The sequence below is a fragment of the Micropterus salmoides genome, unplaced genomic scaffold (genome assembly GCF_014851395.1).
Source record: "Micropterus salmoides isolate LMB-PRFRI ecotype aquatic unplaced genomic scaffold, ASM1485139v1 Ms_hic_scaffold_11, whole genome shotgun sequence".
In the NCBI taxonomy this organism is placed as follows: Eukaryota; Metazoa; Chordata; class Actinopteri; order Centrarchiformes; family Centrarchidae; genus Micropterus; species Micropterus salmoides.
Genome location: NW_024040152.1, coordinates 20,185,418 through 20,243,529, shown reverse-complemented (window position 1 = coordinate 20,243,529; position 58,112 = coordinate 20,185,418). Strand labels below are relative to the sequence as shown.

General features: G+C 39.2%; 5 protein-coding genes across 6 annotated transcripts; 4 read left to right on the top strand and 1 right to left on the bottom strand.

Annotated features, from left to right (window-relative positions):
• The first annotated feature begins 4,012 nt into the window (after nucleotides 1–4,012).
• si:dkey-79d12.5 (maternal B9.15 protein) lies at nucleotides 4,013–10,555 on the top strand. The gene is made up of 5 exons (XM_038712543.1): nucleotides 4,013–4,174; nucleotides 7,724–7,901; nucleotides 8,006–8,143; nucleotides 8,555–8,879; nucleotides 9,270–10,555. Exons 2-5 carry the CDS (start codon nucleotides 7,729–7,731, stop codon nucleotides 9,480–9,482), a joined length of 849 nt encoding a protein of 282 aa, XP_038568471.1. The 5' UTR covers nucleotides 4,013–4,174; nucleotides 7,724–7,728; the 3' UTR covers nucleotides 9,483–10,555.
• A 948-nt stretch (nucleotides 10,556–11,503) lies between these two features.
• kcnn4 (potassium intermediate/small conductance calcium-activated channel, subfamily N, member 4) lies at nucleotides 11,504–32,863 on the top strand. Of its 2 annotated transcripts, none has more exons than XM_038712515.1 (9): nucleotides 11,504–12,112; nucleotides 17,650–17,745; nucleotides 20,405–20,841; nucleotides 23,685–23,820; nucleotides 26,241–26,351; nucleotides 29,066–29,187; nucleotides 30,311–30,380; nucleotides 31,182–31,348; nucleotides 31,532–32,863. In XM_038712515.1, exons 1-9 carry the CDS (start codon nucleotides 11,726–11,728, stop codon nucleotides 31,623–31,625), a joined length of 1,620 nt encoding a protein of 539 aa, XP_038568443.1. In that variant the 5' UTR covers nucleotides 11,504–11,725; the 3' UTR covers nucleotides 31,626–32,863. The 2 variants fall into 2 exon arrangements, with proteins under 2 accessions (XP_038568443.1, XP_038568444.1); XM_038712516.1 differs by having other exon boundaries at nucleotides 11,506–12,112; nucleotides 31,468–32,863.
• si:dkey-79d12.4 (zinc finger protein 62 homolog) lies at nucleotides 32,155–38,556 on the bottom strand. Its single transcript, XM_038712508.1, has 2 exons — nucleotides 38,203–38,556; nucleotides 32,155–35,048 (listed from the first exon to the last, which is right to left on the bottom strand). The coding sequence occupies exon 2, from the start codon at nucleotides 35,015–35,017 to the stop codon at nucleotides 33,047–33,049; it is 1,971 nt and encodes a 656-aa protein (XP_038568436.1). The 5' UTR covers nucleotides 35,018–35,048; nucleotides 38,203–38,556; the 3' UTR covers nucleotides 32,155–33,046.
• Nucleotides 38,557–39,272: 716 nt separating this feature from the next.
• smg9 (SMG9 nonsense mediated mRNA decay factor) lies at nucleotides 39,273–47,773 on the top strand. Its single transcript, XM_038712523.1, has 13 exons — nucleotides 39,273–39,698; nucleotides 39,802–39,876; nucleotides 40,221–40,455; nucleotides 40,559–40,656; nucleotides 40,750–40,862; nucleotides 41,987–42,098; nucleotides 42,233–42,328; nucleotides 43,331–43,416; nucleotides 44,378–44,484; nucleotides 44,576–44,683; nucleotides 44,849–44,974; nucleotides 45,069–45,213; nucleotides 47,160–47,773. Exons 1-13 carry the CDS (start codon nucleotides 39,552–39,554, stop codon nucleotides 47,236–47,238), a joined length of 1,527 nt encoding a protein of 508 aa, XP_038568451.1. The 5' UTR covers nucleotides 39,273–39,551; the 3' UTR covers nucleotides 47,239–47,773.
• A 569-nt stretch (nucleotides 47,774–48,342) lies between these two features.
• Nucleotides 48,343–50,026, top strand: LOC119898288 (urokinase plasminogen activator surface receptor-like). The gene is made up of 4 exons (XM_038712474.1): nucleotides 48,343–48,367; nucleotides 48,795–48,959; nucleotides 49,371–49,481; nucleotides 49,596–50,026. The coding sequence occupies exons 1-4, from the start codon at nucleotides 48,343–48,345 to the stop codon at nucleotides 49,796–49,798; spliced, it is 504 nt and encodes a 167-aa protein (XP_038568402.1). The 3' UTR covers nucleotides 49,799–50,026.
• Nucleotides 50,027–58,112: the final 8,086 nt, after the last annotated feature.

Genomic DNA, 58,112 nt, shown 5'->3' with positions numbered 1-58,112 from the left:
TGTAAATACATAAATAGTAGGTCAGGAGTGAATGTTGCCCCTCAAACATAATTTTGTGGAGTAGAAGAAGAAGAAGTTTTCTTCTTATCTTATTAACCATCTCGTGACTTCTTGGAGGGTTCATACCCCCAGGTTGAAAAACACTGCTCATACAGCAGTTGAAGGGCTGTTTCTGTGATTCTATAACAAACATGTACAGCATTTAAAGCAGCTGGGACTGAGTGTCTCTCATATTTTCTCAGCATCTAATTCAGCATTAGAATAATTTCTGAATTTCTGCTGTTTTAAGAACTAACCTGACCGATTAATGTGATTACACTGATCTTAAAAATGCCTTAATAGGAAAAGGGTGTAAAATGTTCATGAAAAGCTTCTGTCTACCTGCTGTGAGTTGCCTGCAAAGCGCTAAACTGAGAAAAGCTACCTTTTTCAATCTACAAAGAGAACACTGGTCTAATGCATTGCAAATACAAATAGGTATCGACCCAGTGAGAGGTGAAGAGGAGGAGGGAGGGAGGGCAGATGATAAAGGTCAGAAGAGGTGTGTGCTGCATTTGCTCATATCTTTTATCAAAGAGGCAAATATATGTTCCATACTTAACCACATTATTGGCGACCAGAGAGGACGGAGAGAGACTGGATGCAACGAGAAACACTTCTCTCCCTTAATGCAGACAAACCATTCCCCAAGCCCAAGGACAGTCATTACCTGAGGGGAAACAGGCAGCATGTGTGTTAGGGGAAGAGATGCTTATGCTGGCGCTGATCTTGAAAGGGCCTGGCCGATCGATCGCATTAAGCTCCCTGCGAAAGCGAGAAATCAATATGTTTTTAAAGGCGAAGCAGGCTGCATGTGGTGTATGCGTGTGGGCCTCATTGATACTGCCAGGCGTGTTCAGAGAGAAGCTGCTCCTGAAAAAGAACGATCACATTTTGAGATCAAGTGGTTTCATTTCCAACGCTTATCTACAAAATCACAACACTTGTGAGAAATATGTACATTAGAAGTGTGTGTGTGTTTGTGTGTGTTTGTATTATGTCCCAGTTTGGGTTCCCATTATCAGTGCAGAATACTGGCCAGTGTTGGAAGAGCAACAAATAACACACTGACGGGGAAAATCAATAGTTTTCAGATGGAGAAAGTTGGGTAGAAGCTGTGAGGTCTGGGGAGCTGTATCAGGATTAGAAAGAAAGAAAGAAAGAAAGAAGCAGAACGACCTGTGATTCTTTGAGAAAATGAATTAGACTGTAATGGAATCAGTCTTATGGTTAACAACAGGAATTACCTACAGAGGTTCAACACAAGGAGATGGAGTGCAAATGTCAACAACAGCAAACGGGTGAGAAAGACATACAGAAGGGAAGACAGAAAAGGCAATTTAATGTCCATCAGTCGTCAAAACAATGCCAATCTATACTAAAGACACCCACTCTTCAATGCTTTCTACCTCTCTCATGCCAGTCATGCCTCTCTTTCTCTTTATCCATCTATTTCTATCTCTCACAGCAAACAAAAGTCCAAATGGACAAACAAAGAAGCCAAGTGATTAATGAGTAAATGAAAGAAAGGAAAGGAATGTGTAACACATAGAAAGGAGGATAGGAGAAATGAAAGAGGCGCCCGAAAGTCTTGATATAATAATCAGCCAATAACTTGTCATTAAATGTTTACTTTATTTCTCCTAGGCGACCACATGAGACTGCAGAACTTACTACATGCTTTAAGAAACATGTAACCAACATTTTTAACTGGAAACATTTTGAGAAAAGAAACCAGCCTGCCCTCTAGTGATCGCATAGACAAACAAACACTGTCTGGTCTGAAGTGAAACGCAAACACATGGATCGATATAATATAACTACGTAACCGACATTTACTCAAGAATTGTACTTTCATACAATTGTACAATTTTGAGGCTCTCATATTTTATTGCAAATTCAGATTGTACATACAAAACATTTGATTGGCTTATGAAATATGATGCATTGTTATACTGTTGTTATAGTGCTCCAACAACCCAGCAATTAATTATTATTATATATTCTATTTCTACATATAGACAGATAGATAGACTGCAGATTTAATGGTTATTAGAAAGCATCAGTATTTACTGATGGATTAGCAACATTTATAACTGCACTGTTTTTGTAAATTGTACTAATGGCAAAGTTAAAAGGAAGTTTTTCTTTGCCTCTGTTGCCTAGTGCTTCCTCTTGGTTGGAATTGTCGGGCTTCTGTACAGTCTAGACCTGCTCTTTTATGAAAAACGCTCTGAGATAACTGTTATTGTGATTTGGCGCTATATAAATTTAATTTAATTTAATTTAATTAACTATGTATATTTTCTAAAGTACTTAAGTACTTTCTTGACGTATTTCCAGTTGCATTTTTATACATCTACTCTGCTACATAGCAGGAAAATATTGCACTTTTTACTGACTTTTTGGCAGCTATAGTTATTGGTTACTTAGCAGGAATATTTTATTATTTAATTTTACCTCCAAAACAAAAAGTAACAATTAAAACGGGATACAATGATGTAGATGAGACTACCGAACAATCTAGTATAGCCTAACATAAAAAGTAGTTTGCTCCACTTGATCCAGCTACAATATTTGTACTTTATACTGCATTACAATATTTGTACTATATACTGCATTTATTAAACTACTTGAGTTTCACACTGTAAGTATACATTTTGAAATTGAAGCTTTAGCTCGTTATGTTGAGTAAACTTTTGAATGTAGGATTGTTACATGTGACAGACAACAGATAGTGTAGTAGAAGTAGAAAGTTAAGTAAAAGTAGTAGCCTAATTAATACTTCTGCTTAAGTAAAGGATCTGAGTACTTCTACCCAACACTATTAAATACACAAGTTATAATAACTTTTAGTGTTTCCATTCTGTGTCATGCTTCAATTCTATAACTCCTCATACTATTTCATATTTACACGTTCTGTCTCTGCATGACCAGGTCCCATGTTGGACTGAATTTTTTTGTTTTCTTGTGTTTTGTGCAAGTGTGTTTTTAATAGGCACTTTATGACAGAATAACCAAGGCGAACACCAGACAAATGATTTTTTTCGCCAGTGATGTCATGTACATTTACTCAAGTTCTGAATTTAAGTAAAATTTTGAGGTACTTTTCTCAAGTATTTTTTCTTTTCTGCTACTTCCCCACTTGATTTCAAAGGGAAAAAAATTACTTTTTACTTCACTCCTTTGATTTGACAGCTGTACCACTGTGCACTTTCCAGATTCAATTAATACACATTTGGGACTTCAGGGGCTTACTCAAGGCCTCCTTCGGCAGTACCCAGGAGGTGAACTGGCACCACTATCCACGCTCCACAACTCAGGTCCGAGCTGGATTCGAATCGGCGCCCCTCCAGTCCGCAGTCTAAGCTTTACGGAATGAGTTACTGCGCCCACCATACCATTACATAAAGAATTCAGTATAATATCACAGATATGGTTTATTTAATGTTTTACTTATGTGAAGGTTTTAATGTACAAAATGTGTATTAACGTTTACTATAATAGACTAGCTTTACATTGTGGTAATTCTAGTTTTACTTTAATAAAAGATCTGAGTATTGTTACACCCTTGTTTTTTTACAACTTGGCAAACAAAAACGTGTTCTTATAAATTATACAACCATTAATTGAGGAATTAATTACAACATACACAGAATTGGTAAAAGGTGCCTTGCTCCTAATCTAAAATAAATAACCTCACTGCTGCCACACACAAAAATAATTATAATAATTATCACAATAAAGGATAAACAAGGATACTACATCAAATGCCATCACAGGATTGCGCAATTATCGTTGTGATTTATAGGCACGAACATACTGTAACAGAGTGAAAACCCCACGCAGCTGTTCACCTTGACTGCCCATATTTGGGCCGGGCGGGGTGTCGCCCTTGCAGGGAGCCAGTCAGCGCTGGCTCACGGCGCTGAGTAAAGGAAGTGAGTCACACTGACGGTAATGTTACGTCTCTGTTGCAGCAGCACCGAGAACAAGGAAGCAACATGTGCTGACCACAATAACTCCAAAACAGCAGAACACACAGGCGCGCAGCCACGAGACAACAGACGTGGAGCCCGAGGACAATCAAGAGACCGTTTTAAAAAGAAGAAACATATAGGCCTATAAATTTATCGTAAGTACCATTTTGTTTTTGGAGTTTCATGTGTCTTTATTTGGAAAACGTATTTGGTTGTGAATGTAGCCTATACTCAAGCAAATGCGCCGCGCTTGTGTTTGTTAACGTTATTATATTTTTGTTTTCTGGGTCTGTCACTGGCTTTTATTCCTTGCTCGATTTATTTTTAATGATTCATTTTTGTTTAACTGGCTTATTAAGCTGGTATTTACCGCACTACAAAAACTTTTTCTAACTACCCAACTTAAAACCGTATCAAAGTAGAACTTTTTCAACTAGACCTAGTCCAACTACAATAATGTCAACTTAACCATGTCAAGTTAACTCGAGAATATAGGCTATCGACTCGACCGAAATAACACCCGTAGGCCTGTTTCCATTCATTTCCACTGGGGGGTTTCCGCGCTGTCAAAAAACCCAAATGTGTTATTTCCAGCATGTCGTTTCCTTTATCACAGCAGAGAGAAACAGACCAGAAAGGGTAAAGAATAGCTCGGCTGTCGTTCGATCTTCGCTTGTTTCTGGTTATTGTGTCCACGAGCAGCGACACGCAAGCACGTGTCCCCTCATCTGATCACGCACGCTTGTGTCTTCAACGCTTTTGTTGTATCTCCTTTGTTTCACGCAGATGCGAAAACAAGTTCACCCGTCACCCAAAGAGAATATCGACGAGACCAGATCAGAAGACCTAAAATGGGTCAAACATCTTCACCTGTAGGCTGTCTGTCAATCGCACCTGTTAAAACCGGATTACACTGGTTGTAATGTGGCAGGCTGCAACTAACAGGAGTTTCTATTATCGATTAATCTGACGATAGATTTTTCTGGATTTAATCAGTTAGTAGTTTGCTCCATAAAATGTCCTAAAAGGGTAAAAAAAAAATCTTGTTTTGTCCACAACTCAAAAATGAATTTTAGATATTCATAAAGGAGAAAGGAAAGTAGAAAACATTCACATTTGAGAAACTGATCTCAGAATATTGACTCAGAATGGTTAATTTATTATCAAAATAGTTGGTGAATAATTTAAAATTTGACAACTAATTGATTAATTGACTAATCTGTGTACCTTTAGTGAAGTTGTGGCACAAGCTGTTAAGTGAGAAAGGATCCAGTTTTTCCTCCCTCACCAACACTTGTGTTCCAATGTTAGTGTATTGAGGAGGACATGCTGGAGTGTAGCACAAAATTCTGGGCCCTGTGCATATGTCTTCTCTATGGGCCCCTCCCCGGATCCACTTCCATGCCCCTGGTCAGTTTGTGTGCAGTACATTGTATGCACAGAGGGGCAACTCTGAGCGCAAATGAGTCAAGTTGATGTCTGTCTTCACAAGTAAAATCAAAACAGTATCAGCAGAGTCTGCGATAATGGCAGTAGGTCACTGCTCAGTAAACAGACTGACAGTAAACAGGGTGAACAGATTGAGAAACTGGCTGGGAACCTTTTTTTAATTTTTTTTTTTAGGGCATTGCTGAAACAATTAAGTTATTGGAGAAAACACACCATCAGTGACATAAATGTCTGTACGTTTCTCTAGTATTCTAGGAACACTTATCATTGTATGATGCAAGGTAGTTGAAAGCATGACTCGTCTTGGCTGATAATTATACTGTTTCAGTAGTGACATGTGTGGTTTAGTCAGTGAACACCTGGCCAAAGGGCCAAAAATATTGTAATGATAATTAGAAGTATTCACTTCCAAAACATCAACTTTCTCAAGGGCAAAGCTCAGTCCTGTTTCAGCTTTGACTTTTTTTTTTCCCCCCAGGTGGACGACCTAACGGGTTTTTAAATGGTTTATTAGTTCGAGTTGGATAACTTTCTGAATCCATACAGGAACAGTTAGAAACAATTAGTCCAATCAATTGATTACCTGTCTGACTGGATTTGTTAGTATGTAATTTTCTTTAGCATAAAAACCACAAAGAAAATCACTGGTTTTTGCTTTTATAAAATCTGAATAATTATTTGTTAGTCCTCTATTGTACAAACTGAACTTTGTTGGACATAACAAGGTTAAACAGCGATTAATCAAGACAATAATGGTCAGTGATGAAAATCCTACTTTGCTGTTCAGTTTATGAGAAACGGTCACCAAAGTTGGAGATGCATGGTCTTAAACAACTCAAAGAATAATGTTAATTGATGTTATCACAATGACATATTGCAGGATACTGTAACATAAAACCTATTATTTAAACCTAGTATTTCTTAAGATATTTTTCTGAATTTTATTTTCTGAAACATTTGAAGCCAAATTTAGTGTTCTATCCCCGATTTGGATCCTATTCAGCACTAACTTTTCGACCAAAACACTTTGACACGTCTAATAAAAGCTCTGTCAGATAAAACACTGTCAGTTTTGAATTGGTCTCTTTTAATGCAGCATTTGGAGGAATTCAAGCACGATGGCTGCCTTAACATTCCTCAAATTTGTAGCAAAAAACTAGAAAACCTACCAGATGTACTTGTGTTCAGGTTTGTTTGCCAGACAAAGTGACATCCTGCAGGTCTGCATGTTTCAAGATTTCTAACCTTCTGCTGGTGGAGACTGTTGGAATGAACACTTTAGTTGCTGAGTGATGAAAAGAAAAACAGAGTTGTTTATTAACTGAGTAAGCAGCAACAACCTCAAGACTACACATTGACCCTGTTTACCTCACTGACCAATAACTGACTGGAATATATGTTTGAACATCTAAACATAAGGGTGATAACCACAGAACCTCTCATAGTTTAATGGCAAAACACATTTGTTAGGGATTTAAAGTTATTACTGCTCCTGCTTGTTGTGTCACAGGCTCTTCACTGCTCTTTAGTGGAGACTGTGGCTATGTCTACCAGGGCAAATAATAATTTTCTCTCAACACATTACAGCAGGCTGAAGCAAGAGTGGTGTGTTTCATGCCACAATAACAAATGGCCGTCTTGCACCTACAAGTTCAAGGCACGACTTTCTTGTCAGGGATATCAGGAGGATGTTGGCACGCCAGTTCGGCTGCAAAGTTTGGATTGCCTTGGCCTTTTATTGAACACGCTCTTCTCTCTGGTCAGGCTGACATTGGCGCTGTACAGGCACACTATCAGAGGATAAACAGCACAGTGAGCTCATTTGATTTGCATTTTATAATGCTTGCATGTCAACACGGCAGCGCTAGTTTGCATCTTATTTGCCTGAATACAAACTCCAGCCCTTTGTCAACACAGAGCCATGTCCATAGGTGTAAAAATGCCTGCCCCCCATCTAATCCCACTGAAGCTAATAAAAATAGAACGCCTGGTGGCAACTGCACAGGGAAGCGCTGTTATCACTGCAACTAACGTTTCTGCTCCCCTCCGCATCTCTTTGAAGGGAAGTCAGTTGGTTACAAAAGCAAAGTGTGTGTGTGTGTGTGTGTGTGTGGTATTTGATTTTAAAGCCACACACTCATACTTGCATACACAGAAATAACAAGATGAATTTGTTGGCGGCCTCAAGTGAGAGAGACAAGACAAGAGATATATAATTTTTTTTTTCTTCCTTTCTCTATCTTCCGTGTCTACAGGCACCATGAAGAGAGAGGTGAAGGCTGGGGTCAGCTTCCTCAAACGCCTGGCTGTGGCACGTGGCAAGTTAAATGCAGCTAAAGCAGAATTGTTTGCGGAGAAGCTTCTGCAACTTCTATGCGACAAATACGCTGACCACTGGTACCCTGACTGTCCCAGCAAAGGCCAGGCATACAGGTAATTATGATATGAAAAAATGTACACAATTGTCACTGATTGTGGGGAGAAAAAAAAAATCCAGATCAAAGATCCACATCATTTTAATATTTTATCCTTTGTAGGTGTATCCGGATAAATAACGGCTTTCCCTGTGATGGAGTGGTTCTGAAGGCATGTGAGGAGAGTGAGCTCACACCCAGTGAGCTAGGCCTTCCGCCTGAGATCACACTGTGGATCGACCCACTGGAGGTGTGTGCAAGGTGAGTCACTGGCTGGCCTGCTGAGGCAGAGGCTAGGAATGGCCCCATCAGACACGCTAGAACAACAAAAAGGCATTTCTCAGTCTAGCCAAGATTTATGAGTGGATGACGCTTCGCCGCTTCCTCCTACTATACAAAAATAAAGCCAAAGTATCCCAGATACAGGCGCTGCTGATACAGTTTGGAGTCAGAGACTGCACAGTAGTGATCATGAAACCCCCCCTTTTTACATCAAATAACTTGTTAAAACCAAACTAATATGAATAATTAACACTTAAACACACATCAGCATGTGAAGAACTACCTGAAGTGACGGAAAATTTATAGTATAAATTTATTTATGTACTTTTGTGATTGAGATGTTTGTGAACTTGTGTGTGTGGTTTAAAATAATCCACTCCCTCTTCACAGATCTGGAGAGAACAGCAGGCCCTTCACAATAGCCGCTTTCGAAGAGGAGGGTGTGAAGGGAGAACAGGATGACTCGTCGGTGGACTCAAACCTGGACACGTCGGATTACCACTCTGCTACCTCTTCGGATTGTGGTTCTACTGCGTCGAGCGACACGGAGGAAGAGGCAAAATATGGTGAGACGGAGGGAGAACAAGAAAAAGAAGAGAAGGAAGTCACCAAGACGGAAGCGGTAGAAGGCGACACCTACACGATAGCAATGGTGCCCAGGATTCGGAAAAGGCACAGAGAAGGACCAAACAAGGTCAAATACGTCAGAAATATGGTAATTATTTTTTATTATCCCTTTTTAGGACCATGTGTTGGTATGTCACAATTAAAGGATAAGGCTGGTGAGATTCTACTCGCACACATTGTCATTGAAACCTGATCAAGCATATTCCTCTGTGCCATAGAGCTCCATAGTTGTCAAACTATTTAAAGAGCTCATTATTCTCATTTTCAGGTTCAAAATCTTATTTAGGGGTTGTACCAGAACAGGTTTACATGGTTTCATTTTCAAAAAACAACATTTTTGTCATACTGCATATTGCTGCAGCTCCTCTTTTCAACGGTGATTTCCTCCACATGGACAAAGTGAGTTTAACACCAATGCTGGAAACTCTCCACCTTTCCACTAATCACTTTTACCCAATCTCAATCTTTCTGTGTTCAGATCCCTGCCAGCCTTCAGTACTTCTACCACCCTGCACCAGTTTGGCCTCAGTATAAAAAGGGCGCCCCAGTGTTTCTCAACACGGTGTGCGTGCCTCCGGCACCGCCACCTCTGCCCCAGCAGGTATTTGGCTACTACATCTTGCCACAGTCGTCTCCGCAGTTCATTCTGCCTCAGGCCACTCTGCAGCCGTGGGGTGCTGTGAAGGGTTAGACTGCCCAGGGAGTCTGGGGTGAAGGTGGATCGCATTTTATAAGCTCCTTCTGAGCCATGTCATGTTGGGTCTCTGAGTTCAGCTGAACTTGGGCCAAACTTTAACTGTGTAGCTCAAAGTTGTTCCTTGCACAACCTATAATAATTCCTCTTTCCTTTTCATTTGTGGTGACTTGCAATTGATGGCTTTTACTCGGCACAGGGATACCATTGAACTTGAGTGAAAACTGTTTTTTTGTTTGTTTTTTTCTCTAATCTGCCAGGTCTGCACTGCTTTTTTATTTATTTATTTTTTTTAAATACGTACTGTACATGTTAAGAATGACTTTTGTCACTGGGTACTTGGACCAACTCAGGAACTCTCAGCAATACACTTAAAGCCAAATAATTGTCTATTCAGGTGTGTTAATATGTCAATCTCTTTGTCAGTTATCTCACCAATTATGGTCCATAGTGTATATGTCAGTTATTAATGTAAATTGTGATTCAGGGTTTTCATCTATTGTAGCTAGAATTACATTATCTGTGTATATTAAGAATATTTTTACTAAACTCCTTGTAAATAATACAGAACTTGGATACCATAGACTGATGCACACTTTAACCTCGCTGTCTTCTTGTTGTAATTTATTTGGACACCACTGGATGGCACTCAACTCGCAGCTAATACATGAAATTTTATATATATAATTTTTTTTTTCGTATGAACAGTGGCTGCTGTATACAGCAAATCTAACTTTGGACACAAACAGCTTAAACTCTGCTATTAGTATAATAAGTAATTAGTATATTATAAGTGTATATTATTCCTTATTCTGTCTCTTTTTATGACCTGCTTAAAGCTGCTAAGGTTTTTATTGTAAATACCTTTACTTTCTATGAAAATCTGCTACAGCTATAAAGTCTGAATACATGTTTCACTCATTTTTACTTTACTGTGATCATTTAATTATATTGATGCATAGTTGTTGTTTTTTTTAGCATTTAGTTAATGTCAATGCAACTTTGAAACTGGTATGCTTAAGCATTGCTTTGCTTGCAGCACATTAAATCAACTCATACCTGAAATTATACATTGCGTTTGCTTGTTTATTTTTATAATCAATACGTTTCAGTGCAGAGGTTGGTGCTGTGTAGAAGTGTTTGTCTGTTTTCTCTCGTAAAAAATTACAGTCTGAACACTGTACTTTAGTCATTCTGTGACTCAGAGCTGTTCGCCGTTACCTTCAGCAGGATACTGCGGCGGAAGGATTCCTGTGTGCTGGATGCGTCATTCACCCCAAGGTCATGACGGGGGTCCTCCTTAAACAGGCCTAATGAGGGTGAGGGGAGACTTCTGTGTTTCACCTCTTGCTTGGTCTGTGGAGGATTTGCAGGAAATAAAAGGACATCTTGGCAACTCAAATAATTAAGAACAAGAGTGGGAGGTATACCCCAATAAATAATAAAGCAGGCATATTTGCAAGACCGTTCTAAAAAGGTTAAGAGGAAAAACTTAGACTGTTCAGGTATTTTTCTCTATTTAGAAATGGATGAGTGAAGAGGTGAAGGCTAGGACAGTGTCTTTGCCAATGTCCGCAAACCTTGACTAGGTTTAAGCCTGTAAACCTGAATTATGTTTTCAATAAACTGCAACAGGCCAGAGGATGAAGGTAGGTTACTCCGCCACGAGATGTCACTCTGTAGCTGTTGTAGAACAAGTGCTCCCCGGTGTTGCAGTGCGTTATGACTAAATAAATGAAAACATACACGGCTCGTTATTTGTTTTTATAGTTTGCCTTATTTCTGTTCAGAATAAGGAACTCGGGTAATCTCGTGGCTAACTGTCCACTGGATACAAAACAGTATGTCTAACGTAACTTGTATATTCCACCAAATTACAATTTAGGTTGTCTGATCAGACATATCCAAATGGAATGAAAAATAATCTAAAAATATTTCGTTTCACTTCGTGACAATGCCCATCTGACAGCGCATCGTGCATAACACCAGCGCACAAACACACACACGAAAACAACTCCTTTGTGGCAGACTGACGCACACTCTTAAAATAGGATAACCCATGCAAATAGGAGTCCATAGCCCACTGCAGTGTGCAATAGCATAAGTGCGCGTAACAACGCCGCGCCGGTCGGTAGGAGTGTTAAAGTGAGGGTGTTGTAGGCCAATTGTTTTGGTAAACCCGTTACTTCCATGAGCGACGCACAAGAGACGGGCCTGGAACGCAGTGCGCCCATCGGACTATGCCTTCCCCAACTCGGGAGAGAAGCAAAGGGGAGACAGGACAGGCAGAGGAGACCGACGAGAGAGGGGCAGGCGGCCGTCTCGTGTGCGCTCTGGAGATGGAGATGATAAACCGCAGCCTGCAGGGCGACTCCAAAGTGGATTATGGAAATTGCGATGGCTTGATCAATCGAAACGGCGGGGACTCGGCAGAAGTATCCGTGCCGCTGACACTTTCCGGGAAGCGGACAGCTCATATGGAGGGCGACAACCTCCACAGACTGAGGGGGAGAAATGTTTTATTAGAGGATAAAAAGCGCCTTTGCGCGTTGGCTTTGGGCACCGCTCTGCTCGGGATACTGCTCATGATAATCCACGCCGAGATATGTCCCTTCGTTTATAAACCGGTAGGTTCGAGAAATTAATACCTTTATGTCTTGACCAGTGAAAAATGTATCTAACCAGATTTCAATGCGTAAGAACTGACTGCACAACCGAATCAAATAATTAGATTGGAAATGTTTGAAATGTGATACTTTAATGTGGTTTTGTAAACACTTGATTTTAAAGACGCATGCTCCCCATACCTTTTCCCACTGCAGTTCAAAAGATGATTACTTCTGCTAATAAATGTTAATCTCTCGCCACGCACACATTGCAAAGGGCTTAACTTTTAAATAACGTGCATCTGCAAAGTAGAACATTTACACCGCAGCACAGCCACATATTTGACATTTAGCCTAAATTCGTTGTGTTATCAACTAGTTCAGATATTTTAGTGAAGGCTCTTGAATGATACAAAAAAGCAACAAAATCATCATGCCTTCAGCATCGTGCAATGGAACTATTGCGCTGCTGCTGTGTGGCAGCATCTCAACTCTTCTTTAGCCTACTGCTTGTGTGGCATTTACAAGTGCTCAGATTAGTTAATACTAAAAAGAACTGGTACAAACAAATTGCTCTTGTGTCTGTTTTATTCATGGAATATTCCAGTAACTAAATGTAATAACTGGTGCATAAAAACCACCCTTACATAATTGGCTTTATTTTTGATTTCATAATAATGTCTTTAAGTAGCAGACAGCTAAAGTCCCATGCAACACAACAGCAGAACCTGCACCTGGGCTTTGAACCTCCCTGACCTTCTGATTAGTTAGTCCATTTCCAGACACACTATTTGGTAGCACAGCTTCATGACATTAACATGCAGATCTCAGTGGATAACAATGCCAGGCCACACAATCAACAAATTATTAACTTCCCCTGACTTCCTACAGCACATGCACAGTTCAACATGTGGAAAAAAGGTCTCATGCATGCCGCACACCATCAGACCACCTCCATGCTGTGAAGTCAGTGATTGATTACAGTGTCAAAGAGACCCACATTTCAAACTCACATCAGCTATAATCTTTTGAGAAACCTATGGAATTATGGCCTGACCTTCAACAATATGCCTGGTGTGTGGAGAGAGAGTTGGACCCAGAGAAACATGGTCGTGAAATTAACAGGGCTGGCACGGATATGACGTTATTCCAGTGTACAAACACAAACCAAGGACAGGTGTTGTATGTCCGTTCCTAACAACAGGCATCAGCTTTGGTACCGTGGAAATGCTGATGCACTGGAAAAGTGCTCCGCAGTTAAATCATATTCTTTTGGAGAGACTGCATTGCTGATTAAACCCTAGCTTATATAACCATTTCCAGCATTCATCTTTAAACTTCATGTTATGTCCAAGTCATGAGTGTGAGCTGTGACATCTTCCTGCCCTGTAGACTGACATAACGCGGTGGCATTGGGAAATAAAGCCATTTTTAAGTATACTACAGGAGCACTTGTAGGCCTATCAAATTTAATGTCAGTCTACAAAGTTATATTTTAAGCTCACCTTTTCATGGTTCTGCACGAAAAAACAGGGCTATTCATGGAACGTTTTTCCACATTTCGCCTCTTCCCCTACAGCATGATTGCTCACATTACTTCAGGCTATCTTTCCACATCATTTAGTGTATAATTAGAGTGTTTGCATGGCCAGTCTACAGTTCTCTGTCTTGAGTTTGGCTGTGCTAGATTAAGGAGTGTGCACCTGGATGCAAGCTCGTGTCCTCCTTTCTGCAACTCGTTGAGGACTTTCCTGAGATGACTTTACAATCCAAAACAATATCACAATATTTGATGTACTTACTAGTTATGGTCTCATTTGTTTTCCTTGTGCTGTTTATCCCATTGCCTTGATAATTCTACACAAGTCACCTTTTATTTAATGAGAAATGAAATTATATGTTGACATGTGTAACTATTTGCGCTGACTGGAAGCTTAACATGTTTTTGTTTTGCATTAATTGACTCTGAACATCACGTACATTTCTTCTTTTTATCCTCTGTTCAGCTATTTCGTGCCAGCTTTTTAAATGCTCTTTGTTTTGTTGTTTTAAAGTAACATCTGGCCCGGGCCAAGGGCGGATAAAAGTGCCGATGCACAATGGATGGCCATTTATGTGCTTGCTAGTTATGACTCATTAATTTGACTTTCCTATCAATTGCTAAAGCCACACCTATAAATTGTAAAATTGTTGTGGCTGGACTTGAGACAATGCAATTTCCTACAAATGATTCAGCAAAAAAGTATATTGATTTTCATTTTTTTTTATTTACAAGTTACATTTTTAAGTTTAAAATATTAAACTCAAAATTATTATGATGGAAATTTAACATCGGATCATAACAAAGTACAAGCTATAAGCTCAGAGCATGTAGGCGTATACAGCAATGTAGTCACATCTTTTGTTAAAATAAATAGTTCTAAACATTTTCAAGTTAAGAGCCCACATTTCCTGTAAAATAACAAGTTTTTTTTTATACAGCATGCTGCAATATAGTTCACCCACACACTATACTATACTATATGGCTTACATGCAAATAAGCAAAAGTCTGGCCCACTTGTGTATGTTATCTGGGTTGTTGATTGTCGCTGATCAAACATCCACAACCACAGAACCAGAACTGGGTCTTGAACCACTGTCCTCCCACAAAACACATAATATACTGTAGGGCAGTGATTCTCGATACCAATTTTCTGGGAGGCCTTGTTAACCAATAACAAACTAGCTTGTAAGAAAGAAAACCAGCAGTGCCAAGATGAAAAACATGTTCTACCCTGTTCTACAGGGTGCAGGGAAGTGGTATCCTAATCACATGTGCTTTTGTTCATCTCTGACAGCTGATCAGCCACACCTGTCCTTTTCAGTGTCTACCTGATGCCAGGTGCAGCGTGTTATAATATTACGTGCCTGAGTTCACTCATGAGCACAATTCAACCAAGAAATCACAGACATAGTCTGATGCAGTGTTAGTGTTTGATTTGATTTGATTTGTTAATATTCTTACAAAATGTCCATATGCAAACTGTAAGTGTCTGTATGTAGCATCCAGCAATTATTGTATGGTATCCCTAATCGTAAAATCCGTCACCAGGCAACTTCACAGTGAAATCCCCTTGTGCAGTTTTTTGGTTGGTATTACCTGCTGTAATGTCTCCTTTCCTATGCGCATCCCAAATATTCCTTCAGGATATTATTTGTAATCTAAGTAATCTATCCTTGTGTTTATTACAGGATATCTCTAGTTGCATTAGTGACCTGTAGTACAAGGGTCTACATGACAACAAATGAAACCACACTGACTAACAAACCAAATTAGAAAACTAAAGTCAGATGTATACAATATTTATTTTGAAGTATTTCTTTATTACAGTGAATACAAACCAGGTCACCTTCTTTTGCTTTGGATTCAGTGTTTTCTTTTTTTCCTATGCTTTGGGTGGCCTGTCCTGGTGACAGTGGCACATTGTCTGTCCAAGGCTATGAGAAACAATCCGTGTTAAGGTTAACCCAAATTAAGTTCACCGGGCTTGAAATTACTTTTTCCAACAGGAAAATGTACCAAAACAATTTTAGAAACTCAGCAAGAAACATGTTAAACTCTGTGTTATGGAATGTGGTGAAATGTTGAGCTTTTGTGGGGTCTTCTAATTAGCCCTGGATGAAATACAGACATGATGTGGATGCTACGGGAGAAACTGTGGAAAATGACGTACCTTGCCAACGGACGTCACACCACACCACCTACACGCTCAAGTTTCCTGAAGTTTGAAAGTTTGTAATTATCTTTTTAACTGTAAACCACATTAAACTGCAATTCCCGTTAAATAACTTCCATTGACGTTGCATCAGTGGCACCAAGATGCATGAATGAAGGATATAGGTGCTCTTTAATCTGCTGAGACCAAGGTGGTATGGAAGAGGCCTCTGCTTAGTTCCTAATTCAGTTTGTGAAAGCATATTAAACAAAGAGGGGAATCACTGTGTGTGTATCTGTCTCCAGCTGTCAGTTCCCTGGAATGGAAAGTATTTAATTATAAGTACTCTCATTACTGTAATTGAGTGGCTTTTTATGTACTTTTTTGGAGTACATTACATAATCACTAATTCCACTTTCATTAGGAAGTCCTAAACTGTAACTTTCTAATGAAGCTCCTCTTGGAAAGGCAAGAATTATAGAGTAGCCTACAGTTATGCTGTTTTAACACAATCAGCAGGATATTCCATTTAAATTAGTTCCTAATCATCTTTTATGGAAAGGAAATCTCTGACAAAACCTTAATTATAAAGAAAACGGTCAACCCACTTTATAGAGCATCACATATTGGAGGCTTAAAGAGAGAAATACAGGAGAAGTACATTTTCTTACTGATTTGTAGATGTACAATAGCATGCAATGAATCCTAGATGTATACCGTTTGATCCTGCATAAGAATGCTCTATTATCTTCATATTCATCAGTCAATTATTTTTTAATGCTTAGTCTATAAAATTACACAAAATGCATGGTGAAAACTCTAATTGATTAATGATCTAATTGCCTCACCATTACAATGTAGTTAGTAGTAGTTGTTGATGTCTGACCTAAATCTGTTACAATTCACTCTGAAATAAAGGTACATTTTAAAGACAGTTGAGGTTGCACAGCGCCCGGGGCCACCACTGAAGTGATCCATGTTGGTAAAGTTGGCAGCACAATTGTTCTTGGGTGGGAAGCTGGTGAGGCATCAGGTCCTTCTTAACAGTCTAGCAACTCCTATTTGCCTACACTGTCTTAGGGAAAATGGCCAAATCGAAATTGTGAGAAAAAATAACAAAGACAGTTGACCCTGATTTTCTCAATGTGGACTCATGTGTTACCTTTGTTTATAGGTGCATTTTGTCCACTTGGAGTATAAAACTTAGGATAGGATATATACAGAAATAATAATAATTTCATAGTGTTTTATTTGTCATTTTTGCTGGAAACCATTAAAAAAAACAGAAATTGATTTTAAACATTGACACTGCACAATGACTGAGTTGGCTATTCACACATGAAATAATTAAGTTGGATAATTCTTTGAAGAGAGCCTGTGAGATGAGGAAAAAGCCCTTTACTACAATTTAGCTTATTGTAGGTTTGTAGCATTGACATTTTGCACATAACACATGACATTCCTGAAATTATGTGGACATGTATTGTTATGACTGATATATATATATATATATATATAGACCGAATGCTTAGCATGACAATATTTAGGTACAGTATACTTACAGGATACTTCCCCAGAGACAAGTGTTTGTACTGCAAAAGGTAGAGTGGAAATTGCACCTTTTGCAGTACAAATGCTCAGGAGCCACTTCGAGCCACAGTAACCATACGTTATATATTGGATATTTTGGTACTCTTTCTGCCCCTGTCATTATCACAGTGGGCATAACAAACTGTTGAGTTCAGGCGTTATTTCATAAAACCTTGATAGTAGAGAACATTACTGGAAAGAAATCAAATTTCAGTGGTTGCAGAAAGCTTTCCTTTTATGCTTTATCTCCCCTGTCTCCCTTTTCTTCCCAGGGCTCAAACATTGCCTTAATCATCAACTGTTCCATCAGCCTGTCCACTGGGTGTCTCCTGGTCCTCATTATAGCTTTCCATTATAAGGACATCAGGGTGAGTTTCTGCCATTTCTCCTTCATTTCAGTGTGGATGCCCTTACTGTGATGTGGTGTGTGCCCAAGTGAGTGCCAGCGTGTGGGTGTGCATAGGTGCATTGTTGATCTTCAGGGCTTGACTTGCCATATTTTGTGCATCACTTTTCATACCAGTAAAGTTTGTTCCAAATTAGCCTCTTCAGAATGATACGTTGTTATAGATACTTGAGGGCAATTGTTTTAGAAGGAGCTCTCGGTCCACTGATGGTGGCCTCAACACTGATTATGTGTGATATATTTGCTGTATGTGTTTAAAACACTGGAGAAAAACCCACACAGGCATGCAAGGTTGCAGCTGCCAGTCCACATGGCTCGCTGCCGTTGTGTGGGAATTCAATATAAATATAAGAGATTTAGTTGAAATAAACAGAGTAAACATTCTTTCATTTGCCCTCGTACACAGCATGCATATTCAATAAAGTGCAGTACGAACAACAAGGGCAGAAAGCAGCAGTAATAAATACAGTGAACTACTTTCCAGGACTCAAGGTATCTTTTAGTCTTTTTGGTCTTGGTTGTTGGAATTATACTCTCACCACAGTGTTTTCAGTTTGGTTGTAAGTCATGTGTGTGTGATACAAGTGGAGTCCATGCAAGTGTGAAGGGGAGATAAGGGATGGCAGGTTTAGGGTGGGGACTAACACACGGGCAGTGTTCTGTGATGTCAGATGTAGCTTTCTTTGGTGCCAGTGTCAAAGAACATCAAGATACATCTCAATCAGCAGAGCAAGGAGAGGGGAAGTTCTGAAAAGAATACTGACGTGCTTAATTTCCTTTACTGTATTGAGCAATTTGAGGCACAATGCATCCAATCCAATCCAACTTTATTTCTAAAGCACATTTAAAAACAACCAGTTTGACTGGTGCTGTACATTGACATGAATCAATAAATAAACAAATACAACACCAACAAAACAGCAACATACAGCTCTCATCCCAGATTAAAAGCCAAGGAGCAAAAAGGAGTTTCTTTTAACTTAGGCTTCTTAGCAAGCTAAAGCCCTTTTTATCCTTCACAGACTCCAAGAGGGTTATACATGGATTTATCACAACACGCCTTGATTATTTTAATGCTGTGTATGTAGGTGTTAGCCAGGCCTCCCTCTCTCGACTACAGCTGGATCAAAATGCTGCCGCTCGTCTCCTTACTGGAACTCAAAAGCAAGATCACATCACCCCTGTTCTTGCCTCTCTTTACTGGCTCCCAGTTAATTTTAGGATTGATTTTAAGGTTCTATTGTTTGTTTTTAAAACCCTTCATGGACTAGCTCCAGCCTATATCGCTAATCTATTGAAGCTGCATGCCCCTTCAAGGTCATTAAGGTCACTTCTTGTTGTCCCTAAAATATTTGAGAGACATAAGAGGCACCACTGGGTCTAAATATCATGACCTCCGTATTACTCTTGTTGAAGTTTAAAAAATTTAAGGCCATCTAGGCTTTGATATAGTCCAGGGTGTCACTTTGTGTTGAAAAGTGGTGGGGACATTTAAGGGATCACAGTAGGCGTGTGACGAAACTCTTAGTCCACGAGAAGTGATAATGCACAATATTGGAGTCACGAGAACAAGACAATAAGATACTCCAATGCTATTTAGAAGAAATATTCTTTAATGAAAAAAGCTGTTTGATTGGGGGGTCTGTGGGTCCTCCACCACAGATTTCCCCCACAGACAATTTTGAGCGTTAAACTCTTAATTTCCTGCATTCTAGAGACATTTTCTGCACCAATTTATGGTAGAAATGTCTTTATTAATATGAAGGGAAACGAAATTCATGTGGCCGGTGGCAATTCAGAATATAAAAATATTACTGAATATAATGCAGTAATCAGCAGCTTGTTTTTTTAGCCTAAGTTACTTTTTTGGACAAGGCAGATCTGTTTCTTCTATATTTACATTGCATTTCATGTTTTCCTATTGTGCAAGTAAACCTTTCTCATAGAATTTTTATTTGTTATTTAACATTTCTTGTTTGAAGCTAATTTTCAGAAACGTTTAGCAAAGGCTTTCAAAAAGTGGTGGGGACAAGTCCCCTGCGTCCCCAGTGTAAATGACACCTATGGATATTGTTATAACAGTCAACCAATCTTTTTAAGGAGCGACCATCTTTTCTTTTAATGGGCAGGTAGATTTGCAAATCATCTGCGTAAAAATGGGATGTTATGTCTTTTTAAGTTTGATCCAAGGGGAAGCAAATATAGTGAGAAAAGAATTGGACCAAGAAATGAACCCTGGGGAACTCCACATGTGAGGCACACAGAAGGTGATTTTAGAGCCACCAAAACTGACTCTAAAATCTCTGTCTGACAATAAAGATACTGCATATGTTGAGGGGATGAACACATTCTCGCTTACTTATATCTAAACAACTCAGTTCTGTGGTTTCATCATGTCTTCGGAGGCTTAAAAAACATTTTTCTTATCACAACGCCTTACAAACATGGTATACTGCAGAGAACTATGTATTTGCATTTTTAAAACAATATTTTGTTTGTTTGCCAAAACACACATGCGCAAATATGCACATTCTAGCACGCCATAATTCATCTCCATCAGCACTTTTACCATGTTTTTCTTCTCTCACTCTCTGTCTTTGCCTTCCTCTTCCATTTTTCAGCTGTTCATCACTGACCACAACCAGGTGGATTGGCGTATTGCCATGACCAGCCACAGGGTTCTTGTGATCACTATGGAGCTGTTAGTCTGTGTCATCCATCCTGTTGGCACATACTGGGGGTCCGGCCTCCATGTCAACTCCTCTTCCTCAGCTCCGCTCTGTTTTTCCAGCAACCACGGCGGAGCCCTGATGGACATAGAGCTGCTGTTGTCAGTGCTGATGTTCCTCCGCTTATACTTGGTGCACAGAGCCATCTTGCTGCACAGCAAAGTGCTGCTGAGTGCCTCCTACAGGAGCATCGGCTCCCTCAACAATATCAACTTCACCTTCCGCTTTGTTCTCAAGGTACTGATGAACAAATACCCGGCGCGCACGCTGCTGGTCTTCATCCTCTTCTTCTGGCTCACTGCATCCTGGATGCTTACTCTGTGTGAGAGGTATGGAAGAGAACTGCATTTGTGTAATCAATACAAATAGACTGATCATAAAACAGCAGTGTTATAAGTTACAAGTCAAACTACTAGCAAAAACCTATTATGATGTATGTTCTCTGTGCATATTAAACATTACAATTAGTACATAATACCTTCACAAATAAGAGACACATAAGTACTTGCATCAATCTTGGAGACTGAAAGCCTTCGATGAACAAACTACCCTGAAATATATAATAATTCATAAATGCTACTGATTTAGTTTGCAGTTAAGTAAAAAGCACAAACAAGAGAGTTAGATGTACCCTAACCATGAAGCTACAACCAGCAGATGATTAGCGTAGCCTAGCAAAACTGGATGCACGGCCTTAACAGCTAGCACCTTAAGGCAAGGAAAAAATGATTCGTTGTTGTGGTTATTTGCCAGACTATTTACTGGCCAGGAGCAGCAACTTCCTTCAGTCTTTAGCGGTGCTGTACGCAAGTTTTTTTTTTTTTTTTTTTTTTTAGCTTTGGACAGAGTCAGGGTAGCTGTTTCCCCCTATTTCCAGTCTTTCAAAGCTAAGCTAACAATCTGCTGGCTATAGCTTCATGGTATAATGTTCAACCACAAGAGCGGTATCATTCTTCTCACCTGACTCTCGTTAAAGAAGCAAATACGTGTGTTTCCAAAATGGCTTACTTTTCCTTTCTTTAACACAAGTCCAACATATAGCATGGATATATTTTTTGCTCCAGAACAGTTAACAGAACAATGAAATAACGTTTGTGAAAGCTCAACTTAAAATTTCACCAGGCTGCAAAAGAAATGTTCCATTGACATATCAGTGTATAAACTTGGTTGTTACTAATTTTATGAGAGCTGTTCCTGCTCAGCAAATATTGACTGGTCTGGACAGGTAGAAAAAGTAACAGCGAAAGAATGCCAGTTGTTTGCTTTACACAGTGATCACTATGGCCACTGATATTCCCTCAAATGTCCTCAAAGTTTTCGTTTCTCTGTCAAACGGAAACTTTGTCAGGGTTTGAGTTATCAGAGGTTGTTGTGAAATAAATAATGAATAGAGCTTTTGAAATCTTGTTTCTTAATGTTAATTCATAGTAGTACATACTACAAACACACACACACACACACACACACACACACACTACAGCTCTGTCTGTTACTATCTTCCCCCAAACTTCAACTCCCCGTCACACACATGCACATTAAAAATAGAAAATGCTCTGTAGTTTAACATTCCTCCTCAAACCTTGATGGTCAATTTGACTTTCCTATTTAGAATGGATTTCCAATAGCCTGATTTGATAATCATGATATTCTATTTTGTTACTCTAGCAAATTGCTCTTTAACTTCAGCCAACTAAATGTCAGCCTTATCCTCTGCAGTGTGTTTGGCTATTTGAACAATGTGAGGTCATTTGTTCATTTGAACCCTATTGGGAGGTTTTGACTGTGTTTCATATGTCTCAGTCTTTTATGTTTTGATTTGTCAGAAGTAATAAAATAGCTTATGATTGATAGCTGATAAGACCACCAAACATTTTAACACTGAACTGTTTCACTAGCCATTTTCTATATGAGTTTATTACCACAGACAGATGAACAGTCACACACTGTATGACCTCTCTGTGTACACTGTACTGCTGTATAATGTTTTACAAGTTTACACTGGTACCCACTCCCTGTCGTCTGTAGAGTGTCATCGCAGTTTGATTAACAGACTACACCTTTATCAAACTCAGAGGACTCACTGTGCACAGGAAATTAGTGTTTCATTTATTGCTGTATCTAACATAAGGTTATGCAATCCACTAAGTTATGGCAGATTTATAGACCAACGGGTTGGGTTTAGTCATCAGGTTAATGCTTTATTTTACTGGTCCCATAGTTTCCTCAATATGATATAGCCTATAACTGTAATATTAGGAAGATTCCTGGAAAGAACAATGCAATTTAGTACTAAGTATAAGAAATGGATTGTTTAGAATGGGAATTCATTTGTACCCTTCAAATTACTTTATTTCAATAAAATGCTACTACTGTAACATAAGGATTCTTTAAACCAGTGCACAGCATAGGTCAGTTATGGTCAGTTGAACTTTGAAATGAGAAATAATACAAATTTGTCTGCAGTCAGAGTTTTTGTTATACTGTTTGTGGGAGTTATCACTTGATCAGCTGCAATGAACAGGACTGCTTTATGGCAATGGTTTTTTTTACAGGATTTGTGTATGTATGTATTTAATGACCTACCTTGATTTGTATTTATAGGTATTTATTTAGCTGGATTGACCATTGCCATCTCTTTATTTTGTTCATAAACAGTTAATGGAAGTTGATTTTCCAGAAAGCATACTATACAGTATTGATATTGCAATATAAAATTATATATACCGTGATAGAAGATTGTTAATGTATCACTCCTGTATATGGAGAATAAGGTAGGGCAAATAAAATAAATAAATTATAATTAATTAATTTTTCATTAGGTCAAATCAGGGAGATACCTCTGGAAATCAGCAATTGCTTTTAAACTCAACACAACTAACTATTACTGTCTCAGTTTCTAACTTCTCTTATGTCTCTATTTATTCAATAATAGATATATAATATATACTGAATTTGTTCAAATAAAGTTATTAGGAAATTGCAGATCCCTAAAATAAAATGTTGCTGGCATCCAATAAACAAAAAGTCATGTTTAAGTAAAACATGGTTATGTAAACAAAAGGTGAAAATGTTTGTGAATGTTTATCATATCATGTCATTATGGTTTTGTCTATGTAAAGAATTTCATCTTCGCCCATAACACAGTCTCAGTCCTGCTTTCTCCCCCCTGCAGGAAGACCCAAGAACCGACAGGCCACATGGACACGGCGCTGTGGCTCATAGCCATCACATTCCTTACAGTGGGCTATGGGGATGTGGCGCCTAAAACCAGCTGTGGCAGGGTGATGTGTCTCTTAAGTGGAGTCATGGTAACTAGGTTGGGTTTCTTGTTTAGACAATAAAGTTAAATTTCAGAAACTGAATTTCTCATGCTAACAAAGTTAGCTAAAAAAAACTGTTTTGTGCGAGTGCTTAAGCAACCGCATGCAACTGTGTGCAAGTAAAACACACAATACGTGTTGAAGCATTCATGTTTGCATGCATTTAATTTCAAGTGGATGTTTGGGCTTCTTATTAGAAAATTACTTAGCCAGCAGTAGTAGTTTGAACACAAACACATTTAATGCTCAGTTCGGTGAACATGAAGAATGGCGATGTTTCTTTGTTTCAGTTCTGTATTTGCTCCTAACCAAACCACTTGACATTTCTCTGCACAGACGTCCAGCTTGATAAGGCACAAAACAATATGTTCTGTTTCTGTTCTTTTCATTTCATTGCGTTTTGCTGTGTCGTTTGTGTAAAGGTACATTTTTCCCTTTCGTTCACTCATTTTGTTCCATTCCTCTCCAGTATATTCTGTTCTGTTCCATATCATCCTTTCTGGTTTGTTTCATTCTCTTCCGTTTCTGCTCCACTCCTCCCCAATTTTCCTATGTAATTTTTCCAATTTCATATCAGGTCAGTTCAGTTTGGTTCACTTCTCTCCTGCACCTTTTGCATTCTGTCCCGGCTTAATCTGCACTATTCCACTAATTATCTTGGATAAATTAGACCCTTTCCCTCTGGTTGCACAACCTAGTATTGCTGACAGACCTGAATGCCTTCATTCCCTTGTGTGTGTGATTTGGATCACAGCTGTAAATTAATAGACCCTGCCTCTGCAGAACCTTGGCGGTACCAGGCACTCACATAAAAAGATTGAGGGAATGAAACATGGAAGCATGCAGTGGGCACTGCGCAGTCCACCCAAAACATCTATATAGAGTGTGATGTTGTGTGTGTGTTGTTTGCTGAGCTCACTGATTTCTATCCTCATCACTTGTAGAGAGACAGAGGTTAAATTTAATTGCTTAATTGTTTATCTCATCATAACATAAAATTAATACATTAAAGTATCCTGGAAAGTTCAACCATTTTAATACACAGCTGTTTTTTTTCAATTAAAGCAAGATAATATTGTGGTTTCTATGGTAATGCAAAGGAACAGCAAGGTTAAAACTGAATAAAGGTAAGGGAGAGTCAGAGGTAGAGATGGATAAATTATATTTGAAATAAAACAAAACGTTTCAGTAAAGTTAGATAAACAATAAGTCACTGGGATCAAGGAGTGGCTGTGTGTTTGAATAGGCAATAGACTTGGTCTGGCTGCATTAAATTCTGGTTCAAGCAGATAAGATAAGAGTCACCAATGTGGTTCTGGATGTGGGCATGAGTCCAATTTAGACACCTCCGTGACTGAGTGGAAAACAGTCTTTTCCCTCTCTCTTTCTCCATCTGCCTTGTTTTTATAACCCCCCCTCCCCACATAAGGGGAAACTTTCCACCATATCCATTTTTAGGTGGTTTATTGCCTTTGGCACCATTACAACGCGAGGGTGTGCCAACCTGTGCCAGTGATTTGGAAAAAAAAAAAAATTCCTATCCCACCAGGGCAGTTCTGGGAGCCATTCACTGGGACTCTCACACCTGTAATATGGCTGAGAGCCTCTATGGTCAGCGCTTATGCCATAACACAGTTTGCAGCTGTGTTCAGGGGTTGACAACACTGTTCACATCCCATCACTGTGTGCAGACGGATCCAAGGAAATAGTTTGTACCTCCCACGTTTCACAGACTGTGTAATGACAGAAGTTTTGTGGCTGTGAAGTATAAATGTATCTTTTAAAACTGTGGTTTGTGCTTGATCGTGCTCTCTCCCACTTTCTCTTTCTAATGCAAGCTAATAAAAGAGGAAAACAGGTAAAGACTGGTTATCTTCTATCATTTTCTGTGGTGGACATGAAATCAGTGTAGTGTTTTGTCTGTGTTTCCTATGATGTGTCTATTTGTGTGACTATGTGGATGTGATTCTCTCTGCGGCCTGAATCTTCGCCATCATTCTGTAGTTCCCTGTCCAGCAATAGCACATAGCTATTCTCAGAGTAGACCAGCACTATGGCAGTGCCACAGAGGCCTGTGTTTCTCTGTGTAAATATAACTTTGATTTATTGGATGAAACCATATGAGGTATAATATCAACATTCAGTATTCTGAATAAGTGCTTTCCCCTGAGGGGAATGGCGGGGCAAAACACACGAGAGCCACTGTTGAGGATTTAGACAAATTCAGGCTGAAACATCTGTTATTCTTGAGTTCTACCTTGTTGATCAGGATCAATCTTCAGTGCTTAAATGATTATTGAGAAACTGACAGGCAGACGGTAAATATATCAGTAATCATGCAAACATCTGTGTGTGTGTGTGTGTGTGTGTGTGTGTGTGTGTGTGTGTGTGTGTGTGTTGGGTTTTAGGGTGTAGCCTGCACTGCCATGCTGGTGGCCGTCGTAACCAAGATGCTGGCGTTGAACAAAGGAGAGAAACATGTGCACTTCTTCATGCTGGACATCCAGATCTCTAAAAGGGTGAGAGCAAAGTTATTCAACAAAGGTATATTATGATATTATAGTTTACATTAAGAAAACTCTGTGATATGTCTCTGAGAAAAGCGTGCCAACTCACATATTTGTCATTTATTCTTTGCAACAGTTTGGCAATTTTCTTCATCTAAAATATGACTTTTGGATGCACATTCATGGCTATTTTTCCTTGCTATTTTGCTGTTTCTAATCCTTTGCTTTACTCTGACAAGCCTCATCTGATAAGTGCTACTTCAAAGACATCATTCATTTTTTTGCATGTTTTTGCCCATTTACTGCAAGTCATGTGAACATTACTGCCAACTTTGTTTCAAAAGGGTGCTGTAATGTTTTTCGATTTTTGAATGTATCGTCCCTTTAATTTCTGTATGAAAATAAGCTCGCAGAAACTTGATACTTGTTTAAGTTAGGTAATCCATCACAATGAACGCCATGTCTGTGTTTATTTTTGTCTGTCACTGGAACATTGCAAGGTAATGCACCTGGAAGTGCAGAATGATTTGAAAAGTCTGCGCTGTATTGCCAGACAACAATAACATAAAAAATAAAAGGCTTTGGTATGCTTTGGTAAATGGCACTTAGGTAAAATATTCGATTTATACTGAATGTGGAAAAACATGTAGAAGTCTGGTTGTTTAATGGAAAACCACCATTCAGCAGAATTCAACAATTTCGCATGGAGGCTTTAATGGAAATAGAGTCTTTACATACAATTATTAATACATTAACAGCTCAATATAGGTCAGATAATTGACTCTTAAAAACCATCATAGCAGTGGTGTCATATGACAAAATAAACCAGGCTCTCTTGTACCAACATTAACAAATGTCCAACATAACAGGTGTGATTTTTGAATATTGTGAGCTGAAAATATTCTTATTTTTTGCAGCATTTTTGTGATAATATTTACCTAATAATTAAATAAACGTCCCTATATAAACATTTAGTAAACAGTCAACTTCCATCAGAGGTTACTGCAGTGTAGCAAGACAAACAAGTGATAAAGCGGATGGAGCACTCAGGACGGAAGCGTCACTACTTTCCGCGTCGCATGCATGTTTTGGTTTTTCAGTCTTATTCTCCTTATTTTTTCCCCCCGTAACTAAGGGACACCAGAGGACAGGATAGTGTGGGAAAAGAGGAGGGAGATGAGGCCTGCCAACCTCTTTATAGCATTTTCAAGACATCAAACAGAGGAAATCATCTGATCTTTGTCAGGAAAGAAACTTGTGTCAGTTCAGGATGGTGTAGCGCTGGGCAGGAAACTGTTTGAGCTTATGTGTGTTTGTGAGTGCATGTGTGGATGTGTGTGTGTGTGTGTGTGTGTGTGTGTGTCTCTTGCAGTGTACTTACTCTGGACTGGACTCAAATGTTTGCTTATTGATGGGAACAACAACAACAACAACAACAACAACAACAATAATAATACTGATAGGTTTATTTGTATAGCACTTTTCAATACAGGTAACACAGTGCTTTACAGCAATCAATGTCAAACAAGTCAAATAAAAGTCTATGTACAAGTAAAGCAAAAATACATGACGCATCACACAGTGGAAAGAAGGAGGTGTCTGATCAATAAAAGGTGACAAGAAAATGTTGTCATAGAGCCAGAAAGGTGTCATAGGAACATTCATAATTGTGAAATGAGTGATAGTTCCCACAGTGTTAGTTTCAGATTGTGCTTTGTATGCAGCGCTACAGCTTCTCACCAAACTGTAAAGCAGTGTCTGCAGAAGGTGCAGCGCTTTAGAGGATACAACCATTTCCTTTCTCCCGGTGGCTGCATCCTGTCACTAGGTGCATCTTTATGCCTTGCTAGTGGTTGCTCTGGTCTGCGTGTGTGTGTGTGTGTGCGTGTGTGTTTGTGTGTTTGTGTATACATTCTTCTGAGCTATCTGGTGCAGTCCAGATTTACACTGATGGGAACAAGGGAAGACATCTGGATGGAGGCACTGACAGCCTCTATTAATAACCCTCAGAACAAGACCAGAGTGACATCATCACAGGGCAGTTACAGTGATTTGTACAGGAAGACAAACAGACGTGAATAGAATCAAAGAGTAAAGTGCAAAAAGGTGAGACTGGAGAAATCCTGAAGTGGCTGTCCTTCAAATTCTTGTATACAAGCCTTTCTGTGAAAATAAGACCTTCATAGTTGAGGGTGAGAGAGTGGATCCCTCCCCGCATACCATCCACCAATAAACCCTCCTGTCCCGCCCTATCCCGTTCCAGACACAAATATATCAGAAAATAGCATTTATTCATATTAGAACTGCATAGTTATATATAAAAACTGATCTATGATTCCCATCCCGCCCACTCCTTTCCTCTCACGTCCTGTTCCCGTGATGAAAAGTGAACTTGACTCCCATCCCGCCGGAATCCTGTGACCCCCAGGATTCCTGAAAAAGGCAGCCTCTCCTTCACAGTACGGTTTCACCTGATCAGCATAGACTAAAGACTAAAGGGTTGAACTTGAAAGACTATCTGGGTTCAATCAGCTGGCTTGGATGACTCATGCTTGTACTTCCGGCACTATACGAACTGCATTCTGCCTAAAAACAACGAGATAAGCGCTGTTTATTTTTGCAAGCAAGTTTGATTAACTTAATCTTGATGGTCTTATCACCATATTTCTGCTCCTAGAAACTGCACGTTTGCTCATTTGATTTTGGTGTTTTTGTCTCTTTACCAGATCCGCCACGCGGCTGCTAATGTGCTAAGGGAATGCTGGCTTCTGCACCGCACAAATCTGACCAAGGGCAACCGCGGTGAGCAGCGAAGACACCAGAGATACCTTCTGGAAGCCATCAGAGTGTGAGTTACTGTATCGCAGAATGATGCCGTCAGGCAGGATGTGTTGGTGTCTGGGTAAGGGGTGTAATTGGATGGTGGTTTGTGTGCCTTCCATGTGTATTTTATGGATCATTAACGTAGTGTCAACATGCTTAACCACAGAGTCACAGTTTTTAGTGGCTAATTTAGATTAGTAATTAGATTTGTTTGCCTCTTTATGTGGCAGGGCATGTGTGAGCAGGGGTCCACCCTTTTATTATACAGAATTCAAGGCACAGTTCTGAGACATGTTGGCAAAAAACTAATTAAATTACTATTTTTTAATTTTATTTTTACTATTTATAGTATAATTTGACAGTAATACACAACATATTGTCCGTCTTCTTCTTAGACATTCATCTTTATTCTTATTGAATTTTTGTTTTCATTCGAGTTGAGTTGAGTTGAGCCCAAGCTCCTCTTCAAAGAACAAGTAGTTTGCACAAGACAGGAAGTACAGAGGTGTGATTGTATGGTTCATTATCCAGACAACAGGATTATGTGTGTGAGTGTTGCCTGGGTGGAAGGGTTGTACTTCCTGTTTTACACCAGGCAGAACCACTATAAATAAATACACTGGAAAGTATGAGCGGGAGGCACATCCACACCTTGAAAGTAAGAACTTGCTTGACTGCAATAAGTCCCTAAATTGTTTTCTGTATTTCTTTTTTTGTGGTACTTCTGGTTTCATCCATCTGTGATACTAAATGTAGCAGCATTCCACCTTTATATGTCAAAAACCTTCTAGCAATGTTTTTTTAAGCTATTTAACAAATACAGCATGACTCATCATCAGTTGTCACCGTATCCCTCCACAAATCAAAGGTTGTGTTGGGCCAGGACTGTTATTTGTCCAAAAATAGGACGCTCCAGCAGTAGACAGGCACTTAAGAACTCTTTTTGGAGCATTAAAAGATAGAAATCGAACATGCATTTTTTAAAAATTTGTTTTAATCAAAGCAGTGGTATTGCATTTGAACTTTTTCCCTTTGTGTCTCAGTGTAACATTTGGATTAAAGTAATTAAAATGCAGTTATGTCAGAAACACTTCCACATGACTGAGATCTATCAATCTAATCATCTATCTAACATTTTTCCCCCACAGATTTCGGCATTTACGCCTCAAACAAAGAAAACTGAGAGATTACGTCAGTGAGATGGTGGACCTCCCTAAGGTAAACGACAGCTGTCAGTTGAATATTTTGTAACTTTCATTGGAAAGGCTAATGCCAAAATGACAATTTTCCTCTTCTCACTACTTTCATAGACTATTACACAGTATTTTACATGCTGTTTATCGCTAGGTGGTCAGACACATTAAATGCTTGTTAAAAAATCCCCATAAAAGGTCTCAGGATTAATTTGTGTCAGGAATTCAGAGGCCATGCGGAATAAACCCATGATATACAGACATTACACAGTAATGTGTAATTTCATTTTAAAAATGCATTTTATTGATTGATTTATATGGAAAACAAGCATTTTTTTTTTCAAACTGCAAGTGTAACCCTTGGTAAAATGTCAAATGTAAACCGTGCCATGGTGATCTTTCAATTAGCTAGTTATAGTCTGACTGCTGTACAGTGAACTGAAATCTCTCTTACTGACTGAATGCAGCTGAGCCACAGTCACGGCAAGCTTAGAGGACTAAAAAAGTGACCAGATTTGGCTTCTCTTTTGAAACCAAGTTGCTGAAGGGGCTGCAAAATGTAGCAACACAGCTTCTAAGTTGGCAACACTGGGATGGTTTTGAGTCTGCCCCAATGAGCTGGCTTGAAACCGTCACAATATAGTGGTGTGTCACAGTGTGCCAGTCAGTCGGAAAGACTCTCCAAAGCTTCATTATAAATCTGTAACATACATTTAAAATGTATCTGCACAGAATTCAGTATTATTAGACAGGTTTATGGCCATAACTTGCCCCTGCGGTGTTTTTCCTTTGTACAATTTTTGCATTGTGTGGCTGATTTCAACAGATGCAGATGATCATGTGCGACCTCAGTGCCAACTGGAATAACTCCTATCGGGAGATGGAGCAGCGTATCCTCTCCATGGAGCATAAGCTGGACGAGCTGAGTCGCTGCTTCCAACAAACCTCTGAGCTACTGTCTCAGGTCCTGCGTCAGCGTAACCTAGAGATCAGGTAAACACTACTTACTGCTACTTGCAGATCTGCTAACTGCACAGTGCAGGATGTGGTATCTAAGCTGATTTGGAACTTGTCTGCTGAGAAAATGATTTTTTTGTTGATTTCTTTTGCAGGTGACATGGCTACATAAACTTGTTATGGAGACCGATTATTGTCTTCACTGTTTTTCATCTACAGTATCCATGAAAGTGAAACGGCAAATCCTCTCCACCCAGAGCTGCTCCAGACTCTTAACATGCTGAACCACTTGGAGGACTGGCATACCTCCTAAAGATCTCATCTTCTGGCCCTGTGCTGTGTGTACTGCACAATGAGTCATAGCTGTAAAATGATACAGATAAAATAAGACTTGCATTCACTGTGTAAGAATCACAGTGTTTTGAGAAATCTGTTTTCAGCTGTTATATTTGTGACAGTGCACAAAGACCTGAGTTAATCTGAAACAAGGACAGTGGAGAGCCTTTTAATACAGTCTAAATCTCCAGCTCTCTAAACTGCTTTGTCTAAGGTTTCAGGTTAAGGTTGTAAAGTTAAGGTTTGATGGACCCTGTCACTGCCTTATTCCTGTGGAATAAGATGCATATGTGCTTCATGTTAATTTTCTTTTCAATTTCTTGCATTATTTTACAGTGCCTTATCTGTTTTATAAAAAACCTCTTGCAAATCCTTTTTCATTAGCAGACAAACAGGCTTATTGAATATAATACAGTTTGTAATAACTCCTCGTTGTTCTGCTAACCGGACACTTGTGTATGCAATGATGCGTTTTGATGTTCAACCAAGAGAAGAAACAAAATTTCAATTCAGCTTTTATTGGAAGAAACCTTTATTTCAAAGTGCAAGTCCTTGGGATTTTAAAGGTATGTCAACTGAAACTCTAAAAACATGAAACATTAATATCTACATTTAAGTGTGTAATCATCTGCAAGATGCAAGAAAAGCATCTAACAGGTTACACCTGTTCTGAAAACAATGAAATGTGGGTACAAGTTGCCTTGTAAACTTGTCTTTTAATAACCCAACAGCTCCATCTAGTGGACATGAATTATTTAAACTACATAATATGGAGGATTGTTAACATTAAAATCATAAATATTATATAGCAACCATAAAAAAAGCCATGAGCTATTCTCAATCTTGGTATTAAACCTGAATACCTGAAGACCTCTCACAGGCGCATAACATTTGAATCTGCTGTAGTGAAAACCAGAAATCAGAATCAGAAAACAAGAGGACTTACTACAAACCTCACTGAATGCACTTTGTGAGAAAAACTTACAAAACTGGACAAACTCTTTCCCTGGAGGATAAACTGGAGTTTTGATGTGTGTTAACTTAATCCAGTACTGAAAAAAAAAGTTCCTCGTGGGTTAATTTGTACTCTGGTATGTTGTCAAAAGAACTTACGAGGAACTTGTTTCAGCGCTGTTTACTATTAACCATTTGCACATGGTGAAAACATGTTGATGACCTTCCAGGACATGCTTATCATTAAAAGCCATCAATGAATCAATGTGTGATTTTGCTTTGATTTTGTTACTTGGTAATACAAAAATTATAAAACGTGAACATCAGATGAAATGTGTGAACGATCCCTTTTGATTTAACACTTTTGTTGTTAATGTGTGGAGCACAAATTTGGAGAAGAGTACCTAAAAACCAAAGATAAAGCAGTGATTTGTTGGTGCTTCGTCATTTCGAGGGCTTCTTTAAGTGTTTAGTTTTTGTCCTGTTTTGAAGTTGGTGCCATATGTAAGCAGAAGGCCTAAAAAAGTGTTGTCCACAGTCACATGTAAACGGCATTCTACTATTTCTCTTATCTTTACATTTCCATGTGCGTCCAGAACGTGATTTTTTCTGTGACCTGCCCCTCATGTGCTCGGCTAAGAGTTTTGCTCCTGTGAAAGTCCCCCCACAGCTGACACAGATGTAGCTCACGGCCTCTGCATGCTGAACACAGTGTCGCAGGAGGTGCAGCCGGTGCCTGAAGGCTCGGCCGCACTGGCACTGGTGTGAGCGGTGGCCTCGGTGGAGGTAGCGGTGGCAGATGATGAGGGAGGGCTGCCGCAAGATGGCACCGCACTGCCTGCAGGGGTAAGGCGCCTTGGAGCGCCAGCCAGTGTTCATGCGTTTCATCAAAGCCACGTCCTGGCTGTCATTCTCAAACATGGCCATAATAGTGGGCATTGGCGCGGAGACAGGGTCAGAGGCCGCAGTGGCTGGAGTTGTGTCAGGGGCGTCAATAGGGACAGATGAATGTGCAGAAAGATGGCTTAAAGGCTGGTTGGTTGGCCGGCATAGGGAACCGTCATTCCCCGAGCCGACAGGTGCAACAGCGGACGCCAAGCACGTCAAAGCAGGTGGTCTGCCTGGTTGGGAGGAGGACAAGTTTGTGAGAGAGGAAAGGCTAGATTTCACAACAGTGGATCCCGGAGAGGTTTGGCCAAATTGGAGTTTTCCATTAATGACCTGGTTGACTACATTTGGAGTACCGATGGCTGAGTGGGCTGCTGTGCCACGGACAGCTGGTGAAACCTTTTTATCGGTCAATGCTGCTGGATTGGTAATGATGCATACCTTGGTGCTGACTACTGATGTGTGAACTCTGGTGACATGGTTTAACAATGTTTTGTCAGAGGTGAAAAAGGATTTGCATATGTTACATACTTGTGGCATTGACTCGGAACAAAAGAGGACCAAAGGTGATTTGCCTGCCTTGGGGCACTGGTGGTGATGGTACGAGTTCTCGTGAGAGAAAACCTGGCCGCAGACATCACAGGAATACAAAGGCATGTAGTGTTCATTAAGAGACGCCTCACTTAGAAAGAGCTCTTTGCACAGCGAACACTGATATTTCACCCTTATACCACTACAGTGCAGCAAATGGAGCTTCATCGACCTAAACGGTCCTCTGCCACACGCAGCACATATTGAACTAGTAGTGCTAGGAAGGACTGCAGCGGAGTGCGGACTATTAGAAGAGTCACTGGAACAGTCAGTTGAACTCGAGGCACCATCCGATTCTGGATCAGATGGACACGAGTCTGCAGGTTTAGTGCACCTCTTATCTTCACCATCAGATTCGGAGCTTGATGAGTCATCTGCCTTCTCACAATCACTTTCCATGTCAAAATCTTTATCATCTTCACCGACTATATACTCAACACTGTTTTCAAATGTCTCAAGTCTCTCAGGCTTCATCTCAATTCTTTGCCAGGGTCTCAACTCTACTGAGCCACGCAGTAATGAGTTTAAGCTGTGCTGTGCAGTCGCCTCATTAGAAAAGCAGTCACTGTTCGGAATTTGATATTTAGCCGCAGAAATCAAAGAGGGAGCTTCTTCAAATGGCGCTGAGTCCATGCAACGTGTCTCCGCATGCTTGTTCAACTCCCACACGTTATTGAAAGACTGATGGCACTTCTTGCAGAGGGGTGGCGAGTGTGCATTATCCAGGTGCGTCGACAGAGACGTCAGGCGTCGGAAAGTAACCTTGCAGATGTGGCAGGTGGCTTTGATATTGTGGCTTTTGTAGTGCGACATCAAGCTTGATATCTTGCGGAATTTTTGGCCACATTCCCAACATTTCGCCTCTGGGTGTGTATCATCCACCTGCCCTTTTGCGTATATACACCATTCATCTTCGCTGCTCGAGTCTTCAGACATAAGGAGCTGGTCAGTGCAACCTCTAAGTGGTCTGCAAGTTCAAGCAGAATGGACAGAATCACTTAAAACAAGTTTGGGAATAAATCTAATTTACAGGTTTCATACAAGCATCACAGCAGACATGCTATTCAATCTTAAGATAAAAGATTTAGACAATCTACTATTATGCAATACTATATGTGGTTTAGAACTAAAACAATTACACCATATAAATTGATTAGTTGACTGTCAAAAAATGTACCAGTTAATATGAGAATCGCTAATTCACCCAAGTCAGTTACCAAGCATAAATCTCTGAAATACCTCAACAACCAGTGGACAAATTACTATCTTATACAGACATTCTCTGTCCCCAGAGGATGATGCTACCATGAGGTTGACGTTTGTGACTTTGAGTGAAATATCTGGACAACCATTACCGTAAATGGATTGCTATTAAATTTGGTACAGACATCCATGTCCCCCCTGAGATGAATTATAACTATAATAACCTGATTTTGAAGAAATTCTATTTGACCAATACTAGGGTTTATGACTAAATACCTGCAAAATGACATTCCCATCAGCCTCAGCTGTAACTTACTTTCTATTAAGTGCTAATTAGCATATATGCACGCTAAACTAGGTTGGTGACTATGGAATTACTGCTTAACTACTTTCATAAAGGGGTCGATCACACCAGGTTATTACGATACACGATTATTGAGACTTTATTGATACTGATGCCTTTGTTTTATTTCTTGACTTTTATAAGGTATTCGATACCATTGAATACGCTTTTTTATTCAAAGTGATACATTTTTAGGTTTTGGAAACAACTTTTGTAAAATAATTAAGACGTTCGCGATTTCACCGAAATTGTTTATTTTTGCCACCCAAATCACTTATTAAGCTCGCTTTGCATAGTTTCTGAATCTTCGATAAGGACTTTGCAATTAGTAAATTTGCAGATGACACACAACCTTATAAAGAATAAATTTATGGTGGCTGTCGCCCTCAGTACGGTCTCAATATTCTCTAAAGCCTCAAGATTATCTCTTAATATTCAAGAATGTGAGCCCATTCCCATTCATTCATCTAAAGTAAATATTAAATATTTATGAAAAGTTTTACCTACAAATGCTATCAGGAGGGAAGATATTTTTCTGACCGTTTAATAAATATCAAAAAAAATCACTTAGTCACTGGTTAACCGGAGACCTACATCTTTGGTAGAGTGTAGCTATCTAAAAGAGTAGGTATTTCCAAAGTAATCTGTGTCACCACCTATATGTCTCTTCTAATAATAATAATAATAATAATAATAATAATAATAATTAAAAATAATACTTTTTCCAGTTCCTTTGGACAAATAAAAGCCATTATAGTAGGAAGTCACAGCTAGTCAAGAAGTATGAAAAGGGTGCCATCAAAGCCTTGGACTAAGATTAACTGGTTGAAAACATAGTTATCCACATACCAAGATCTCTATTTAAGAAAATAGGTGGGCTTGAATTTTTTCTACAATGTGATTTGAGGTGACCAAGATTCCTGTTAAACCATCAAACTACCAAAAACAAATTCTTCAATACTAGAAAATGATATTTACCCACAACTTTTCTCCCCATGGATCCAGCCAACGGAATAACAGGGTCATTACAATCAAAAGGAAATCATTGCTTAAGAGTGATTGCTATGAGAAGGGCATTGTGTTTGTGAATGATATATTTGATGATAATGGTAAGTTCTTAGAACATATTGCTTTCTACAAATCTAAACTGTACTCAGAGAGAATATGATAAGATATGTAAAGCAATACCACTGCCATTATTACAGCAAATTCAAAACACATTGTTGGCTGTGAAATAAGACCTATACCAAGCTTACCTAATCTGGTAATTAATGAATGTAACTTCTATGATAAAAAGTGTAATAACAATTTTTTAGTGAATTTTTAAAATCTTGAAAGTATTTTGATTATAACATAGGATTGCGTGTAGGGGTTCTAGGTACGGATACCTTGTCTATAGAGTATATCACATTTCAAATTCATCAAATGGCCACTTCCCCTAAAATGAAAGAAACGCACTTCAAAATAATTTATAAAATTTATCTGACTTTCTTAGAAAAAGGTTCAAATTTGAAGTAGATCTCTTTGTATTTTGTGAGGCGGCTGATGAGACTTTGGAAAAATTATTCTTTTTATGTCCCGTGTCCAAAAACTTCTGGTCTGATCAACATAACTGGCTGTGACTTAAGATCAATGACATCCTCTTTTATATGGACATTTTAGATCCACCCCTATCTGATTTGGTGAATATGATTGTTCTCGTGGTTAAATATCACATTCATTGTAGTAAGTGGAAATATTCTAAGCCTTCTTTTTCATCCTTCATGAACGATTTTAACTTGTTCTTTTCCTCACTGAAAAATTAGTAAAATTACAAGAAATCTAGTCTAGTAAAATTACAAGAAAGATGTGTAGCGATATATCCAGGCAATTGCGGTTTTGATAATTCTCCCCTTGTATCCTGTGCCTAAATGAGGCTTTCTTGTTTTCTCTTCTCTAGCCCTTTTGCCTATCTAGTACCCCACTTTTTTTCTGTTCATAGTTTGTTTGTTCTTTTGTTGGTTGGTATTGTTTGTAGAACTCTTATTTGCACAGACAGCCATTGTACTGTACCTATGGATATATGTTTTTTTCCCCCTTCCCCAACGAGAGTTTTATCATCTTGTCAATATTTTTTTAAACAATAGCATTGTAATTGTGAGCTTATTAGCATTTAGCTCCACGCACCCCGGTGTCTAAGCACAGCCTCACAGAGCTGCTAACATGCCTGTATGCGCTCCTGTAGTCTTGTTCACTTATGTAATTTTTTTTTTAGTCTTATACAACTAATTTGTATTCAATATATTTTTTAGAGAATATAATAATGTTAGCAATTTGAAAGAGAGACCTTTGGGTCTGGGGAATTCTGACATTTCTTAAACCACAAAGCAGTTAATCGAAAAATATTAATTATAATATAATTAAACGACTTATTAGCTGCAGATCTAGTGTAGTCAACTTTTTGTGCCTTCACGTGACTTCACTGTAGGTGCTTGCTTGTCTCAGGTCAGCATAACCCAGTAACACTGTTTTCCCCACTTTTAGCTAACGGTAACTTTTAGCTCAGTGTAACACTGCACACCCAAACTGTACTTACCTCTAGTAACTGTTACTGAACCAAAAAACGGATGCCTACAGCACAGACCAAAGGTAAAATCAATTCTTGCCTCCAAACTAGAGGTGACGGTTCGTCCGAGCTGTGCGTTAACCAATACAAACCGCTAACGTTGACTTGTATGTGATGATTTGAATTTTCGATTTGCGAAATAACAGCCTCTCTTCAAGAGTTGTGTCTGAAGCGTATCCATCTGTAACGTTACAGGAGGCGATCGTACAGATACGATTCACAACATTACAAAAAGAAAAACCCCTTCAAATTTTACATTTGAAGACACCGTCATGTTGATGGCGTCCCCGACACCGAGCTCCTCCCATGGACGTATGGCTCCTCCATATCCGTTTAAAACCGGAAGACAGAGGCTTCAATCTCCCAGAATGCATCAGTGTTTCAGCTTAATATTTCTCAAAACTTATATTTATATAGTGTTTGACACTATGTAGTTACAAATCACAGCAGTTTTAGTCAGAGGAATTTCATTCAATGTCAATTTTACGAATGGGTTCAACTTAAAATTATTTTTAGGTTTACAAATGAACACAGGTGGTCTTGAATTGTCAATGTGCTTTTTTTACCTTTTTAATGTGAAGGTTAGTAGTCAAGTATCTTTTCGCTTGAGCAACGCTAAAAGTAATATTTGGACTATGCCTTTAAGAAACCTAACATCTCAGGATGTTGTTATTATCAAATACTTTCTGTACCTGATTTTCAATAAAATTTTTACCCCCCCCCCCCCCCCCCAAAAAAAAGCCAAAACAAAAACCAAATACTTTCTAATAAATGAAAACAAAATAAGCCGAACAAGTTTAAGAACAACAGGATGCCATATAGATTCATATGTACGTTATATAATATACAGTATAGCGAGGTTACGCGTCGAAATGATCCATAAAGTGGCGGAACTACTTATATTGCGATGTTTCCTAACGACTTCATTTAGCAGACGGATAAGATGCGTTTGATTGGTGACACACAGAATTACAGGCGGGTGGAGATTCTTGCAGCGCGTTGTTAGTCGAGAACCACTCTAACGTCGTACTGTAACGGGTAACGTCGAATTACGAAAAAAGCGCACCTAGTGGGACGCTTTAGCTAGCGTACGTTACGTCCACAGACGAGTGCTTCAGGTTAAACTTGTAACCGCTAAATATGCTCAAACGTCAACGAAAGTAATTGTCACAGGGTTAAAGTTAGCTGGGAGCAGGTTTCTAGTTTAGAAGATATTTCAGTGAAAGTAATTATCTTCAGCTCGCCTCTGCCTGGACGGGGATCATCGTTAGCTAGCTTTCTGTTGACACCAGCTGTAAGTGAATCAGGTGAGGAGAGACATGTCCGAGTCCGGCCACAGTCAGCCTGGGATGTACGGCCAGGGACGCAGAAGGAGGCGACGCCGGGGAGACCGAGATGCTGGACCTCCGGGCCAAAATCTGTCCGGTCCTAGTCGGGATCGAGAATACCAACCCAGGGAACGAAGGGTAATGCAAACACATATTACTGCCTTTATAACGAAGCATAGGTTGTTCTGGTTTCTGGTTTATTGTTGTTTAATGTTGTTTTCACTTTCATTTGTTTATTCAGGATGGGAGTGAGGATCCACCGGGCCCACTCATTCAGAAGACCCCCATCATTCTTGCTAAACCCCCTGGAGAAAGGGTAATTACGTTTATCTAGATAACTAAGCTGTTTTCGTAATTCCTGTTATTTAACACAAATAATAATAATACAATAACTATATCATTAGAGCGTTTTATTATCGAATTTAAGAAGAAAGTTTGGCAGCAAGTACATTTACATGAATTCCTTCCTTCACACTTTTGTCCAAGGCCATGTGGGGTACTTAGAAATTTACATAACTCTTTTCAGAGGTTAGGACTACAAACACAAATGTAGTTAATCGCAGTTAATTAGTGATGCCTCCAGAAAGTAAGGTTGATTAAGCGCCTCTTCCTTTAGCCTGTTTTGATCTATCAACATGCTGTTGTTGGATCCTTTTGAAGGCCAAGTCATCGCAGAATGCACCTGCGAGTGGAGCTCCAGTCCTGGAGAAGCCCATCATGCTAATGAAAGCCAGGGATGATGGAGGGAAGCCGGGGACCCCTCCAGAAGCAGCAGCTCAGCCCCCTGGTCCTGGGCCCTCCAAGATGGAGAAGGAAGGGCAGCGGCCCACCCAGCCTGTATACCAGATCCAGAACAGGGGGATGGGTGCTTCTGCATCGAGCAGCATTGTGGACCGTAAGTTATTATGGATTTCACAAACATACTCCACCTGGATGCACCTATTAAGGCCAAATTACATGTGTGGGGAAACATGTAATTTATTTCATTTGACTTGCAGCTATGGTTGGCCAGTCTAAACTCCTCCCTCCAGAGAAGATGAAGCACAGCATCAAGCTAGTGGATGATCAGATGAACTGGTGTGACAGTGCCATGGAGGTGAGTTAGTGTTCAATGAATTTAGTTGATTGTTGAGCCACTATATTTATACTGTACTCTAAGGAAGTTGTGTTTTATTGTGATGTGTTGCAGTATCTGAGGGATCAGACCGATATGTTGGTGGTGGGAGTCATTGGCCTGCAGGGAACTGGGAAATCTACGATCATGTCACTGTTATCTGCCAACACTCCTGAGGAAGATCCAAGGCAAGGGTGGCGCTAACACAAACAATAAGCTCAAGCTTGTCAACTTCTCAGTTACATGTAAATGATATATGAATTTCATTTATAAATAGTAAGTCCAACGTTAAAAGATGCTGACAAGCATGAGATGTTCCCATAATGACTCTAATATTTAAGAGGAATTTGAAACAATAGGAAATGTGTTTAATGTATAAGGAGGTTGGTTAAGACAAAACGGAGAAGGACTGAACTTGTTGAGGGATTTTTTTCTAAATATAAAAGTTACTGTTAGATTTGCAGTACTGTTAGTACAATATTAGACTAACCTGAACTACAGAATGGTCTAAAACTATAGCAGTGATACACAAGTGACATCAGCTGCAAAATTAATCATCTAAAAAAAAGGCATTGATCAAGGAGTAGAATAATCCACTAACTACATTCACTAATTGCAGAATTACAATCTTCACAATAGAAGAATGTAATATTAAAATCAGTAGTACATTTCAAGTGTTTTATCCCCAATCAAATTAAAGCTGCACTTAAAAAGTGATGGTGCTCTTTCTGAACACACAGGGGCGACATTGTAAACCCATCTGCTACTGTAGTGAGTGTCATATATATATATATATATATATATATATATATATATATATATATATATATATATATATATATATATATATATATATATATATATATATATATATATATATATATAATATATATATAAAATATATATAATATATAATAATATAATATATATATATATAAATATATATATATATATATATATATATATATATATATAATATATATATATATATATTATATATATATATATATATATATATATATATATATATATATATATATATATATATATATATATATAATATATATATATATATATATATATATATATATATATAAAATATATAATTAGTGGCCGAGAAGGAACGTAAACTTGTATTATGGATTTTAGGTAGATGTCTATGCATTTGTTAATGAAAGTTTAAAAATGTTAATATCTTTAAACCTATTTCCAAATCTTGAGAGAATTCCCAGGTTTTAGATTCTCAAAACAATTTCTGACGTGTACTTTCAGTGAAAGAAAGTTATGGAGGTCATCGTATTTGTTTGCGCAGGGGTTACGTATTCAGAGCCCAGACTCAAGAAATCAAGGAAAGAGGAGGAAACCAGAGCACAGGCATTGATTTCTTCATCACACAGGAGAGAGTCATCTTCTTGGATACACAGGTATGAATGAAGTAATATGGATTCGTAGTTGTAATCTTCTGTCAGAATAAAAGTCATGAACTGTATAAATTGAAAAAGAAGTTAGGATGAGACTGTAATAAAACTGTAAAAGAATTGTTTGTTTGTTTCTTTAGCCAATGCTCAGCCCATCTATTCTCGACCACCTCATCAATAACGATCGGAAGTTGCCTCCTGAGTACAACCTCCCACACACATATGTGGAGATGCAGGTCAGTGGCTGTCCTGCAGATGGCTGTGGGTGAAAACACTAGTTGTTTATGCGAGCACAGGCGCGTAACCACCAGGGCATTGGTTGGCAAATAAGTCTTTAGTCTTTCATTTTTTTACTACTTATTAGCTGGTGGGCCAATTTATTGTTTATATTCCATCCTTTACTGTGTGCCTGTTTAGCTCAACAGGACTCCTGTTGGAAGGATTCTGTATTCAATCCCCACTTGCATAATTTAACTCCCTTTTCAACAAATTGATTGTGAAGAGATTGTTTTACATGTTCACAAATAAGCATGTGCACGAGTGTGTGCCTCCCGGCGATTTGGCCACATCATCCTATGGACGCTTATTTTCATTTCCCCAGTATCTCCAGGCAGAGGAAATTCCTGTGTTTCTCATTCAAGGGAATCTGATCTGCTGAATCTGATGGCTTTTTCAGAGGTGTGTCAAGCAAGCCAGAGACCCTTTTGAATTTCCTTCAGATCTTTTCAAAGTAAAGGCTCTTAATTAAACATGACATAAAATCCTACTGTAAAGATGTTCTTTCGCTTTTATTTGTAGGCGCAATCACTTACGAGGAAGTGATTATGTGAGTAACTTTTGCTGTCATGACTGTAATCTGTTTTAGCACCAGCCACTATAATGTTTATTCTTTTGCCGCTATCAAAGTAATTTGGCCATGGGCCAGATATTATTGCTAATTAATGCCAACCACTGCTCTAGGTCCTCTGATTCATTGTCCAGTGGTTCTTAAGTTTTTCTGTCACGCCCCACTTTAGAAGCCTAAAAAAAGTTGAAGCCTCCCCAGCTCTAGCTAAAATTGGGTTTCATTTTAATCAATTAACAACAGGGGTGAATGAAATAAAATAAAAGCAAAATAGAGCCCATGTTCCCCCCCAGGGGGTGCTGCAACCCAGTTTGAGAACAGCTGTTTTTTCATTTTAATTCTTCTGTACAAAAACATTCACTTCTAACTACATTTGTACTCTGTATAATCTAAGTCTCTTCAGATCGCCGCCTTCCTGTTTACAGTGTGCCATGTTGTCATTGTGGTTCAAGACTGGTTCACTGACTTAAACCTATACAGGTGGGTACTTGTTTGTCTGCGATGGGTCTGTGTTATACTTACTGCCCATGCACAGGACAAAAGAAGAGCGTTGCTCTCAGGAACGCTCTGACAATAACTTGGGATAAATATCCCCTCCTGTCACAGGAATGTTGAGTATTTCATCTGGTATCTTGAGGATATTTGTTTTCTGCTTTTTCATAACTTCAGTAATGCCACTTGGTATTTTAGTGAACAAATGTAGGCAAATCCAGACCTGTTGAAACAGACCGCCTATGTATCCATCTTACATGTGCTGACACTCATTCAGCTACACATCATTATCTGACACCCACATGAGCAGCAAAAAATTTAAAACCCTCATTTGTTATCGAATTGTTGTTATTTTTCTTTGCCCCGGACTGATGCAAAACTACATTACCAGCGATTATCTTACTGCATATTACTCCAGTGATGATATAAATCCACGTCATAACCATTTAATGTTTTAAGTCAAGTACTTCCCCTGAGTTCAGGGAAAGGGTTGGAAAACAGTGCTTACATTAATCTGTGTCACAGCAGTCCTACATTAGACTCATTTTTAAAATATGCCACTATTATCATTAATCAAATGGCCTTTGTGTCTGTTTTTTCAGGATGATTGAATAAAATATTGAATAATTAATGAGACAGGTTTTTGATATTTATTTATTAATCGAGTAGTAAAAAAGATCTTTAGAATAATCAATACATTACTTGTTAAATTAATGAACCAACTGAAAAAACAGCCACTACAGTAGTTGATTTTAAAAATAATTGTTAGGTGCAGCCCTATGCATGTCTACATTATTTTTAGTTATCTTATCGATATATATTTTTTATATGTGATGACATCTCGTTGCACCCTCAGTGATCATATCTCTTCTGCATTGACAATTGCCCAACCTTTGATGCTACTGTTTACTTTAACGTTCAGAAAGTTTACTGTAGTGTTTGTGAACAGGTTTCTTCAGACTGCTGAGATGGTGAAACCTTCCACTCCGTCTGCAAGCCATGACAGCAGTGGCTCTTCAGGCAGTGACGATGGAGCAGAGTACTATCCTCATATAGGTGACTTTTAATGTCATCCCACCTCACTACCATCCCAGCTTAATGATATCAAAATTTAAGAGTTTCTCGTTTAACTTCCTCCCTCATTCAGTGTTCCTCCAGAATAAGGCCAGACGGGATGATTTCTGCCCACAGAATCTGAAGAACATGCATATGGTGGTGGACAAACTAATGGCCCACTCTCATCTCAAATACAAAGGTTAAAAACTACAAGAATATTCTTTTCATACATCGATATCTATTAAATCAGAGTTAAAATATAACAAACAAAAAGTGGTTAGGGACAATACCATGGGTTATTTGGTTTACAGATTTCATTAACAATATAGTTGATTAATTACTTAATAGGTTGTTTTGTTTTTAGGCACATTGTCCATGCTTGACTGCAATATTTTCCCCGGTTTGGGGCAAGATTACCTGGCAACTGAAGTCAACATGTTCCTCCTTCCTGTGCAGGAGAATGACGGGGAGGATAATCTGACTAAAGCAGGTTATAGAGGAACTTATCTTTGCATAATACTCATTACATAAAACTCAACTGTCCTCCTGTGTAAGATGGGAATTAATCTTTGTACCATGCTCAGGGTTGGGAACATACCCGCTGTTCTCTCTGCTGCCGGGGTACAGAGGACATCCTGCCTTCTCCACAATGGTTTCAAAACTCCGCAGCCAAATACTGGCCATGCCCCGCTGTCAGCTGTCCCACACAATCCTGACTGAGAAGAATTGGTAAACACATTTGTCTCTGCCCACCTTCTATTTATAATGATATAAATGTTATTTATGTTCTACAAACCAAAAGCTGAGTGCTTTACAGGACATAAACAATGTAAAACAACCAAACAGGATAATAGAGATGTTTTAAAGGCGAGGGCATCATTTCCAGGCATCATTTCTACTTAATGTGTTATTTCCAGTGAACAGAATGAAATTTTTTTGTAATTAGGACCCGAGCACGAAAGTGCAAGGAACCTATTGTTTTTGCTCAGATTATTATTATTTTTTCTCCCAGATGAACTCATTTTTGAAGGCCCTAGGATACTCGAATCCTCATGAAAATTTGCACACACCTCAGGTCTGGTGGGAAATCCAATGTTCTGCAGTGATTGGGGTCAGGCAAGGCAAGAGGGCTCAATAGCACCCCTAAACAAACAATAGGTTTTGGACAAAGTTTCTTTGATCTTCATGAGATGTGGTGGGATTATTGCTCTTATTACAAAGACCACATTTCTGCTTTTAGGATGCTCAAAGAGCCACATAACTTTGCAGCCAGACTCGAATGGGTAATATTTGTATTTGATGTCATTTTTGGGACTTTGGATTGCACGTTGTCTCTATAGTGCCCCCTAAAGGCTTTTTAGCCTTCACATGGCTAGGAATGCTTGAATGCACATCAAAAAGTGTTGGTTTTTATTGTCTAATATGGTTTGGGGGGGTGGTTGTGGAAAAATGGCTCCGTGACGCCCCCTGCAAAATTTTAAAAAATTAGCCCCTGCCGTACGTTGTACCAAGCTGAACCAAACTTGAGTAACAGATGCATCTTCTCTAGACTTAAAAATAACCCTCTTGGAACCATACCTAACAGGAAGTCGGCCATTTTGAATTTTTTACAAAATCTGAACCAGTTTACACCCTCCGTACTTTTACGAACTCCTCCTAGAGCTTTAACCCGAACAACTTCAAATGTGGGCAGCGCAATCTTAAGAGCCTTCTGATTTTAAATTGCGAAGCTATTTTGATTGTTGAATTGATGTCTCGCCATGAAAAACTAAGTGCATGTAAATGGACTAGACATGGTCAGATCTGTCGCAAAATTCACAAGTAAACCTCTTATTGACTTACATGTCAATATCCAGTCATAGGGATAGTGACACGTACTGGCATCAAGGAAAGGACCTGTTTCAAACTTCATTTATTATGCCTCATATAAATATTTTTACCCCACTTGGCACCTTAGCGGACAAAAATATCTATAGTGAGGCATTTATGCTCCTCATAGCAAGTGACATCGATCTAAAAGTTCTTGTCTATATATATATATATAAAATACTATGGCTGTCCCCGACTAAGGATTTACATAGTCGAATCAGAATCGTCAAGTCCTTAATCATGTGTGTTTTTGTGCACGGCGATTGCGAGCCTTATTGTTGACCATTTTCTCTCTCGCCTGCCATTCACTGGTCTTGTGCAGAGTTTTTGCCATCCTGCCAACAACTGCATGCACGTCGTGGTTCCTCGCGGGTCTATTTCAAGTAGCCGGCTATTTAAAAATGATAAAATATTCTTTATGTGGTTCATCAACAATTTTGGATTTATTCACACACTAAAAATATTTATTGGAAGTTTTTTTTTCTTTTTACATGTTTATTTACAGCATTAAACGCAAAATCTATATTGTAATAAGCTGTATATGAACTTATGGGGAGAAAACTGGTAGTTCTATGTAAAATCAGATGTTGAGCACCCCCATATCGCCAAAATTGCATGATCCTTGTTTCGCTGCCAAGGTTCGACTGTGATATTGACAGTCGAATTAGGCTCCGCCCATCGAAGCATCAAATCTTCGACTATTCGGGATCAGCCCTAAAATATACATATTTACACACCCAGTTTTATTCTTTAAACATCATTGGTTTCATGGTGAATACAATTTATGGACTGTTGTGTTTTTACAGGTTCCACTACGCAGCTCGTATCTGGGATGGGGTAAAAAAGTCCTCGGCCCTCTCCGAATACAGCCGCCTGCTCTGCTGAGACCTCGGTTGAACTGCTGTATTATTTTATTGCTGTGCAAGCTCTTATGTCCCATAATCAGGTCACATAAAGAGGAATGTGTCTTTGAAAGACCGTGGTTTGCACCCTACATCAGGGACGAGGGAAAGTTGAAGCCCAGTCAGTGGTGAAGGGCAGATATGTGTGGTGGTGTTGGTGACACCAACTGCTCTCAACAGACTTTGGTGGGAATCCACTCTCACTGCTCCATGTCAGATAGTTGTGCATTCTCGCCCCTAGGGAAATGTAATGATCGAATTGTCACAGCTGCACCCTGTACCGCAGTGGTGAGAAAGAGAGAAAAAAACTGTTGGAGGAAAATGTTGGAGCAAGTTGTGCGCATTTTTTACTTTGGATGTCATGATTAACTGTGATATTGCAACTGTAGTTTTGGGTGAACAGATGTTGCATATGTGTTTTCTGAGAACATATATATCCTGTAAGTTTATTTTTATTTTCATCAATAAAAGACTAATCACTAATTACTCAGAAATAAAAGGAAGCTTGTGAAAACTTTTTTTATGTGTGGTTCTTAAGCTGCATAGTGCTTTTCGTTGCACAGGTTTGTTGTTTTCAAGAAAATGTTTTGTATTACATTTTTTGATATCTAGCTACTGAAATAGCTCAACAGACTGAAAGTATACATGCTGTATATCTTACCCAACTATATAGTAGGTGCTTGCAAGAATGGGTGATGTTTACCATGCTGACCTATCTCAAAAAAACATGTAATTTATATTTGCAAGGTAGAATGGAAGGCCTTTTAACAGTCAAATTGTGTCTGCCTTGTCTGGGAGCTGAAGTTAACCCTGAAACAAATCCCAGAACTGAATCTTAACCTAATCCTGGGTAGTGTGCCTCTTCTCAAGAGCATGTTTCTATTGTTGAACTTATTTATTCTAAGGCTTCTGTGCAACTTTTATTAGGTTAACTGGGTGATTATATATAAAAACATACAATCGATACCATGATATTAATTGCACTTTTGTGAATATACTGCATGTAAAAAGTATGAAGTGATAGTGAAGTGATAACGACAGATCAGTTTTAGTTAAACTGTAATCTTTTGTCACAACAGAAAGAGAAATGGGGGAGTTGTCTGAGGATGAAGGCAACGCCTTCTCAGGAGAGCTTCTTATAGCCGTAACAGATCAAACTAAAATTCAGTTGTGTTCTGCCATCACACAATGTTAATCTCCTTACACAGATTTTTGGGATTGTGCTTCTCCATAAAGGCAAGTTTTTGATCTATTTCTTTTTTCTTTTTTAAAATTTGCTCTTTAAGAAAAGATGGATTATTATTTAAAATTAATTTACTTCGGAGTTTAATTTGTTAAACTTATTTTATCCACCCCTTGGGGAAAAAAAGAGCTGATGTTTTTGACATATCTAAGTTTTGTGTTTCATCAGCCTACACTGCTGACCACTTGAAGTGGTCTGCAGTGTAGAGCGCTGAGAGTCCTTTTATATACAGGTGAGGTATTTTGTGGTGCATTGTTTTTATTGTAAAACTGCTTTGCAAGGCTCAGTTTAAAAAGCTTATTCTTTTACTGCAGGGGGTTCGAAAGTTGCTGATCTCAACATGAAATCGTGTGCTTTGGCTGAAGAGTGTTTTGAGGGCTCAGTCCACTTTGGAATCAACAGAACCGTCTTTGCCAGCAAGTGTTGCACCTCCGACCTCTGCAACGCCCAGCCTGCCACTGGTAACTTACCTTTATGTTTATATCTTCTATTGGTATTTAAATTTTGATGTGTCTTTGCACTCAGAGCTGTTTTTGTTGAAAAATTGGCGTCTAGTTGCATGCGCAAAAACTGTTTAACATTTAAAAACTACAAGTAGCAAGTGAAAACCCACAACTGTGAGAAAGAGAAAGAGAGAATCTCCAATCATGTTCTTAATCATGTTCCTGTATTTTGGCATAACTCTTTACATTTTGTATGTATGTTCATTTAAAGGCTGTTAAACTTGACAGCAGGGAAACGCCACCAAATGTCCACAGCCTGCTTGAGAAAAAACCTTTGAAAAAGGCCCTTAGAAAAAGATAATTGCAGTCACCCCTCCACCCCCCTCTACCTCCCCAAACAATATGAACAATATATGTTCTATGTTACAGAACCCAGTAAATCCAATCCCAATGGTAAAAAGTGCTTCAGTTGTGAAAGTAAAAAGTGCACCGCAACTCTAAACTGCGAGGGGAATGAGGACCACTGCATCTCAGCAGCAGGTAACAGGCCTATGACATTAAACATCTTTCCTCAGCTCAGAGGGAAACTTTGTGATTTTACTTGATGTATTAAAACCTAAAGCTCAGACATTAACATTATTTTCATTCTCTCAGTGAACACAGGAGGTGTACAGACTAACGTGAAAGGCTGTGCTTCTAAGCAGATCTGCTTAAATATGGCAAATTCACAGATTTCAGGAGCCATTGGAGCAGAAATTAGCTGCTGTCAGGGTGACTTCTGCAAAAGTGCCAGCAGCACATGTCCTGGTCTTCTGCTCCTGGTGGCACCGTTGTTCTCTTTGGTCATGTTCTCTTAACTGGTGGAGTTGCCAGCATCACTGCTCAGCGTTTCCTCTCATCTCTGTATGGCCTCTTAGTGCTCCCACACCTTTTTTTTTATCCTTTCAAGCGACAAGTAAGGAAGTAGAAAGTTTAGCGTTTTCCTTAGTCTCGTGCCTCTTACAGATTTAACCTGCTTATTTTCTTTTTTGCTTGTTGCCTACAAAGATCACATTGAATAGCTCTTTGTTTTTTCTTAAGTAACACGAGGAAAATATAAAAAAAACTGTTTTTCTGTTTTTAATTGTTTTTAAAGTTTTCAGAAATATTTTGATGTTACTGATGAAAAGCAAAATAAATATCTTTCTATGTATTTCTGTGATCTTGTCATCGTGTTTCAGTCTCCATTAAACTATGAAAATGCAAAATGTACTCCTGAGATTTATTATAGGGGAGAGCGGGGTATGTTGCACTTTTCACACTGTCTAATATTTGCTGAGCACCGTACATCGATGGTACAAATGTCATACCAAATGAAAGAATGAAGTCTTGGGAAGAAGTTTTGTATTCATTACGTCTTCCTATCTTATCTCATTATGGAACTTTAGACGGTTGAATAGAGAGTGTGCACTTGTGACAATTTGCCCCATCGGTAGGTAAGTTGTCACACTGGATTATCAAACTTATAAGTTAGAACACTTAATTGTGAATATTGATTTCAATTTCAAATTGTAACCAGAACTAAAAAATAAAATCCATCAACAATCAAGCCTAGAAAATTTGGAAAATAAATAATTTAATTAAAAACAAAAATGTTGGCAGAGCACACTTTAACCTCTTTACTTTGAACTTTAAAATCACTCTGGAGTGCAAATAGATCTATGGTAGTTGAATGTAATGTTGCAGATAACTTGCTTAATGTTTAAATTCTTAACTAAACAGATGTGGTGTTAAACTTAGAATAAGTCCTTAGCTAAAATCCTTAGCTGTACTTCTGATTGATTTGTTCTTCAACTACACCTGCCTGACTGCCTTTAACATTATGTCAGGTATTGTACTGTCATTCTCTGTTCTTCTGTTGGTAATTTTCTTCCTTCCTTCAAAAACACATTCCTCCTTGCAATTACAAATTAATTACAAGCTTGTTATATGTGTTTATTTGTACTAGGGGAACTAATCACATGTGACGACTTGCCCCAAAGTCATTGAGACAATTTGCCCCAAACTGACATGTGTGCAAATGTTGGCTAAATCTCAAGGTTAGCTTAACATAGCACTTCAGCTGAAGTATCAAAAGACACGTTATTGTCTCTTCTACTTTGTGCAAAGTTATCATTTTGAACATTCACACCTAATAAGGATGGAATACAGAAAATGTAAAGTGCAAGTGTTTTACTTTTGAAGCCAAAAAATAAAACAATTGTGCTCACCTCAGATTAAAGTGACCTTATGAACACAGAAAAATGGCTATTTGAATTTTGTGATAGAGCCTCTAGTGTTGGAGTTATGAGCAGTGTGACAACTTATACATGAGACAACTTACCCCGCTCTCCCCTACTCAGTTTTAAAGTAGGTTCATGGAATTGTTTACAACAAGGCGTTCTGCTCAAGACCAGCCACCAAACTCTGTTAGCTTAAATGTTTACTTCAATGTCAGTTATTATGGGCTGCATCCCACTGTGACAGAAGGTCACAAAGGTCCACGTCTGATTCAGGCCCACAGTATGTAGGCTGCTTGCTGATTCCAGACTCTGATTTCGGGTTGAAGGCATCCCTGAAGTTGTGTGAAAAGTTTTATGTGATTAAGCACTTCAGACATGTGTCCTAAAACATTTCAATATACAATAAATGCAGTGATTCAGTCTTGGCAACAATTGGCAGTTTGTATAAGGCACAATATGAGCCACAGAGAATGTGAATTCTTTATTATTTTAGGGGGGGGGGGGGGTTCTGCAAAGTTGCGTGTATTCAAAAACAAAAAACAAAACAAAACATCAAGCAGATGTAGTGAATAAATGATTGTAACTGATCCACTTCCCACTGTTGAAATGTCTATGCTCAACAGACTAGAACTGAGATTGAAGGTGTGGCTGAAATCTGCCAGACAAAAGCCACCAGCCAAGTGGTGTAATGTTTAATTACAATTTTGGGATTTAGTGCAATGATTTGTTTGTTTATTTATTTTAAACAAGTTAAGGCCTTGATGACGAAATTGAAGTGTTGTCTGGCATGAATAACACAGATACTCAGCAATGCCCCTAGATTACTATCAAAGTGGTGAGATAAATACATGTGTAAAATTCAATTCAATTCAATTCAATTTTATTTATATAGCGCCAAATCACAACAACAGTTATCTCACAGTGCTTTTTATAAAAGAGCAGGTCTAGACCATACTCTATGATGCTATTTACAGAAGCCCAACATTTCCCACCAAGAGCAAGCACTAGGCGACAGAGGCAAGGAAAAACTTCCTTTTAAGAGGCAGAAACTTCGAGCAGAACCATGGCTCAGGGTGGGCGGCCATCTGCCTCGACCAGTTGGGGTGAAGGAGAGAGAGGGAGAGAGAGAGAGAGAGAGAGAGAGAGAGAGAGAGAGAGAGAGAGGGCAGGAGAGGAACAGAGAGAAAAAGAGAGGGATGGAAGGAGAGAGAGAGGGGAGGGAGGCAGCCTACACAATATACAAACAGAGGTACAGACAGTAAAGGTGATGTTGCTATAGACTAAATGAAAAATGGTACAGATATTTATAGTAGTGTTAATGGTAACAGTCGTAATGTTAATGATTATAATAACAATAATAACAATAGGACTAGTAACAATAGTCGTTGCAGCAGAGGGTGTCGAGCAGGAACACAGGGGCAGCAGGTGACCCGCAGCCACAGATCCAGACTCCACAGCTCCAGAGCCAGAAAACCTGCAGGAAGTGATAGGAGGAGAGAGGAGAGGGACGAGAAAACACAAGACTACCGGAAAGGGGAGAAGTTGTGTTAGTAACATGCAATAATGGGATGAGGTTGCATACAGAGGGAGAGAAAGTAGAGGAGAGAGGAGCTCAGTGCATCATAGGAAATCCCCCGGCAGTCTAGGCCTATAGCAGAATATCTAAGGGATGGTTCAGAACTCACCTGAGCCAGCCCTAACTATAAGCTTTATCAAAGAGGAAAGTCTTAAGCCTACTCTTAAATGTGGAGATGGTGTCTGCCTCCTGAACCCAAACTGGAACCTGGTTCCACAGGAGAGGAGCTTGATAGCTGAACGCTCTGGCTCCTAGTCTACTTTTGGAGACTCTAGGAACCAGAAGTAACCCTGCATTCTGGGAGCGCAGTGCTCTGGTGTGGTAGTAAGGTACTATGAGCTCTTTAAGATAAGATGGTGCCTGGCCATTAAGAGCTTTGTAGGTAAGAAGAATGATTTTAAATTCTATTCTGGATTTTACTGGAAGCCAATGCAAAGAAGCTAAGACAGGAGAAATATGATCTCTTTTCCTGGTTCCTGTCAGAACACGTGCTGCAGCATTCTGGATCAGCTGAAGAGTCTTAACGGACTTTTTCGAGCAGCCTGATAATAAGGAATTGCAGTAATCCAGCCTAGAAGTAACAAATGCATGGACTAGTTTTTCTGCATCATTTTTAGACAGGATGTTCCTGATTTTCGCAATATTACGTAGGTGAAAAAAGGCGGTCCTTGAAATTTGCTTAATGTGAGACTTAAACGACATGTCCTGATCAAAGATAACTCCAAGATTCCTCACAGTGGTGCTGGAGGCCAGGGCGATGCCATCAAGGGAAACTATATCTTTAGATAATGCGTCACGGAGGTGCTTAGGCCCCAGAACAATAACTTCAGTTTTATCTGAGTTTAACATTAGAAAATTACAGGTCATCCAGGTTTTAACATCCTGAAGGCACATTTGAAGTTTAGCTAACTGATGAGTTTCATCTGGTTTGATCGATAGATATAACTGAGTATCATCAGCATAACAATGAAAGCTTATGGAATATTTCCTGATAATATTGCCTAAAGGAAGCATATATAAAGTGAAGAGGATTGGTCCGAGGACAGATCCTTGAGGAACTCCATGACTAACTTTGGCATGCATGGAGGACTCATCGTTAACATGTTAACATGTACAAACTGAAATCGATCTGATAAATAGGACTTAAACCAGCTTAGAGCGGTTCCTTTAATGCCAATGAAATATTCCAGTCTCTGCAATAGGATCTGATGGTCAATGGTATCAAATGCAGCACTAAGATCTAATAAAACCAGTACAGAGACAAGTCCTTTGTCTGATGCAATAAGGAGGTCGTTAGTAATTTTCACCAGTGCTGTCTCTGTGCTATGATGAGCTCTAAATCCTGACTGAAAATCCTCAAATAAACTATTGCTTTGTAGAAAGTCACACAGCTGTTTAGCTACTGCTTTCTCCAGAACCTTAGAGAGAAATGGAAGGTTAGATATAGGTCTATAGTTGGCTAAAACATCCGGATCAAGTTTGGGCTTTTTCAGGAGAGGTTTAATTACAGCTACTTTAAAGTACTGTGGTACATAGCCTGCTGATAGAGATAGATTGATCATATCTAGTATAGAAGTGCTGACTAAGGGTAAAACATCTTTAAGCAGCCTAGTCGGGATGGGGTCTAAGAGGCAGGTTGATGGTTTAGATGAAGAAATTATTGAAGTTAGTTGGTAAAGATTGAGGGAAGCAAAACAGTCTAAACATTTATCTGGTTCTACAGCTGTTTCTAAGGTTCCTGAGTTAAGAGATAAGTTGGTGCCAGTTGAGGGAAGGTCTTGGTGAATTTTGTCTCTAATAGCTAGAATTTTATCATTAAAGAAGCTCATGAAGTCGTAACTACTGAGAGCTATGGGAATACTTGGCTCAATAGAGCTGTGACTCTCTGTCAGCCTGGCTACAGTGCTGAAAAGAAACCTGGGGTTATTCCTATTTTCCTCTATTAATGACGAGTAGTACGCTACTCTGGCATTACGGAGGACCTTCCTATAAGTTTTAAGACTATCTTGTCAAATTAAATGAGAATTTTCCAGTTTGGTGGAACGCCAATTCCTCTCAAGTTTCCGCGATATTTGCTTTAATTTGCGAGTTTCAGTATTATACCATGGAGCTAACCGTCTTTGTTTTATTATTTTCTTTTTTAGAGGGGCAACAGAGTCAAGTGTCATTCGCAGCGAGCCTGCAGCACTTTGAACAAGATGATCGATTTGGGAGGGACTGAAACTAGCATAGGAGTCCTCCGTTACTTTGTGATTTGATAATGAATTTAGAGTTGATGGAATCGCATCCTTAAATTTAGCTACAGCACTATCAGACAGACATCTTGTATAGAAATTTTTGTCCAATGGCGTGTAGTTCAGCAATACAAACTCAAAAGTTATCAAACAGTGGTCGGACAAAGAGGGATTCTGTGGGAACACCACTAAATGTTCAATTTCAATACCATACACCAGAACAAGGTCGAGGGTGTGGTTAAAACAGTGAGTCGGTTCATGAACACTCTGAGAGAAGCCAATGGAATCTAACAGAGAGATAAACGCAGTACTAAAGCTGTCATTCTCAACGTCCACATGAATATTAAAATCCCCTACAATAATAACTTTGTCCATTTTAAGGACTAAAGTTGAGTATGGGCCAGGTGCTCGGTACACTATAACGAAGAGAATTGGTTGCAGTGATTTCCAACTTGGGTGTGAAAGACCAAGAACAAGGCTTTCAAATGAGTTATAATTTAGTTTAGGTTTAGAGCTGATTAGTAGGGTAGAGTCGAAGATAGCTGCAACTCCACCTCCTCGGCCTGTGCCTCGAGGAATGTGAGTATTAATATGACTGGGAGGGGTGGATTCATTTAGGCTAACATATTTTCCATCACCCAGCCAGGTTTCAGTAAGACAAAATAAATCAATATCATAATCTGATATTAGTTCATTTACTAGTACACCTTTAGAAGAGAGAGATCTGATGTTTAAGAGTCCACATTTAACTCTCCTATTCGTTTGCACTATTGCTCTTGTGGTTTTAATTTTTATGAGGTTTTTATGCACAGCTCCTCTTCTGTTTACCTTTTTAAATAATTTCAATGGTCGGGGGGCAGACACCGTCACTATAGGATTTTCACTAAGTAACTCCTGAAATGGAGGAGTGTGTTAGACTGCAACTCTGTGTAGGGTTTTGGGTGGGTAACTGCCCGAATTAGAAGGGCAGAGAAGTGTGTTAGACTGCGACTCTGCCTCCTGGTCTCAACTCTGGGTTGTCATGGATTTGGTCCACTAATAAACTTGGCCAGATTTCTACAAATGAGAGCTGCTCCTTCCCAAGTGGGATGGATGCCGTCTCTCCGGATCAGACCAGGTCTTCCCCAGAAAGTCTGCCAATGATCTACAAAGCCCAAAGGATGATTCAGAAGAAATGTATTTCTGAATGTTCTTAAATTTAGTGCACACTGTTAATGCCTGTCCCTAGAGTCTAGATCACCTTCAACTGTTCAGCCGGTCTCCATCTTTACTTGTATATTTGTTGCTCATGGAAATGTTTTTCTCGATTGCTTAAACACATTTCTCGAAATTGTGCCTCTTTTTCTCGAAACTCTAAAAACAAATTTACAACTTCTCACCCAATTCCCCAAACATCCTATTTTCAGGTCAAAATGAAGTTCTCCACTCAAAACCATTCAATCTTGCTGAAAAACCAAACTTTGCCCTCAGACATAACACACAAGCCCCCAAAACACACACACACACACACACACACACACTACAACACAGTTTTACAACCTGGTGAGATAAATTCATAACAATAGGCATACTACAAAAACTGGTTATGAGTGATGTTGCTTGTGGTTCTCCTTCAAAAACCTTTTCACATGATGAACACAAAAGAAATGACAAATGACTAAAAACGGCAGCTGCTGTTCTGAAAACGCCTCGCTGGGAGCGCTAGGGTGCGCTTTGGAGACGCAGCATGTTTTTTTTCTCGAGAGACTGTGGTTGCTATACATAATATCCGTGGAGGTGATTTGTTGCAAGTAAGCTAGCTAATTTTACTGTGTAGAAAATCACCACAAAGTATAGTAGGCGTAGCCTACTTGCTCTGGCCCTTGCTTTGCATGAAGAGAAGGCTGAAACATGAGAGGACAGACTCTCCCTATGTGGGTTCATGAGATTTTGCATGCGAGGAAACACCTCGGCGAGTAGGCACATCGTTTCGTTCAAGATAGGATGTGCTCGGTGTGGTGTTTGTCCCGCCCCTCCTGCACTGTGCTATATGGTAAAACACACCAAACAACAAATTATTCTGCCGCAGCATCCTATCTTTGGTCTGGGACAGGCCAGAGAATATCGTTCTACACCTCCTTCTCCACCACCTCCACTCCACTCCTGTTCCACCTCCTTCTTCACCTTCTCCTCTTCCAACACATTCTCACTCCCTCCTCCTTCTCCCTCTCACTCCGCCTCCTCCACCTCTCCATCTTCCTCCTGTCCCATCTCCTCCTCCAACTCCTACTGTTCCTCTTCCTTCACCTCTTCCTCCTCTCCATCCTGCATTTCCTCTGCCTCTTCTTCTTCCTCCTCCTCTATGGTGTCCTACACCTCTTCCTTACAGATTTCTCTGTATCCATTATTCCAAAACTGAATGAACTTACTCTGGCCCTTTTTTTTCTATTTATTGAAGGTTCTGGTTGATGTGTTATCAATTTTGACTGTTTGTGTTTCCACATGGGTAGTCCACATGAGCTCAACCCCTGCTGACTGACTGAACAATATTGAATGTGCTTTCTCAATAACCACATGGTGTAGGCAATGAGAAATGAAGGGATTTGTGTGTAGAGGTTAGGGAAATGGGTATGCTTTTTGAAAAATTATGGTTTTGAAATTTTAGTTCAAAAGCCAGGTTTTAGTGTTTAAGCAATTGAGAAACTGCAATAGAGGGACATTTTGTGGGAAACAACTATTTACAGTGTACCACCATCTAGTGGACAACTGTTTTATAACAGGCAGTTTATACACAAACAGCTTTTAATTTTAACCAAGTTTGTTAAGTGGTTGAAATTAAGTTGTGTGTCTGGGGATTCTTTAAATGCAGATGAATACAAGAAAGATTTAAATTTTCAAGCTCCTGTTTTTCACACTGACTGTGATAAAATTGTTGCAGCTGAAATGGCTTACAGACTTACACCACCTCACCGAGGCCGATCATTACCACTTCTCTTACCACTGCTGCGCAGACGATACGCAACTCTACCTATCCTTCCTGCCACATGACCCCACCGTATCGGCGTGGATCACGGACTGTCTCTCTTACATATCTGCATGGATGAAGGCCCTTTTAATGGGT

What these genes read in the sequence shown, in the direction of transcription:
- LOC119898288 (XM_038712474.1), top strand. Translation starts at nt 48,343, where the DNA reads ATGGGGGAGTTGTCTGAGGATGAAG. An exon ending in CAACGCCCAGCCTGCCACTG is followed by an intron (nt 48,960 to 49,370) that starts GTAACTTACCTT and finishes TCTATGTTACAG; the next exon opens with AACCCAGTAAATCCAATCCC. An exon ending in CCACTGCATCTCAGCAGCAG is followed by an intron (nt 49,482 to 49,595) that starts GTAACAGGCCTA and finishes TCATTCTCTCAG; the next exon opens with TGAACACAGGAGGTGTACAG.
- si:dkey-79d12.5 (XM_038712543.1), top strand. Translation starts at nt 7,729, where the DNA reads ATGAAGAGAGAGGTGAAGGCTGGGGTCAGCTTCCTCAAACGCCTGGCT. An exon ending in CCACTGGAGGTGTGTGCAAG is followed by an intron (nt 8,144 to 8,554) that starts GTGAGTCACTGG and finishes CCCTCTTCACAG; the next exon opens with ATCTGGAGAGAACAGCAGGC. An exon ending in TCAAATACGTCAGAAATATG is followed by an intron (nt 8,880 to 9,269) that starts GTAATTATTTTT and finishes TTCTGTGTTCAG; the next exon opens with ATCCCTGCCAGCCTTCAGTA.
- smg9 (XM_038712523.1), top strand. Translation starts at nt 39,552, where the DNA reads ATGTCCGAGTCCGGCCACAGTCAGCCTGGGATGTACGGCCAGGGACGC. An exon ending in TCATCTTCTTGGATACACAG is followed by an intron (nt 42,099 to 42,232) that starts GTATGAATGAAG and finishes TTGTTTCTTTAG; the next exon opens with CCAATGCTCAGCCCATCTAT. An exon ending in GGATAATCTGACTAAAGCAG is followed by an intron (nt 44,975 to 45,068) that starts GTTATAGAGGAA and finishes TACCATGCTCAG; the next exon opens with GGTTGGGAACATACCCGCTG.
- kcnn4 (XM_038712515.1), top strand. Translation starts at nt 11,726, where the DNA reads ATGCCTTCCCCAACTCGGGAGAGAAGCAAAGGGGAGACAGGACAGGCA. An exon ending in AGATGGTGGACCTCCCTAAG is followed by an intron (nt 30,381 to 31,181) that starts GTAAACGACAGC and finishes TGATTTCAACAG; the next exon opens with ATGCAGATGATCATGTGCGA. An exon ending in CAGCGTAACCTAGAGATCAG is followed by an intron (nt 31,349 to 31,531) that starts GTAAACACTACT and finishes TTTCATCTACAG; the next exon opens with TATCCATGAAAGTGAAACGG.
- si:dkey-79d12.4 (XM_038712508.1), bottom strand. Translation starts at nt 35,017, where the DNA reads ATGTCTGAAGACTCGAGCAGCGAAGATGAATGGTGTATATACGCAAAA.